The sequence below is a fragment of the Juglans regia genome, chromosome 13 (assembly GCF_001411555.2).
Source record: "Juglans regia cultivar Chandler chromosome 13, Walnut 2.0, whole genome shotgun sequence".
NCBI lineage: Eukaryota > Viridiplantae > Streptophyta > Magnoliopsida > Fagales > Juglandaceae > Juglans > Juglans regia.
The window spans coordinates 31045524-31117612 of NC_049913.1; the positions used below are offsets into that span (position 1 = coordinate 31045524).

The 72089-nt window shown below is 36.1% G+C and overlaps 1 protein-coding gene and 1 long non-coding RNA gene across 2 annotated transcripts; both read right to left on the reverse strand.

Moving 5' to 3' along the window:
• Window positions 1–6605: 6605 nt before the first annotated feature.
• Window positions 6606–8567, reverse strand: LOC109020681. The gene is made up of 2 exons (XR_002000967.2): window positions 8299–8567; window positions 6606–6927 (listed from the first exon to the last, which is right to left on the reverse strand). It is a non-coding gene; the product is annotated as an uncharacterized LOC109020681 (long non-coding RNA).
• Window positions 8568–30197: 21630 nt separating this feature from the next.
• Window positions 30198–42170, reverse strand: LOC109016972 (5-formyltetrahydrofolate cyclo-ligase, mitochondrial-like). Its single transcript, XM_035684382.1, has 7 exons — window positions 41951–42170; window positions 41728–41870; window positions 37910–38072; window positions 37671–37712; window positions 37538–37583; window positions 37101–37164; window positions 30198–30404 (listed from the first exon to the last, which is right to left on the reverse strand). Exons 1-7 carry the CDS (start codon window positions 42168–42170, stop codon window positions 30198–30200), a joined length of 885 nt encoding a protein of 294 aa, XP_035540275.1.
• Window positions 42171–72089: the final 29919 nt, after the last annotated feature.

The following is a 72089-nucleotide window of genomic DNA, read 5'->3' on the forward strand; positions in this document are numbered from 1 at the left end:
TTTACAAACTATTTTGAAAAGGTGTGAAAAAAAAACAATTGATATTAAATTGGGAAAAATGTCATTTCATGGTAAGACAAGAGATAGTTTTGGGATATATTGTATCTCCTCAGGGCATAGAGGTAAATAAAGCTAAAATAGATTTAATTTCAAATTTGTCTACACCTAAAAATGTTAAAGGAGTTAGATCTTTTTTAGGGCATGCCGGTTTTTATAGAAGGTTCATAAGGAATTTTAGCTTTATCTCTAAGCCTCTTTGTCAACTTTTAATACATAATGTCAAGTTTGAATGGACCAATGAGTGTCAAAATTGCTTTGATCAGCTGAAAACATTTCTCACCACCGCACCTATCATTCAACCCCCAAATTGGTCACTTCCTTTTGAATTAATGTGTGATGCAAGTGACTTTGCTGTGGGGGCTGCACTTGGAATGCAAAAAGATAAGTTGTCATATGTCATATACTATGCTAGTAAGACTTTGAATGCTGCCCAAAAGAATTATTCCATCATGGAAAAAGAATTACTAGCTATAGTCTTTGCATTGGATAAGTTTAGATCATATCTTCTTGGTTCACCTGTCATAATATTCACTGATCATGCAGCTTTAAAATTTTTATTGTCAAAGAAAGACACCAAGCCGAGGCTGGTAAGATGGATACTCCTATTGCAAGAATTTGATCTCACAATAAAAGAAAAAAAAAAGAGTAAAAAATATGGTGGCAGATCATCTTTCTCGCCTTACACCTGAAGTTTCTGAGCAATTTCCTTTAATTTCTGATTATTTTCCTGATGAACAATTATTTTCAGTTGAGAGTTTACCATGGTATGTTGACCTTGTAAATTTTCTAGTCACAGGAAAAACTCATCCTTGGTGGACTGCTCAAGACATTAAGAGGCTGAAATCTGAACCTAGATATTTTTTTTATGATGATCCATACCTCTTTAAGTATTGTTTAGATCAAATCATTAGGAAGTGTGTGCCTAATAATGGAATTTCAGGTGTCTTAACATTTTGCCATACAAAAGTTTGTGGTGGGCATTTTTCTGCCCACAAAACAATAGCTAAAGTTCTTCAAAGTGGATTTTATTGGCCCACTATGCTCAATGATGCCTTTAGTTTTTGTAAAGTTTACGAACCTTGTAAAAAATTAGCAGGATTCACTAGGAGAAATATGATGTCTATGTAACCCATAATAGTGATTGAAATTTTTTATTGTTGAGGAATAGATTTTATGGGACTATTTCCTTCTTCTTATGGCTATTTATACATTTTGCTTACTGTGGGTTGAGGTAGCCCCTTGCAAATCTAATGATCATCAAGTGGTTTTAAAATTTTTGAAAGAAAACATTTTTGCAAGGTTTGGCATGCCTAAAGCCATAATCAATGATAATGGCACCCATTTTTGTAACAAGCACTTTTCTGCCTTAATGAAGAAGTATGGTATCCATCACAGAATCTCTACTCCCTATCATCCTCAAACCAATGGACAAGCTGAACTAGCAAATAGGAAAATTAAAAACATCCTTAAAAAAACAGTTAGCCCAAACAGGAGGATTGGTCTTTGAGATTGTCTGATACCTTGTGGGCTTATAGAATAGCCTTTAAAATCATTTTGGGCATGTCTCCATATAGACTAGTGTATGGTAAGGCTTGTCATTTGCCTGTAGAGCTGGAACATAGAGTGTATTGGGCTATTAAGCAATGTAATATTAACATTGAAGAAGCTGGTTGTGTGAGGAAATTACAGTTGTCTGAGTTGGATGAGTTGAGGATGGATGCCTACAACAACTCTAAGTTGTCCAAAGAAATAATGAAGAACTTCCATGACAAACACATCCAACGTAAGACTTTTGAGCCTGATCAACAAGTGTTATTGTACAATTCCTGGTTACACTTGTTCCCTGGTAAGCTAAGGTCTTGATTTGTCCATTTCTTTTCACTATTTTCTTCTGTTCAATCTTTATTTTTATTTTATTTTTTTGTTGCTCTCCTTTCAAAGCTGCTCAGGTATTTCCTTTTCCTTAACTGCTCTCTTTGTGTAAATTCTTTCATTTCTCTTGCATTATTGAGAACATTGCTACAATCTAGTTGGGGGTGTGGAAGAGAATTTATTTTTCTGTTTGTATGCCTTAGACTTATGTTGGTCTACATTGGAGGAGTGCTAGTAATGAGTTCAAAGCAGATTAAAATTCCTACTTTTAAATTTTACATGCTGAAAAGTGAACTGAAAAATGATTTGTTGATGTCATGGAACATATGGAATGTAGTGCAAATCTGAGCATGGGTCAAAAGAGGGACTTATCCATTTTATTTAGTTTTTAAACTAAGGGAAAGATGTTAAAAGTTTTGCTAAAACACACACAATACATGCCCAAAATGCTTAGAAAGACTATATTGGGTCATTATTTGTTGATTTTCACTTCGGTTATTTGGGACTGTAATGAATTACATCCTAATGGCTTAGGAAGAAGTTTGAAGTGTATTAAATGAGAAAATGGACAAACCAGGGATCAAATGAAAAAAAAAAATAAAACAAAAAACAAAAAAAATAATAATAAAAAAAGTGAAAGAAGAAGGTCATACATGGTTTACATTTGTGTATTGGAAAAGACTGCCTATTACCGGGGTCCTTACTAAATAAAAGAGTAGATGTCTTTTAAAGTATAATAGCGTGAAAGCCACCACTACAATAGTTTTGAATTAGAGTAAGACCATGTGGTTATCTCAGATTAGCTGCTGTGATTGAAACTGATAATGCCTCTTGGTAGTCGATTTTGGAATTCTAACCTTATTTCCATGCACTTGAAGGAAAGCAAACTTTGTTACATTTAATTCCCTTGGTTGATTAACTAAATGGTGTATAAATCTCACAGTTCATACTAAAGTTCATACTAATCTATTCTCAGTGTTCTTAAACTCAACAAGTTTATTTCATGGCATGTGATTTTCATATCTATTGGAACTGTGCTTGGCAACTTCCCTTTTGTATGATTTCATTCACTTTATTTGCTAGAGTCTAGCAAAAAGCTAGTTGGGGGGTGTGATGAAGTGTTAAAACTGCATCATTAAGTTGCTTAGGTGAATAAATTGTTTAACCAAAAATGATTTAAGCACTTAATTATGTAATAGATTATAATACTTGAGTCAATTGATAAATTCTGATATTTTTGCACTTAAAAAAATTTATATTGCAATTGCTCCACATCAGAATAAATACCCCAACTTTACTCCTCTCGTATCATGCCTATATGTTGCAGAGCATTTATGTTTTTAGAAAGAAATACATAGCTGCTGACATCCTTTTTTGAGCATAGAGAGACATTGCAACACACGGGCATTCTTGGAAAGTATTCACTGATTTCAAACCTATGGGGGGACCAACTATTGCATGCTGAAAAAGGGATAGGCTAGAAGGCTACGGCATGAACATTTGAGTTGCTGGGCTGCTGGCACGAAATGCAAGTTACGGACAAAGTAGAAAACACGCCGATGGACTGGAAGGAGCTATTGGCTGGACGTGCAATAGGCTGGAACGGACTGGAGGAATTTTTCGGAGAGAGAGATATAAAAGGGAAAGGAGAAATCGTGAAAGGGCTCTCCTCATTATTTTTTTGGTTTTACTTGTTCCTGGAGCTGCAGTTTCAGCGGGGTTATTTTCTCTTTGGTTTTTATTTTTCCAACTTTCGGAATAGTGTATTTTTATTTCCTTTTAGTGGATTTCCTTTGATTTTATTTCTCTTGCTTCTATGCCTGGTTGGAGGTTTATTATTTTTGGGATTGGCATCGTTTGAACTGCTAGGTATTTTCAGAGACCATTTGTTTTGCACTTGAGGGTTTATCTCATTTAGGATTTTTTTTTCTTCTCACGGATTTTAATATGGTTTTGCTTAGATTAATTTTTGCTGCTAGAAATACAACGTGTAGCTAATTTCTGAAGCTTGGGTTGTGGAATGAGACTTGACTTGTTTTGGGTTCTAGTTTAATGCAATATTTTGTTGATGAATATTGATTTCACTTGTTGCTACTCAGATTTGAATTGAAAATAGAGTGTGGCTCTTGCTCTTCATTTGTTGTTTACGTAAGGCACAACAAATGCTTGAAAATTATCAAGGCTCCTCTCAATTGATTGTTAAAGTGTGCTTGATTAGTAAAATTGTGAATCCCTTAAGGAAATATTGTAAAACTTAAGCATAACTTTTTATCTTCCTTTTATCAATGTCTTGACTGGATTGTTAATCGAGAAAATATATTCCAAGTGTTTGTTAAATCATTTATTTGGAATTGTTATTTTCAGCTTTAAATTAAAATTTATGTTTGTTTCTTGTAGGAATTAGAATTACCGTTTTCATCATTTAGAATACCAAAATTTTCAGCAATTATTTCTTGCATGGTTTAATCCATCTTTCTAAAATTTACAAAACTGAGATTCTCAAAGCACAACCATATATTCCATTTTCATTAAATTTTTCTTTGAGAATATATTAATTTCCATTTTGCTCAATGTTTATACATACATAAAGAAAAGTACAAAAAAAAAAAAAAAGAATTTTATATTTCATTTTACTTTTTCACACTTCTCATACATCATCATACTTTCCAATTAAATTTCACAAATGTTTTTATAGTCCTTTGTCCCTGTGGAATACGCTCCTGGACTTATCCTTGATACAACTTGTCACTTCTACACTTGGAAGCACATTTTAGATCGAGTCAGTGGACTGCAACGGCAGAGCCCGAACCGAGGGAAAATGGGAAAGGAGCTAGAGAGAGAGAGAGAGAGATTGAAAGAGAAACAGAGGGAGAGATGAAGGAAAAGAAGTCGTTACCGCCACCGGCGCTGGCGTGGCAGGCGGTGACAAGGCAAGCTGTAGATGTGGAGCAGCGGTTTGTCTATAGAGAGAGAGAAAAGGAAATGTTTTTTGGGTTAGGAGTATGTGGGCTCGGCTTTGGGGCTCAAACTTGGGCTTGGGTTAAAATATCCTTGGGCCTGGATTTTTCAATGAGCGGAGTTTTTACAGTAAGTTATAAATTTTTACATTTGAAGGTAGAATAAAAAATAAAAATCTTTAATACACAAATTGATGTCAATATTCTTTCAATAAGAACTGCTAGGTGCAGTCCGTGAAGCCAGTCTCCGCGTACGCTATTGTTTGTCGTTTGTCCATATCAGCTAGGTCGAATACCCAAAATAACCTCCTTCCAATATGACCAAAATTAATTGCAACTTTCTATGAACAGAATTTGGACTTCAAAAGAGAAATTATTTTGCCGCTACCCAGCCCCGTGCGACCCAGATTTTTCTGTCAAATTCAAGTTCTGGCGTCATGCTTAAACCAAACAAGGAAAATCGAGACCTCTACCTGCCTGCCACCCCCCAATAAGAGACCTCTGCCTACCACTCAGCATCATCTCTGCCACCACGACGCCGCCACGAACCAGGTAGTTGCTCTGCTCTCACTCTCTTTTCCTTGTTTTAAAGATCCAGACAGACCAAGAAAAATATGCTTAGATTTAAATGTTAACCAAGAAAAATAGTACTTTTATTTCTTGAGTTTGATATGAATTGTAAATGAAGGAAACGATGGAGGAATAAACCAAAAAAAAAAGAATAGAATCAAAAGTTTTAAAATGCCAAATTTCATTAAAAATGAGGGGTGGGTACCGCTAACTTGACATATACATACGTATGAGAACTTCCATTTCTATTCCAACATCAAATGACTTAATATTGACAACACAAGTAGAAGATTCTTTGATGCAAAACACACACTAGAAAGGCTGCCAATAAGTTGTTGAACTCCCCCTGAAGGAACATTAGTTAATTGAGTTTCTTGATGTTAGTGTACCAGGAATGTGGAACATTTAAAACCCCCATGAATATTGTCTAGCCCTTAAAGTTTTCTTGCAGAAAGAATGCAAAGGAAATTATTCACCAAAAATAAAAAGATGTGTTATATGAAACCCAATCATATGATTAGACTATGAGGTCTTACTTCCTGGCTCACAATCAAGTGTCCTTACACAGGTATGCAATAGTTCGTATATATGACTTTGTTTAATTAAGTATGACAATTTTTATTTGTCTTTTCTAAGTCTATTTTTGTTTTTTACCCGATTACAGGTGGATCTCAACATTATACCTCTCTTGACAATTGATGATTTAGTTTCATTTGATGTATTGGAAGTTGGCAGTATGGTCATGCTTAGCTTTGGAGCCTAGTTGTTTGTGGTCGTTGGCATTATTGAAGCTGGTTGCTCATGGCCTTTGTTCAGTGGAGTCTAGCTGTTTGTGGTCGCTATTTGTGACTGTTGTTTATATCTGGCATTTTTGTGGTCACTATTTGTGGTCGTTTATATTTGGCACTCGATTTATTTTCAGACAAATGGATCAATTGTATGACTATACAAGCAATATACTTGTTTTGTGCTTTATAATGAAGAATGCAATTTTTTTAAAAAAAAAAAAAAACAACCCGGGCTTGCCTATTGCATTTTGAGAGTTAGTTTGGTTATTAGGTCGCTAGAAGTGTTGGATATATATTAAGTTTTACACTTTATTAATGTAATGGTATGTAAAGAAGATAAGTTGCCATATATTCCAACTTACTAATACAACAGAAAATCTGTTGGAAAATACATTATATTGAAGGGATCATAAGTCTGGTACAGTTGGAAGCATAAATTGCATATTACAACTTCGACAAGACTGCATATTAATGCAGAATGTTTACAAGTCACCAGTCTGGCTACACTGAAACACTAACAAACTTAACAACATACAAAAAGTTCCTAACACAAACTTAATCTTCCATTGATCTTGATCGTAGCAAACAAAACTCTCTTTTGGATGTCCCCCTCTCTTTTATGGATCTCTTCCCTTGCATGCTAGAGTTCTTTCTCTCTCCTTTGGAGTTCAACAAACACACTTGAAACAAGTAATAGTAAAAGATCAGTATACGCTCAAAATAAAAACTGTTTTAAAATAACTGAACCAAAAGATATATCCTTAAAGCAGCAAAATATCAGTATAAATTATTTTTGTAATCATCTGCAGGGCAAAGCAAACCAATATGTAGCCAAACAACTAAAGCCTGAGAGGGTTCTTGTTCTGTACCACATAGGGAGCATATGACTTGTAAGTCAGAACAAAACTTTGAACTGTAAGAAGACCCATTCCTAGTTCCCACAATAAAGCCCGAGAGGAGACCCCTGTGTAGCATAGTAGACCTCAAGTGCTACTAAAAATGCCCATGGGGGTACTGTTTACAAATACTGAAAAATGAATGGTAGAAATGCATTGGCAAGACACAAATTGGCAATAACAACCGAGTCAAGACTTTGTCTTCCATTGATAAAGCGGTATTTTGGGAATTGGATATAATCTTTGATACCAAAGAAGCCATGGGGGGTCAAGTAATGGTTTCATTCCAGTATGGACTTATAGAGTTGTATCTAGTTATTGGAAACTAAAAGAATTTAAGATAAAGTTTTAGAAAATAATTTTTTTAGAATTTTTTTCTTACATCTGGTCGTAGAACCAACTCACACACATAACTCAATAGAAGAAACATTTTTTATTGGGTTATCAAAATAAGGTCAACACTGCAACTAAGTTTGGCCAAAAGCTATGATCATACTTTTTGTAACTATCATAAATGCAGGTCAAGCATCAGACTGGTGATGATAATCCATCTTTTAAATAATGCAGGTCAAGCATACGGTCAAATGCAAAGTGATGCTTTACTTCTATGAGTACACACACGCACACATACATATTGTATTTGTTTGTCTATGCAATATGACTCAAATTACTATCAACCTTAAACTTAAAAACACTTTAAAAATATCATTTTCCATAATCGAAGAACAGCTCAAAAGTTTGGAAATAATGCACCAAGGGTAATTAGAGATGAATTTTGGAACCAAATCCAACATCAACATGAATGTGGTGAAAGGGGCAAGAAAGCCAAAAATAGCTTTTAAGGAATCCAGTTCAGTTACCCGACCTGAAAACCTCTCGCACATAATCAAACCCAAATTAGTGTGAATACTAGTACTAGGATCACTTGGTAATGGGGCTTAGATGTTTTACCAAAAATATAGACGTTAGTGGTGCACCAGAAGTACATTCAAAAGCATTTCACTAAACCCCAACCCCCCATACTCAGAAGCCCAAAGCAGAGAATAATAATACATCTTCACCAGGTTAATTATAAAAAAAGCATGATTTCTAATGTATTGATCTACAAAAATGGTTCCTGAACATCTCCAACATCAAGGCTTTAAAAAAAATTACCTCAAATTTCAGTCATGGCATTATCTAAGCAAGAGCACAAACCCTTCATTTAGGGCTTAGACGGAAGGGGAGGAAGGGGACTATCGCATGAAGGGTATGGACTTAGGGCTCAGCAGGACCGTCTGAAGATCAGAAGGAAGGGAGGGAGAAAAATCGAGTTCAGGAGGAAGGGGTAGGGGATAAGGGACTCGGGAAGAATGGAGGGAGGAAGGGGCAAAGGGGAAATCGAAGGGAAGGAGAAGGAGGGGCTCGTGAGTGCAGTCCCTCAGTGAGACGACGTCGTACAAATTTCCCTTAGTAAAACGATTCGTTTATGCCACATAGGGCGTGCGCGTGCAGTCGTCTATTTGGGACTGCATTTCCTTCAATATAAATGTCATCAATTATCATATTCATGATTCTCAATAAATATGTATATGATATATATGGAGAATAAAATATATTTGGGATTAAGAAATTCACATCTAATATTCTTTTATTTCAAAAATGTTTTCATTCTTTTTCGATAAGTTAAGAGTAGGGGTTAATTTGGTCTGGTCCGATCGGTCCAAATGGTGTTTTTTGGATCGGACCAAATCTCTTCAGTTCAGGGTTTTTTCACCCTGGATTGGACCAAACCCCTAAAGGAATCAGACCGGACTGGTCCCTATTGATCAGGTCTGGTCTGTTTATTTTTTTTTATTTTGCACAAAAATTAATAAAAAACTATTTAAATTAAGAGAAATTCTATTTATAGTCCCCACTTGTTAACTGTATGTGCAGGTCATTTATTAAATAAGAAAAAACATCATTTTAGGAGGGATATTTTTATAATTTTAAAAAATTTAAAGATAAAATTACATAGGCTTGCATTGCAATCCTCAAATGGGGACTATACGTAGCATTGCTCTTAAATTAGTAAAATTAAAATGAAGTAAACTATTTATTGTGGATTATGTAATTAACTATTTCATTCATTAAAAAATAATTAATTATATTTATGATGCTAATTGTTAATTTGTTACTAACTTATAATATGTAAATGTATTATGATCGTTAATGCATAGTGGGCAATATTAAAATTTTTACATTTTGTATATTATTATTAAATAATTTTCAATTTGTCATTAAACTTTATCACATTATGTATGATATATTATTAATTAACAACATATATTATTTAATATTTTATATGATCAATGATAATAAATTAGATGAAAATTATATTAAATTATATAATTACTACATAAAAATAATATATTAAATTATTAAAAATATTTTTATAAAATATATATAGTTCGGTTCGGTCTAATCTGATCCAGTCCAAAATTTATAGAACCCAGATTGGACCGAATTTATTCGATCCATAATATATGGGATCGAGACTAACTAGGGAGGATTTGGTTAGGTCCGAAATTTTAGGTCTAGTCGATTTTTCCAATCCAGACTGAATTTTGTACACCCTTAATTAAGAGTATGAAATTGGTTTTTTGGAGAAAATTATTTTATATTTTATTATTTAAAATATACAAAAATTTTAAAAAGCTGGAAACAAATAGATAGCAAAATATGCTTAGCTTTGTATCATTATTTTATGCTATTTAGTTGCAAAACTACAAAAGTTCAAATAAATTAAAATAACACATTTGCCTAATTTAAATGGTAACAAACAAAATGTGGCAAAAGTTTGTGTCTATTAAGTCCAAATATTATAAAGGTGGTCATTTTTTTCGCCTTTACAAGTTTCAAAATCATCTAAGATTATTTATTAGTAACATGTCATATACGGACATTAGGGATGGGATATCCAAGCCAATAGTAATAATGTGGAAGAAAATTTGAAATACTTATTGATGAATCAAAAGCTTTGGGGTAGTATTTCGATACACACCTAACCAACTAACTTATGATATATACACACTAGTAATAGAGCAACGTCCAAGTGACGTTTGCCTAGTTTAGGTTTTTTACAAAAATTATATGATCTTTTACAAAAGAAAAATTATTAATAAATTATCTAATAAATTTTAGCAGTGGTTTAATGTGTAAAGCACATTTGTCCCAATTGTCTAAATGAAAAAAAAAAAAAAAAAAAAAAAATGTTGAAAATAATGTTTACAAACAACAAATAAAATGTGACTCCTTACATACAACACAAAATCTTGAATAATTGAATTAGTTGTTAGTTCACAATTATCAAGATTGAAAGAGTACATAAGATTCATTTGTACATAGTCTAATGCATAGGAGCATAAAACCTAATATAAGCAAGCATCTATGAATTTTCATCTTTCTCTACTTTAATAAGAAAAGTTTGCTCCAATCGCAGTATCTCCTAACATTTCCCTTGGGTTGATCATCTGTATGTGAAAGATCAATCACGATCATATGTTAAAGCTCTGCATGGAGGTTTCAACTCTACAAATTAACTATATTTGGCTGTAGAGATTAATGCATGCATGTCATGTTACCTCCAACTATGCAGAAGATGTAGTGAGCTCGTATGAAGCAAACCCATCCTCCATATTCCTGATCTCACATTCTTTCATCATTAATGTAAGCCTCTTATATTTTAGAAGCCCCAAAAATATTATAATTGTAGAAAATATTTTATCTAAATGATTTTAATTAATTAAGAATATTATGAGATTTAAATTATGTTAAAAACTCTAATTATTTATATGGTTTTACTTTCTTAAAAATATTTAGCAAAACTTCATCATTTCTTTAATGAAGAAATATTAGTATTTTATAAATTAAATTTGATAATTTATGTATGATATGGTATTTATATTTTAATTATCTATTTTAAGTTAGTTTAAATTAGTATTTAAACCTCCATTGTTGGATCAAATATGGAGACTTAAGATGAAGGGTTGGGATTTAAATCCCCAAAACCTAGTCTTTTGCCCACTTTCCCTTTCTCCCTCTCTCTCCTTCCCCTTGAGCTACCACGTCTTCCCTCTCTCTCACCCAATCTCCTCCCTCAAGCAATTGTGGCATCACCGACTACCTCATCGGCTTCCCCTCATGCAGGCGACCAAACCCCACTGTCGAAGCCCCTTGGCAGCTCCTCCCTTAGCCGCACGTGAGTAACCCAAAATGGGTCTCAATGCATGGATTCTCCACCCTTGCACCACAACGGCTCAACCCCAACTCCACCAAGCACCACCACTGAGTTCTCCTCACGCAGTGGACTACTTCTATGGAACCCACCACCCTTAGCTCCTCCTTAGCCCCACGCACACAACCCCTCTACACGCACGGGTTTCTCCACGTATATGACGCCCATAGATTCCGCTTGGGATTGGAAGGACATCTGAAGCGTTGGGACATGCAACACAAGGTTACCTGCCCCCATTCATGATATATAAGATGTAATGTTTCTAACATGCATGTAGCATTATGTAATATTTGCAGCGGATAATTTTTGTTTTTAAGCGATACTATACACCAAACTTAAGATATCCCAAATACCTACAACATACTTCGTATATAAAGACATACTAAACAACTGAGATCACAACACTAGTCCAAAATAGCTGTGAACAAAAGAGTGCTGGAGATTGGACTCCACAAAATACAAGTAGTAACCTAAGGCAACTACATCTAAGTCGCATCGTCGCTTGATCGACTGTTTCCAGTTGGTCGTTTCCCAGTTCTCCTTCAAATCCTGTAACAAGATCTACCATTCGGAGGGAATGATAGTTGGGACTACCACAGTGAGATTTGATTACAAATCTCAGCAAGTTAACAAAAAACCTTCACATAGGTTAATGATACATGCATGACAATAAATGCATGAATGCACAATCAAAGTCAATAGTAAACATAACATAACCTGACATAACATGGCATGAAATAATAAGCATAACATGACTTTACATAACATGGCATGAAATAATAAGCATAACGTGACTTGACATAACATGGCATGAGCTAACATAACTTCAACTAAAACTGAAACTTAGCTTGACGTGACATAAACTTGAAACTTGACATGAAAGTAAACTTGAACATAACAAAATGTAAAACATGACTTGCACGTGAAATTCATGAACTTGGAATCTTTCTTAGTAGACTTGATTAAAAAGTGACCATACGGGTGCTACACGGATTCCCTTGAGTCGTGTGTCCCTGCCGATTACCGCATCACAACATAGGTGTCTATAAGAACTGTGAGTGCATTAATACGTACTCCACAATTGTTGTGGCCCCACGTATTCTACCTGTCACAATTGCTGTGTCTCACGTAGTGTATGCTCTATAGTTGTTGTGGCCCCATGATTTGTTTGTGCCACACTTGCTGTAGACACACGTAAAATTAAAGTGGCTCCATCGGCGTTAGTGCCTGGCGCACTCCGGTGATCAGCTAGTTAGGCCCCATTCGCAACCTATTGACTATACTTCGTCAACCGAGAGAATTTCACACCTATTTAGACACTCCAGCGTGAACAAAAGAGTTCCACTACGATATTACCTTATCCTAGCGCTTAGGGTCGTGATTGACATGAATAACTTAACAAGACTGTTCTCGAGGTACACAAATTGTATTCGAGACGGGATAACATGAATACGAAAAGATAGAAGTCTTGACGTAGCGTAACGTGGCATAAATGTAAGACGACAAACATGACATACGTCGAGACATAAATAAAACAGACAACATTTCATAACATGACATGCATGTAACAGACAATATTTCATAACATGACATAACATGTGACATTCAATATTACGTGATATGACATACATGTAACAGATGGCATACATAATGTGACATACTTATAACAGATAGTAACATGAGACAGAATATATTATGTAACAGATAAATATTTCGTGATAGAATAATTCGTGTAAAAGATAAACATGAGATGACATAGCATGGCATGACATATAAAAAAACATACGAACATAAACTGTAGTTCCCTTACCCATCACACATACATAGTAACCTGATAGTAAGTTAAGAGCTAAATTACCTCGATAGTTGCGTTCTACGAAAATAAGCACGAAACACGAGGAACTGTAAGAGGGTATTCTAAAAGTTAGAAATTAATTACTAACAATTAGAAATGTGAAAAGATGCAACTTAGAGTAAAATTACCATTTTACCCTCTTCATGTGGAAAAATGATTATTTTATTCCTAACTTAAGGATTTCACATCCTAATTTCAAAAATTACTAAAATTTACATTCCTCATGTAAAATTTTTCCTAAACTCAAATATCAACTTAAAAAAATTTAAAACCATTCACAACTATGGAAAACTCACTATGACCGAAACCTACATAGGCATTTCTCTTGAAATGGTTCAATTCTTTTAAAAATTCAAAACTCATGATTAAACCAAAATTTTGTAACAAAGATCTTTCTATCCTAAGTTTTAAAACACACTTAAAAAATCCATTAAGAAAAATCTAATCATCAACACCAAACTTTTTGTAAAAAGACCCAAACTTTTTAACAAAAGTAAACCCTTAAATCACAAGTTTTGACCTTAATAAAAACATATCCAAGAATTCCAAAAAAACTCAAATCTTACTTCTAACATATTCATAACATTATCCTAAGATCAACCACGCTTTAAATAATCATACAAAGTCACCAAAAATCACAAAACAACACTTGGAGTTCTTGGTTTTTAAACTTAGTCCAAAACAGAAACTCTCTCAATTAACTTTGATCAATCTCTTGATCCACGGCTTAAAGGCATGTGATCTTCAAAATAAAACATCACATGATTTACAAATGTGTCATAAAGAAGATCCAACCATCAAACTTAAAATCACATGGCTAAAATTCAACAAAACATGGATCTAACTCAAAAACATCAAATCTTAGGCCAAACCGAAATCCTCTTGCATAGAAAATCATATATTTAAGACTAATACTAAATATCTTTGAAATAACATCCTAACATGTATATAAGAGGTTTAGGATCATCATATAAAAATATCAAAACCTTTGGAACAAGATTAAACCATGAAATATTCAAACTTTCACAAAACAAAAACCCTTTTTCCACTTCCAGTCTTCAAGTTTCTAAATCTAAAGAAATCTATCATCAAACGCTTTATTAATGCAACAAAACCTCAATGAAAATTCATAAACACATGTTAACAACACTCCATAAAAGTTTCGGACCAAGATATGTCCATTAGCTAGGTCAAAACTTCCAAAATATAACATACTCTCCAGTTTCACGCCCATAATGACTTTTCCATGGTTAAAAATACTTTTGACTGATCAAATGAGCATGGAATGAGACTAATAATATATCCACGGAAACTACACTCAAATATGAACAACTTATGTAAGGAATCATCGTGTAAAAACACTTACAAAGGGTCAAAAATGGCCGCGTAAAAAGATCCAGAAATCTGCCTGAGAGAGCTCTTTTGGGTTTTCTCTCTAAGAACGGGTGCAGAAGTGATAAAATGGAATGAGATTTGCCTTGCACGACTTTAGACTCCTGGAGGGGGAAGTTTTGGGCTTGAATGACCCTTGATTGGAGTTGCCTATGTGACATAAAGTGGAGAATAGTGATAGGAATGGACTGCCTGCAGCAGCTGTGAGAGATGGAGGTTGATGGAGTAGATTTCTCCTTCACATCAAGGCACTATTGGGTGCAGCCAATGGCAGTGGATGGTCTACCATGTGGGGCAGGAAACTTCTCCAAGAAGCTTTGCCAAGGTGGCCAATTTCGTGGCCTTGGTGGGCCCCAACCAAGTGGGCTTCAATTTGGGGTTTAAAGGGGGGTTGGTTAGGGTTTGAGATGTTATCAAGCCCAAGACCGATTTTTATTGGCCCAATCAAATTTCCAAGGTTTAAAAGGTTGGTTAATGATGTCATAACAAGGATTTGATTAATTAATAGAATGTGGAAGTGATTGAATCAAGTGATTAAACACAATGCTAGAAATCGGGTTAAAAAGGGTTTAGAGGCCAACTTTAGGGTTTGGAAAACCGTTTAAGGTTTTGGTTTCAATCAAGCATTTGGAGTTTCAGTTGGGTTCCAATCATTTACGATTTTGCTAGAATTGAAACCTTCTTTGGTCTAGCACAATTTGATTGAACAGATGAAACAAAGTTTTGCTAAGCTGGCATGATCTCACACCTTGATTTCCTTCACCAATCTATCTAATGGTTCCTTTTTGTGTCAAGTGTCTAATACCATTCACTATGTGTGGCTAAGATCTTACCAAGTGTCCAAATAAAATCCCTTTAACCTAATTTGGACATTCTACACTGTGATTTTGAAAACACTTCACTAGGTGCGCATATCGAGATTACTATTCACTCCAAAAAAATGCATAAGAAACTTAGTACTGAAAAATTGTAAATACTCATATTAACCTATAGTGAAAATCGTTTACCGAAATTCAACCTCGAAGTGCTCCGAAAAATAATTTCACAATTTCTAACAGACGTTTCGTTCGGAATTATGAAAGTAGGTTATTGTGCCATAAAATCCTAAATAATCCACTGAGTCTAATGGCATAGACCATAACGCATTCTGACACTTCTAATTATCTCAAATAATTAAACTCAACTCTAGCACCATATTGAGTGAAAATACTGATTATGATGACAGACTAAAACCTAAGCGATTGGTGGATTCATAAACACTTATGGAGTTTTCACAAGGTTCCTAAAGTCAATAGAAATTCTACCAGTGAATTTCTAATGGGCTATTACAACGTAGCACCGCCGTTAGCAAACCCCACACCACTGCACCACCACCAGTAGCCTCTTCCCTCGTCAATGACCCCTCCCCTTCCTCCTTTCCTCCAGCCAAAGCCTCAGCTCCTCTCATGCCCTCTCTCTTTACAGGATCTCAAATCCACTACCGTAGGACTACCACGACGCCGCCGTATGTCCCCTCTAGCAACCACCACAAGGCCACCCACGACACAGCTCCCTGATTTGCCACCCTCTCTCACGAAGCGTTTCTCTATCTCAGGGGTTCTTGCCATCGCAAGGCCTAGATTCGCCGCCTACAGCCCACGACGCCACCACCAGCCCTCCACGGCACCTCCCCTGCTCCTCCATGCATAGTCTAGCCTCTACTTCTCCCTTGCTCTGATTTTGTGATTTTGTACAATTAGGATGATTTTTTTATTTTGTACAATTAAGATGATTTAAGGTGATTTTTACATCATCCTATAGTGATTTTGAGGTGATTTACAATAAGGTTGGTCTGTAATTGCTGTGAGGTTCTACAGAGGGATGAAGTGTCAAACATTGACATTGTTCATTCCTATTCATCAACATATGGCCTCTTTTAAGTATAAGGAGATATATTTATATAATCATCAATGAACAAGTAGCAAAGATTGGATATGATTAGTTTTAACATCTTCTAATCCATTTAAATATCAATATAAGAAGTGCATGCTTTTTATAGAGAGACACATGATAATTTTTTAATTTAGACTTTTAAATAGAATCCTCTCCATTTCACTTGAAAATGGATAGTAGTTGTGATACCTCTTTTGATAAGAATAAAAGTAGCTGGTGTATAAAATCCCACACTACTTGAAAATGAGAAGTTTTTGCTCTTTATAAGGTTACAATGAAACTCCAATTGTATCATTGACTAATCCTTTTAGAGTATAGGTAATGCAGTTTGGACATTCCATTAGAGTGTTATAGTAGTAAAGGCTTATACAAGATGATGTGCAAGCATAATACAGCTAGCATTAGTCTTACACTAAATAGAAAATGTTCTATCAATTATAAAACAAAAGATTTGGATCCAAATGTATCCAATCTTAAGGGGAGAAACCACAATACTCCAAACAACTCATTGTTTTGAGGAGGGCTCGCAAGGCTTTTTGGTTATCCATTTTCTATGGGTTCCTCATCAGATATTAATATATGTGTTTCCTTTCTACCTTACTTGATGTCAGGAAGGCTAAAGTGATTTTCTTTTGTCTCTCCTCTTGAAGAACCAAGGAAATACATTGTTAATAGGTACCATAGGAGTAAGATTTGATCCCTTGCATGACAAAATAGGCCTTTGAACTGCATTAGGAAATGAACGATACATTGTTGTTATTGATAATCAGTTCGATTGATGGTTCATTGCCTTCAGGGAAGGTTCCCTTGTCAAAGAGTGCTTCGTATGTTTCGGTCTTGAAGAAACCAGGAAGTATTATAGCAGAAAATAGATCCCAAGGTGAGGAGGGCGTTAATGAGAGGAAATGGAAGGTTATTGGCAATGAGGTTCAAAATGGTTAGCAATCTTCATCGTATGTTGACAAATGGCATCATAAGGAGGAATGTGGGGTGGGCAGTTCATATTCTACGGTTATTCTGATGGTGGGAGAAGTTGAAGGGGTGTTGTGGGTTGCTAGATCAGAGTTATAAGGATTTGTGGAGAAGATTACATGTTTAATGACGAAAATAAACACGGGCTTGAATTTGATCGTGGGCTTGAGCAGGGGTAAGAATAGCCCATTTGTTTTAAACCCACCCTCATCTTTTGATAATGGTCTTAAGTTGACAAATGGATGCGGTAATGGGCTAGGCTCAACCAAAAAGGCTGGAGGCTAGATTTCAAGGCCGTTTCCAAAACATGGCCGAGTCCTCTTCCTCGAGCCCGAGTGCAAATACTTCTCAGAAATCTTCGGTGGTCATTCAAAGCATATCTCTGCTGTCATAGAACAGGCCACCAGCAACCATCCTGTTCCTGAGTTAGCGCCGATCTCCATCTCGAGCATGGAAATATGTGGGGGAGGGGTCATGGATACCTCTGTGGCCATGCGAAATGAGGTTTTTCTCGATCGTCAAGGTGTTTCTAGCATCTCCAACCAGACCAATGCTTCCCAGCAACCATTTTAGTATTTGGTGAATCCGTATCTAACGATTTTATGAGGGTGTCTCTTCAGTTGAATGTCAAGGAGGAATTATCTAAGGTTTTGTGCACTAGTGAGGATGAGGTTTTGGGCATTTCGGATGAGAGGTCTGTTAAAGAACTTGATTTATACCTAGTATGTAGGGGGTTTAAAGTGGAGGCCTCAAATAATGGACTATAATATATGGCAGATGTTTCTCGTCCGATTTGCTCTATGCCTCCAGTGTGTTCTTGGGCAAGAGCTCATTTTGATTGGGTGTTACAGAAGATGGACGAAATTCGCGATTGCATAGGGATTTCATGCGAGAGCTTCGAAGAGCAATTTAAAGCTCTTCTTAATGCCATTGAAGTGGGTCGACCTTTCTTGGCTAGATCCTGCTAAAAAAAAAAAAGTCAGCTTAAGAGATCGGTTTGTTCTATCAATTATGACGTAAGGGAAGGTAGTGCTAGTAGAAGTAGGCACTAAAATCCGTTATCAGAAATATTATAAGAAGTTTGTGGGGTTGTTCTTATGTGGGATGGGCTTCTTTAGCTTCGGGAGGTATTATTTTGATGTAGTTACCTTAGAGCAACGGTATCACAAGGTAAAAGACTGGTCCCCTAAAATCTTCTTTGTCTAGGGCCTCGATTGGGAGTTTCCGGTGGGCCAAGTGGGCCGCCGAGAGTTTTCTGTGATGCCCCCAAATTCCGCTTGAGATCGGACGGACATTTGAAGTGTCGAGACATGCAACACAAGGTTACCTGCCCCCGTTTATGACATATAAGATGCAATATTCCTAACATGCATCTAGCATTATGCAATATTCGCAACGGATAATTTTTTTCTTTAGCAATACTATGCACCAAAGTAAAATATCCCAAATACTTAAAACATACTCCATACTTAACGACATACTAAACAACTAAGATCACAATAATAGTCCATAAGGTTGTGATCAAAAGAGTGCTGGAGATTAAACTCCACCAATACAAGTAGTAATCTTAGGTAACTATTGTAATACCATCTACGTCGCACCGTCGCTTAGTCTGCCGTTTCCAGTTGGTCGATTCCCGGTTCTCCTTCAGATCCTATAACAAAATCTACCATTTGGGGGGAATGGTAGTTGGGACTACCATAGTGAGATTTGATTACAAATCTCAACAAGTTAACGGAAATCTTCCACATAGGTTAATGATGCATGCATGGCAGTAAAAGCATGAATGCATAATCAAATCATAAGTAATCATAGCATAACTTGACATACAACATAACATAACTGGTATAACTTAAACTGAAACTGAAGCTTAGCATGAACGTGACTTGAAACATAGCATGAACGTGAACTTGAAATATAACATGGACTTAAAACATAACATGAACGTGAACATGCATAATTTGAACATGAACTTGAGCATGACATAACATAAATGTGAACTTGAAACATAACGTAAATGTGAACATAACATAACATGAACTTGAAACATATTCTTGTCTCATGGAATTACCATGATTGCGTGAACGTAAACTTGAACGTAACATAACATAACGTGAACTTGAAACATGACTTGAACGTGAAATACATGAACTCGAAATCTTATTCAATAGACTTAATCATTAAAGTGACCATATGGGTGCTACACAGGTCCCCTTGAGCCTTGTGTCCCTGCCGATTACCGCATCACATCACAGGTTTCTATACCAGTTGTGAGTGCGTTAATACGTACTCCACAGTTGTTGTGGCCCCACATATTCTACGTGTCACAATTGCTGTGTCTCATGTAGTGTATGCTCCACAATTGTTGTGGCCCCACTTATTTGTTTGTGCCACACTTGCTGTGGACACACGTAACGTAATGTTTGGCACCATCGGCGTTAGTGCCTGGCGCGCTCCGGTGACCAGCTAATTAGGCCCCATTCGCAACCTATTGACTGTTCTTTGTCAACCCAGGGAATTTCACACCTATTTAGACACTCCAGCATGAACAAAGGAGTTTCACTAGGATATTACCCCATCTTAGCGCTTAGGGTCGTGATTGACATGAATAACTTAACTGGCATACATGACATTTCGTAACGTGACGTAACATGATCGTAACATAAAAGACAAAAGTCCTGACGTAGCATAACATGACATGAACATAAGATGACAGACATGACATAATTCAAGACATAAATGTAATAGAATATATTTCATAACATGACATACATGTAACATGCAACATTTCGTAACATGACATACCATATAACAGACAACATTTCATAACATGGTGTAACATGTGACAGTGAATCTTACATGACATGAAATACATGTAACATATGACATACTTAACTTAACATGACGTGCTTGCAATGTATAGGAATACGTGACAGAATATCTTTTGTAACAAATGAATAATTCATGACAGAATAAATTCTGTGTAACAGATAAATATGTAATGACTTGGCATGGCACATATGATAACATGCATACATACAATTTAGTTCCCTTACTTATTACTCATACACATTAAACTGATAGTAAGTTAAAAGCTAACTTACCTCGATCGTCGCGTTCTACTAGAATAAAGCGTGAAACACGAGGAACTGTAAAAGGTTATTCTAAAAGTTAGAAATTAATTACTAACAATTAGAAATGTGAAAAGAGACAACTTAGAGTAAAATTACCATTTTACCCTCTACATGTGGGCAAATGACCATTTTACCACCTAACTTAAGGATTTGATATCCTAATTCCAAAAAATTACCAAAATTTACATTCCTCATGTAAATTTTGTCCCAAACTCAAATCTCAACTCAGAAAAATTTAAAACCAATCACAACTATGAAAAACTCACTATGGCCGAAACCTACATAGGCCATTTGTCTTATTTTGGTTTCAATTCTTTCAAGTTCCAAAACTCATGAATAAACCAAAATCTTGTAACAAAGATCTTCCTATCCTAAGTTTAAAAACACCCTTAAAACTATCCATTAAGAAAAAGATAATTATCAATACCAAACTTTTTGTAAAAAGACCCAAACTTTTTAACAAAAAGTATACCTTAAATCACAAGTTTTGACCTTAATAAAAAATCTTCAAGAATTCCAAAAAATGAAATCTTACTTCTAACATATTCATAACATCATCATAAGATCAAACATGCTTTAAAACATCAAACAAAACTCACCAAAAAAAACACAAAACAACACTTGGAGTTTTTGGTTTTAAACTTAGTCCAAAATAGAAACTGATTTTCCCAACTAACTATGATCAATCTCTTGATCCATGGCTTAAAGACATGTGATCTTCAAACTAACACATCAAATGGTTTAAAAATGTGTCCTAAAGAAGATCCAACCATCAAACTTAAAATCACATGGCTAAAATTTAATAAAACATGGATCTAACTCAAAAAATCAAAGTTTAGGCCTAACCGAAATCCTCTTGCATAGAAAATCATATATTTAAAAATAATACTAAATATCTTCGAAATAACATCCTAACATGCATATAATAGGCGTAGGATCATCATATAAAAATATCAAAGCCTTTGGAATAAGATTAAACCACGAAATATTCAAACTTTCACCAAACAGAAACTATTTTTCCACTTCCAGTTTTCAAGTTTCTATCTCTAAGCAAATCTATAATCAAAAGCTTTATTCATGCAACAAAACCTCAATGAACATTCATAAACACATGTTAACAACACTCCATAAAATTTTCGGACCAGGATAAGTCCATTGGCTTGGTCAAAACTTCCAAAACATAACATACTCTCCAGTTTCACGCCCAGAATGATCTTTCCATGGTTAAAAATACTTTCGACCGACCAAATGAGAATGGAATGAGACTAATAATATATCCACGGAAACTAGACTCAAAGACAAACAACTTATGTGAAGGAATAATCGTGCGAAAATACTTACAAAGGGTCGTATATGGCCACGTAAAAAGTCCCAGAAATCTGCCCCAGAGAGCTCTTTTGGGTTTCTCTCTAAGAACGGGAGAAAGAAGTGATAAAATGGAGAGAAGTATGTCTTGCACAACTTTATACTTCTGGAGGGAGAAGTTATGGGCCTGAATGACCCTTGATTGGAGGTGGATATGTGACATAAAGTGGAGAATAGAGAGGGGCAGAGATTGCTTGCAGCAGCTGTGAAAGATGGAGGTTGATGGAGTGGATTTCTCCTTCACATCAAGGCACTATTGGGTGCAGCCAATGGCAGTGGATGGTCTGCCATGTGGGGAGGAAACTTCTCCAAGAAGCTTTGCCAAGGTGGCCAATTTCGTGGGCCTTGGTGGGCCCCACCAAGTGGGCTTCAATTTGGGGTTTAAAGGGGGTTTGGTTAGGGTTTGAGTTGCTATCAAGCCCAAAATCAATTTTTCTTGGCCCAATCAAATTCCCAAGGTTTAAAAGGTTGAATAATGATGTCATAACAAGGATTTGATTAATTAATAGCATGTGGAAGTAATTTAATCAAGTGATTAAACACAATGCTAGAAATCGGATTAAAAAGGGTTTGGAGGCCAATTTTAGGGTTTGGGAAAACCATTTAGGGTTTTGGTTTCAACCAAGCTTTTAGGGTTTCAATTGAATTCCAATCATTTAGGGTTTTGCTAGGGTTGAAACCCTCTTTGGTCTGGCACAATTTGGTTGAACAGATGAAACACAACTTTGCTTAGGTGGCATGATCTCACACCTTGATTCCTTCACAAATCTATCTAATGGTTCTTCTTTGTGTCAAGTGTCTAATACCATTCACTAAGTGTGGCTAAAATCTTACCAAGTGTCCAAATAAAACTTTTCTAACCTAATTTGGACATTCCACACTGTGATTTTGAAAACACTGCAATGGGTGTACTTATCGAGGTTACTATTCACTCCAAAAAAATACATAATAAACTTAGTACTAAAAAAATTCTAAATAGTCATATTAACTTATAGTGAAATCGTTTAACGAAATTCAACCCCGAAGTGCCCCTAAAAATAATTTCACAATTTTCAACAGACGTTTCGTCCGGAATTATGAAAATAAGTTATTGCGCCATAAAATCCTAAATAATCCTCTGAGTCCAATGGCGTAGACCATAATGCATTCTGACACTTCTAACTACCTCAAATAATTAAATTCATATTACTAGCACCATAGTGAGTGATAACACTGACTATGTTGACAGACTAAAACCTATGCGATTGGTCGATTCGTAAAACCTTATGGGGTTTTCACGAGATTCCTAAAGTCAATAGAAATTCCACCAATGAATTTCTAGCGGGCTGTTACATCCTCCCCTCCTAAAAAAAAGATTTCGTCCTCGAAATCGACGTAAGTATAAACATAAAATACGCTCAAAAGAAGAAGTTGCTTACCAACTTATTGCCCATCACTGGATGCCTCATCACGCCCAAGGGGCAGGTCTCGTTCTTCTTGTGGTAACGCCTTCTTCTCGTAGTCAACACTATTCTTATCTATAACCATCACATGGTTATACAAAGTAACTATCACTATAACATTAGAGTATAACAATCCCAAATATTACTGCCTAAACTTAATGACTTCTAGACTGACCTTCTAGGATACTGAATCCTTGCTTAAAAGAAATCACTATTCTCTTCACTATTCAAAGAATTATCCACAACGTGTATATATATCTACCATTCTTAACTCTCTCTCTCTCTCAAATCATAACAATTTGTACTGGAATCCTTCCACAAGGTAGGTCAAGTCGTACCAACATACTCTCTAAATCTAAAATTTCAAGTATTCATGCAGTTCAATTTGGAAGAATTTAATCCATACACAACTGAATTCACATTCTCTATTTCCTCATGGAATTATATCTGCCTAGGACTAGCTTACTCCTTCATGATCACCACGAATCGTTCCTCCACCTAGGTGGTACCTTGATAAACGATCAGCTATTAACCTCAACTCAAGAGTTTCTCTCTTATGATTAACATAGCTCTTCTATCCATCATGAGCTACCTCTTTTTCTGACTCTAATCCAAAGAATTTGATCCTACTGTTCACGTAAATCCTTAAGACAAGATTTTACTTCCCATATAAATGTCTCCAATATAAGGGCAATCCTGGCTTCCACAAACACGGTGCTTTGCCAGAAATTATTTATTCGCGATTGGATAAAACTATTATCATAAGTGAATCCTACTAGGGCCAAAGTTTCTTCCACACACTTTACTCTTCCGAACATAAATTTCATTGTAACCTCATAACCAAAACAAACTCTAAATACGTGGGATACTAATTCATCAACCTTGAATATCCTTCCTCGTACTACTAAAAGGTATTACATATCTACCCTGGTATGAATAAAATTACTCCCAATGAGAAATGTTACTCTTACCACCTGGTAACAATTCAAAGTACGAACTGAACTCTCGTGCAATACCACAATCACTAAAAGTAGGGCTTCGCTTGAATCAAACTGCGTACAAGTTATAAACCTCAATGATTTAACTTACCCAAAGTATCAATAATGCAATAGTACCATCAATTGCAATCTAATCAACCTTAAATAAGCTTAACAATATAGAGCTCTTAGAAAAATACCAGTGACGTCGCCAACTCCCTTAGTTCCTAGGGCGTCAGCATCTGTGTCTCTAGAAGTACCTGCATACATTTAAGCTAGTACTGGAGGTCATGGCTTTGGTTTGGAACCTCCAATGGGAACAATTCCATTTCTCCGGCCTCTTTTGGGACAATTTCTGATCAAGTGGTTAGGTTGGCCACATCTGAAATAGAGTCTTAAGGTAAGTTTGCACTTGCCTCCATGGTTCTTTCCTGACATCCCACATATTGGGTACGTGGTTAGTATTGAGCTTCCAATCTTGATGCTTTTTCCCTTATCTGGTCCAGTAGACATCTCCTTCATTTCTAGATTTTCTTCAGTAGCATACAATGAAGTTCTCTTTCATTGGGTATTGATCTGGATCGCTAGACCTCTCTGCTCAGCCTCTGCTATCGCGGCCACGTTTACTAACTCTTGATAATTCTTTATTCTTAGGCAAGCTACTTGGCTACGGATCCATGGCTGAAGTCCAACTTGAAACTTTCGTGCTTGCATCCTTTGAGTAGAAATCAAGTGTGGTGCAAACCTTCCAAACACCATAAACTTAGCGGCGTATTGCTCTACGGTCAAACTGCCTTGAGTTAAAGTTGCAAACTCCTGCGCCTTTAGCTGTTTGACAGAATATGGGAAGAATTTGTTGTCAACTCTTCCTTAAATCTCTCGCAAGACAATGCATCCAAACTTCCTAGTTCCCTAACTAGAAGCTGCCTTTGTGTACCCCACCATAGTCCAACTTCTCCTTAGAATAGGTATACAACATATAGAACCTTATGGTCCTCAGTACATCCACAGATCTCGTATGTCCTTTCGAGATCTATAATCCATTTCTCGGCTTTTAATGGCTCTTCATTACCAGAAATGTTTGGATAACGATGGATCAAGAACTTCTCACACAAACAATCCCTGACTTCGGGTCTAGGTACATGTGCTTGCTGATGTTGCTGTTGTCTAAGCATGTCAGTCAACAAACGTACAGCTTCAGCTAATCCTCCATCTATCAGGGGATTTTGATTATCCTAATTTGTGACTCCCTTAGGGTTTTGACGTATCCTACCTCGAGTCATGTCACTTCCTAAATCACATGAGTACACGTGTTACAACCACATACTATCTCTTATACTTCAAGAAATTCAAGCCTAATGAAGACTATAATTTCAAGCCTAATATTTGGTGCATTTCCTAAGGACATGTGGATTTAATCCCAGAGACGTATTGCTCTGATACCACCCTTTGATGCCCCCAAATTCCGCTTGGGATCGGACGAACATTTGAAGTGTCGAGACATGCAACACAAGGTTATCTGCCCCCGTTCATGACATATAAGATGCAATATTCCTAACATGCATCTAGCATTATGCAATATTCGCAGCGGATAATTTTTTTCAATTTTGAATAATGATGTCATAACAAGGTTTAAAAGGTTTAAAAGGTTGAATAATGATGTCATAACAAGGATTTGATTAATTAATAGCATGTGGAAGTGATTTAATCAAGTGATTAAACACAATGCTAGAAATCGGATTAAAAAGGGTTTGGAGGCCAATTTTAGGGTTTGGGAAAACTATTTAGGGTTTTGGTTTCAACCAAGCTTTTAGGGTTTCAATTGAATTCCAATCATTTAGGGTTTTGCTAGGGTTGAAACCCTATTTGGTCTGGCACAATTTGGTTGAACAGATGAAACACAACTTTGCTTAAGTGGCATGATCTCACACCTTGATTCCTTCACAAATCTATCTAATGGTTCTTCTTTGTGTCAAGTGTCTAATACCATTCACTAAGTGTGGCTAAAATCTTGCCAAGTGTCCAAATAAAACTTCTCTAACCTAATTTGGACATTCCACACTGTGATTTTGAAAACACTGCAATGGGTGCGCTTATCGAGGTTACTATTCACTCCAAAAAAATACATAATAAACTTAGTACTAAAAAAATTCTAAATATTCATATTAACTTATAGTGAAAATCGTTTAACGAAATTCAACCCCGAAGTGCCCCTAAAAATAATTTCACAATTTTCAACAGACGTTTCGTCCGGAATTATGAAAATAAGTTATTGCGCCATAAAATCCTAAATAATCCTCTGAGTCTAATGGCGTAGACCATAACGCATTCTGACACTTCTAACTATCTCAAATAATTAAACTCATATTACTAGCACCATAGTGAGTGATAACACTGACTATGTTGACAGACTAAAACCTATGTGATTGGTCGATTCGTAAAAACTTATGGGATTTTCACGAGATTCCTAAAGTCAATAGAAATTCCACCAATGAATTTCTAGCGGGCTGTTACATCCTCCCCTCCTAAAAAAAAGATTTTGTTCTCGAAATCGACGTAAGTACAAACATAAAATACGCTCAAAAGAAGAAGTTGCTTACCAACTTATTGCCCATCACTGGATGCCTCATCACGCCCAAGGGGCAGGTCTCGTTCTTCTTGTGGTAACGCCTTCTTCTCCTTGCGCCGCTGCTCCGCCGTCGTACCACCTCTGGCCACCATCTTCTCACCACATCATCATCGACCTTCTAGCAACCTAATGCACCCATCCTTGGCTCCGATTTGTCACCGATGAAGCCCATCTATCTCCATCTCCAATTTGAGCATTTTGTTAAACGCCACCCACGGCCAACCACCACCACCATTAGCTTCACCGACATCCCTAAGCCCTACCCTATCAATCTCGGGTCTTCGTTTACACCTGTTCAAAAGTGGGTTTTTGAGACCCAAGGCCACAGTGCATTTCGCACTGTTTTGTTGCTGCGTTGCCGCTTCTAGCACCTCCGTGATCTTTCAAAAATTTTATTATAGCATTGAAAGTATTTTTCCCAAAGAACTTTTGAGATTTAAATATATTTTTGCGCTAATTCATATTTACTGTGAATTTGTTGGTTGTGCCGGACTGAGTCCGAGGAGTAAGGGGGTCGGTTGGATTGGATGATGGAATTGTTTGTGTGAGATTGGTTTATGCTTTGAAATTTGTTGGCAGTTTTGGGTTTAAATATTGGTGTTTTGAGTGTGATGTTGGTCATGGTGGATATTGGTGATTTTTAAGAAGTGATGATATATTTTGGGATTATGAGGATTTTAAGTTTTGAGATATTAAAATAGGTTATTTTAGAAGTTTAGACTTAAATATCGAAATCCGTGATTGATTGAAAACTTACAAAAATTGTGTAATTATTTTTGTAGATGACGATTTATAGTCGACTCGACCTTTTTGAGGAAAATTCTGAAAAGCTAAGTTGTCCAGGTAAGCGGGGTTCATATAATAGTTTTGCATAAAAGAAATGAAATGAGGTCGACTTTGAAAATATGCATGTTTGTTTGAAAAGAAATATGAAACGACCTCAAATGTTTGTTCTGCATATGCATAAATTCTATATAAGAGAAATTATTTTCTGTCATGACTGGTGTAGACATGAGCTAATTTTGCACATTATGTTCTGAACTATACAAAAGGAGCGAATATGAAAAATCTAAAAGTTCTTGTTATAAATAAATGAAGATGTTTTGGACTCTGTTTATTTCGAACATGTGAAATGATCTGAAGCTATTCAGTATTTTGTTTTGATATGATCAGTTATCTGAAAACCTTGGCATGAAGTTCTGATTCTGTATTTGAATGTGATCTGGTTCCGATGATGTTCCGTTCTGTTTCTGTTAAGGCCCAGCCACGGGTATAATGGTGGTTTATAACCCTACCACGGGGGTGAAATATGGAATATGGCCCAATTACGGGTATAATAGTGGTTTATAACCCTACCATGGGGGTTAAACATGGTATTGTCCCGATGTGATGTTAAGAGATGATTTAATTATAATGTTTCAGTTTGGAAATGCCAATGGATTTTCTTTTTGGAATAAGTTTATTTTTCTAGAAATTTCGCTCTAATGCTTTTGTACAAAGTTTTGTTTTCGCATTTTGAAAGTAAATGTTTTGTTCTGCTTATCAAATGTTATAAATGCTCATGTTTACATGCTAGTATATGCTCTCTGCTTACTGAGTTGTTGATAACTCACCCCTTATCTCTACAATATTTTTCAGATATTTTGATGGTTCAGCTGAGGATCAAGATTTTGAGGCTTTGGGTGAGATGATGTATGTATAGTGGCTTGAATCAAAATTTTCTTTATGATATTGGGAATTTGGAGTCTATTTTTATATTGTTGGAATGTGAGTTTAAGTGCTAGGAAGTAACTCTCCGACCCGTGCGGGACTAAGGTGTTACAGATAAGGCCACCCTTAGGCCGACCTTTCCCAATAGTGTCCCAAGAGGAGGTAAGTTTTTGGGCAGTCTGTTACTGAACCCGCTCCCACTCATAGATATCATAGGAAATGTAGGTTTTGGGTCAGGCTAGTGCTGATCCCACTCTCATTTGCAACGGAGGTCAGGGTAATGTATTCGGAAGGGTCGTGTGTTGGTCCCGCTCTCCTCTTTGGGAGGGATAAGGCCACCCTTGGGCCGATCTTTCCCTATAGTATCCCGCATGGACATAAGTTTTCGGGTAGTTTGTTACTAAACCCACACTCGCCAGTTGACGTCCGCAAAGAAGGTAAGTTTAATTTTCGGGCCACCATTAGCTAACCCGCTCTCCCTCACGAGACGGATAAGGCAACACTAGGGCCTACCTTTCCCAATGGTGACCCGGGGGGTGGTAAACTATTGATGACTTTGTCGCCATGTGTCTGGTTAGCCCTTTTTGTTTTTATTTGTTAGTGTTGTACTTGTAAGGAAAGAGCATAGAGCCGATGTTCCGAATTGCCCTAAAAGGTTGTATTATTAAGTAAAAAGAAATATACAAGTTCAGTGCAAAGTCATTACAAAATTTAAAGGGCTCGGGTTCTCGCTCTGGGTAAGTAATTGTCCACCTTTTTCTTCACAGCCTCGTGCCACCCCTTCCCCCTAGAAACTAGGCAAGGCGGATCGCAGATAGGATCGAGGGGGATCTAGTGGTGCTCCCCCAATCATCTAGATCCTAGCTTCTTTCCCTCGATCTTCGTCTTGGCTCTTGTACTCGTCTCTTGTCCGAGGAGCGATGGCGCCTTTGTTGCTCCAAATATTCTTTCCTTCCTCCTAGTGAGCGGCAGTCCTCGGTGTTGTGTGAGGTGGACCGATGGTATGTGCAGTATCGACACATTGCTCCCCAGTCATCCTCCCCTTGAATGATGAATGTGGGCCAGTAGAATCGCGGCCCGGGTCCTTTCATCAATACTTCCTCTCGTTGCTTCTCTTGAGAGTCCCTTTCCCCTTTTTCAAGGGGCTTGGTCTGGGCTGGGGCTTTCCCCTTTCTTTCCGTGCACTCTATTTCCTTCCTTCGTGGTTTAGCTAATACTCAGAGAGTGTCTTCTGCGTTAATGAAGCTATCGGCCTGGTCCACGAATTACCGCAATGTCGTGGGGGTCCGTCTGGCCAATTCTACCATAAACTGGGAGCATGGCTAGACACTCCTATGAGTGCCATCAAGGTGATCTTCTCATCTTGGTCATCAGCAATCATGCGCTCCTTATTGAATCGGGACAGGTAGGATTTTAGGTTCTCGTCCTCCATTTCTTTGATAATGAAGAGGTATGCGGCCGGGCACCGCCTCCTCTAACTTGACATGAATTGGGTTCGGAACAGTCTGGCTAGCTCGCCGAAGCTGTCCACTGATTTGGGTGCTAGTGATCCAAACCATGCACTCGCGGGCCCCTTTAGGGTCAACAGGAATGCCCTATAAGCGATTTCCCCAGGAAAGCCAAGCAGCATCATATCAGCCCTAAAGGTTTCCAGGTGCTGGAGAGGGTCCCTGTTCCCATCATACATCTCCATGACGGGGATTCTAAACCTTGGCGATAAAGGGAATGCCATTACCTCTTCAGTATAGGGTAGACCTGTGCTTGTGAGTAGTTGGTCCACCGTTGACAACGTAGCCACCTTCTACGCTATCCCCTCGTACTTTCCCTTAAGGTTGCGGAGCTTGTCCTACATGTGTTTTTGCTCCTCTTCTTTCTTGGGCCCCGCTTGCATATTTTGGGACCCTACTTGCTCAGTGTCACTGGTCTCCCCGCCTTCTTGGTCATTTTGGGGATTCTTGAGTTCCATATTCTCCTTGCGAAGTGTTTCCACCTCACCAGTCAGTTTTGTCACTTACTCTTCCATGACTTTTAGCCTTGCTTCCATGGCATCCCCCACATTTTTTCTGAGTTGTTCAGAGAAGGTTGTCGTAGGCATGAGAAGGACACACAAGATCTATTATGATCGCACAGATGGCGCCACTATTGATGTCATGTTTCGCACACCCTTTGGCTAGAATGCAACATCTCAGGTCTTCACAATGAGCCATGCAAAGAGAGGAATGTATGTGGCTTTGAGAGGATGGCCTAGGAGCTGAGGGAGCCTCCAATGCCAAAGTCAGTAAATGTTCTTGTAGTGTAGTAAATAAGTAAGAAAGCTTAAAAGCTAGAGAGAGTATCATCGTACCTGAGATCAACTATCTATACTAAAAGTTTGGTGAGCTAACCATGCCTATCGCTATGAGATCTGGAGTCCTTGTTCTGTTCATTTTGTCAAAATCTTTAAATATGGTGTAATCCTGCGACGGTTTCATTAATGTGGCATGCCATCAGAGCGGCAAAGCCATTAAATGCGGAATGGTTCTCTAGCCTTCTCCCCTTGGTCTGCTTTTCCCCTGGTTTGTTCGTGCTTTCCCTGTCAGGAGATCGACGATCCTTCGCACATTGCGCCTGCTATACAGGTGGGCACTCAATGACTGGACATTATTCGAGGAACTTTAGACCAACGAGTCCCAATGAGTCTCTTCTTCTGCTGCACCATCCCTCCCACAAGTCGTGCACAAGGGATTCTTTTAGTGGGTTGGATTTGTGTCCTTTCGTCCTGGATCGGGCTTGAATGGGCCTCGGGTAGGAGGAAGAAAATCCGCCACACAATACTGATAGTGATATTAATACTATATATAGTTATAGTGATTAGTATAATTATATAATAGTATTAGTATTAATATAGCTATATATTAGCATTAGTTATAGTGATTAGCATAACTATATATTAGTATTTGTTATTAATATAAGATATTGTTATTTAAAATTTATATGATTAATACTTTAGTTATTATACATTAGTATTATATATTATTATAAATTTATAGATTAGTGTTTATCCATTAGTATTACATGTTATTTTATTTATACTTTAGTAATTTAGTGTTACATGGTAATAATATTGTAATAGTATGATATTTACATATACTAAACTATTATTAGTCAATTTAGTTTATATATATTATAGACTAACTATATATTTAATTAGCTCATGCTAGTATATTATTAAGTTTAACTAACTATATAAGATATAGTTATATAAAATTTATATGATTAATATATAGAAAAACACATATTTTTATAAACTATGTAAATCATCGGAGGCGGAGGTGGAGGCGGAGGCGGAATTGGAGTAAGAGTCAGAGCTAAAGCAAGAGTCAGATCAGAGCAGAGTCGGAGTCAGTCCACCAACACCTTTGACTCCTACTCCGACTCCAACTTCCTAGGAGAAAAAAACTCCGACTCTGACCAGGAGCGGAGCAGAGTGAAGCCAGAGAAAGGTTGAATTGGGAGTCGGATTTTCAGATTTTTGCTCAGCCCTATCAGCGACAATCATGTTCCTAAGTTAGTGCTGATCTCCATCTCAAACATGAAAATATGTAGTGGATGGGCCGTGGATACCTTTGTGGCCGTGCGAAATGAGGTTTTACTCAATCCTCAAGTTGTTTCTAGTGTCTCCAACCAGATTGTTGGTTCCCAGCTGCCGTTTTAGTATATGGTGAAGTCATATCTGATGATTTTGTGAGGGTGTCACCTTAGTTGAATGTGAAGGAGGAATTATATAGGGTTTTGTGCACCATTGAGGATGAGGTATTGGGCATTTCGGATGAGGGGTCTGTTGAAGAACGTGATTTACAGCTGGTATGTAGGGGCTCTAGGGTAGAGGCCTCGCATAATGGACTGGAAGATGTGGGGGATTTCACTTGGTCGAACAGGACGGCATGGTCCAAGTTGGAAAGATTTCTTGTTTCCCCATCTTGGGAGGCGCATTTCCCTGTTTTTTGTAAAAAAAAATCTCCTTATATTAAGTTTCGATCATTTTTCCATCCTCTTGGGTTGTGGGGGTATTCAAGAGGGGCGAAAATATTTTAAGTTCGAGAACTTGTGATTAAAAGCTGATTGATTTAGAAAAAGTAAGAGAGTGATGGCCCTCTTATTAGTTATCGGGTACACCCAATTTTGTATTAGTAGGTAAACTCAAAGTTTTGAAAACATATTTGAGGAAATGGAATGAGGAAGTATTTGGAAATTTAGGGGATCAAAAAAAGTCTCTTTTAGAGGAGCTAACTTGCTTTGATGAAAACGTAGTTGTTGGGGTTTTATTGGTTGATGAGAAGAAAAGGAAACTTGGCATTGCTACAAATCTGGAAAAAATTACTCCCATGGAAGAGATTTCTTGGCGACAAAAGTCTCGGGCCCTTGGGTTGAAGGAAGGGGACAAGTGCACAAATGTTTTCATAGAGTCGCCAACTTTCATCGAAGGTATAATGCCATAAAGGTGCTCCACTCGGAAGGTAATGTCATTACGAAACAATATGACATTCAGGACCATATTGTTTATTTTTATGAAAAGTTCCTAACAGAGCCTTATCCCTAGCGTCCTAAGGTTGATGGGTTGGAGTTTGATTCGATCGACCAACCTAATGCACTTTGGTTTGAGAGAATGTTTGAAGAGGAGGCGATGCTTAATGTGATAAGAGGAATGGACAAAGATAAAGCCTCGGAACCAAATGGTTTCTCCATGGCATTCTTTCAAGTATGTTGGGACACTGTTAAGGATGACATCATGAAGGTTTTTCTTAATTTCACTCATTTATAAAATTTGATAAAAGTCTTAACGCTACATTCATTGCACTTATTCCAAAAAAAATTGGGTCCATGGAGTTGAAGTATTTTCATCTCATCAACCTTGTTAGTAGTGTTTATAAAATCATCTTGAAGGTGCTTGCTAACTGTTTGAGTGTGGTTATGGGGAAGATCATCACAAAATTTCAAAATGATTTTGTCAAGAGAAGACAAATTCTTGACTCTGTTCTTATTGCTAATGAGTGCTTGGAGAGTAGAATCATAGGTGGCATTCCCGGCATCTTTTGTAAATTGAATATGGAGAACACTTTTGACAATGTCAACTGGGATTTGTTGGTTTATACCCCTGGTAGGTATGGTTTTGAGGAAAGGTGGTGTAATTGGATTAAATAATGCATATCCAAAGTTAGATTTTCAGTTTTTGTCAATGGTACAACAGCTGGTTTTTTTAACAACTCCTTGGGATTGAGACAAGGGTATCCGCTTCTCCCTTTCTTTTTGTTTTAGTTATGGATGTGTTGAGCAAAATGCTGAAGGTGGCGGTAGATAGGGGATTCATATTGGGTTTCTCAGTGGGCACCCTTTGTATGGTTGTGTTAATGTTTCTCATCTACTCTTTGCAGATGACACTTTGATGCTTTGTGTGCCAAATTCTGACCAAATCCATTCTTTACGGGCTCTCCTATTATGTTTTGAAGCGATATCCGGTTTAAAGGTGAATTTATCAAAGTCTAAAATGATCCTTGTTAGTTTGGTTAATAAGTTAGGGGAATTAGCTTATATTTTGGGTTGCAAAGTCTCTAGCTTGCCTTTGAAGTATCTCGGCCTCCCTTTGGGGGCACCTCACAAATCCAAGGTTATTTGGGATAGGATTATAGGGAAATTAAATGTCTATTGCCTGGTTGGAAAATGATTTATTGGTCCATAGGTGGTAGAATCACATTAATCAAGAGCACCTTACCTAATATCCCAACCTATTTTTTTTTTTACTCTTTTTCCTTTGCCTACAGGCATGGCCAATAGAATGGAAATGATATTTTGTGCTTTCGTGTGGTACAGTAGGGAGAATAAGAAGAAATTCCATTTTCTTAAGTGGGATAAGATCTGCACTCCTCTTTCATTGGGTGGTTTGGGGATTAAAAAGTTGAAAACTTTCAATAGGGCACTTTTAGGGAAATGGCTGTGGAGGTATAATCAAAAAGGGGATGTTCTTTAGAGGCTTGTTATTGATGCCAAATACGGGAGTACTTGGGGAGGTTGGTACTCCAATGAAGTAAGAAGGGTATATGGTGTGGGAGAGTGGAAATTCATTCAAAATGGATGGGAGAAGTTCTTCAAAAATTTCATATTTGAGGTGGATAGGGAAACTGGATTAGATTTTGGCATGACTTGTGATGTGGGGATGAGGCATTGAAGAATATTTTCCCCTCTCTCTACAAAATTGCTTTGAATAAAGTTTCTTTTGTGATTGATTACATGGATAATTCTGCTGAATTTATTCAGTGGTCGGTAAGCTTTATTAGAGGTGTCCAAGATTGGGAAGTATGGGACATTACTGATTTTTATAGTTTGCTTTATGCTTTAAATATAAATTCTGGAGGGGATGATAGATTGCTTTGGAATTAGCTTGGTAATAGGAAATTCTCGGTTAGATCTTTATACAAGGCCTTGGAGTCACATTCTCCAACAGATTTTTTTCCTTGGAAAAATATTTGGAGATACAAGGTGCCTCTTAAGGTGGCTTTCTTTGGATGTTTGGCTTCTCACGGAAAAATTCTTACCATTGATAAGTTATGAAAGCGTGGTATCGTTGTAATGGATTGGTACTTTATGTGCAAAAGATGGTGTGAATTGGTGGATCATCTTCTTCTTTATTGTGATGTGTCAAAGGTTTTGTGGGACGAGGTATTTGATAAAGCAGGAATTGCTTGGGTGATGCCCAAGAGGGTGGTGAACCTCTTTGCATGTTGGAGAGGGCTTCTAGGAAATCGTCACATAGCAATCGTTTGGAAGATGATTCCTTTTTGTCTTATGTGGTGTATTTGAAATGAGAGGAATGGGCGCTGTTTTGAGAATAGAGAATGATCGATGGAAGGGATTGGAGCTTTCTTTTATCATACTTTGTTGCTTTGGGCTTCGGTTATTATATTGGATGGGATTAATGACTTTTGTAATATTTTCCAGGGTTGGCTTGTAATTAGGTGTCTCTCTATGTACACTTCTTGTATATTTGGGTTTTGCCTAATTACGTTTATTAATAAATTTCTCACTTATAAAAAAAAAAGTTGGAAACCAAAACAGTTATTTGCTTTCTTCGATAGCATCTCTTAGATATGTTATTTGGATTTTCAAAAAAAAAAATGATATATAAACAACCATTTTACAACTCTTCAATAAAACATTACTATTCTTTAATTGGATGTTGCTAGTATACTGACCAGTTTTGACCACTGGGAGTACCCTCTAATGTAAATTATTTCTTTTTTATTTTTTTCCTTTTTCTTTCTCATATTGTTTAAACATCTTTAAAATATTTTTAAAAAATAAGACAAATACACAAATATACTAATAGTCACTTTCTTAACTATTAAGAAAAAAGAAAAATTAAAAAATAAATAAATATACAAGTGGTCAAAATGAGGGAACAAATCTATGGAGCATACCATCATTTCCTTCTCTGATTTTAATTGAATTTTGTATGAATTTGATGGGTTTAAATTCAGAAGGCAATAATTTTTTAACGAAAAATTTGTGTAAAAATTGTAAAATAATTGTGTTTATACTATTTCCAACTTTTAATATAGACGACTTTTCACAGGATAGTTAGGCAGCTTCGTGATTTCATGGCCCGTTTGTTCCTGCTGTTGCTATTTATGGACTTTTTCATCCTTGTGAAACTGATATTGCCTTTTTTTTTATAATCATTTACCTGAAGAAATCACAACTTGGTCTTTCTATTTATTTAGTGGCTAAATTCATATATGAGGTAGCAGCATACATCACTTAATTGAACACTTCCGCATTGCCTGGTTTGAATCTTGAAGGGGCTTATATATTTAAAGGTGGGATGGGGGTTAGAAGCAACCTTACATCAGATGCCGAAAGAATCAGCATAAGATACCTTGAACCAGTAGTTGTGGACTTCTAAGGAATATTATTGGTGTACATAAATACATATAGGAATATTATTGCTTTTAAGGAATAAAGCTTGAATGGCAATTCTAAAATCCCGAGTATGTTGGTTATATATAACCACTCATGACATAAAATCCCAAGCCTTTGATAGTATAATCGTATTATTTCAAACAATCGAGACCATACAATTCTTGAACAGCTTATGACATAACCAAACTCCAATTTCTTGAAGGATGAAGATCCCATTATCGAAGAAAGCAATCAACTGGTTTGGTTTCCAACTTCCAAGTGCAAGTCAAAGCTTCATCCTGTACATACTTAACTTATTTGACACAGAAAAGAATCACAACTAATCTAAATATCAGTACAATGACGGTATCATCCCTTGCCTTTGCAAGCTCTTGGTATTTCTTCAGGAAGGTATCATAATAACTATTGATTTTCATCAAACAAAGCAACATTAGTTATGCATGACTTTAACATGTAAATTGTAATTGGCCTATAAGAATAAAAGGTCAAATTTCATCCAGGACTAAAAGTAGTTAAATTCCTTTAAAATGCATGGGAGAGAGAGAAAGAGATTTCCTATACAATAGCAGTTCCAGAAGTTGGTTCACCAATTACTTCCGAGGCTACACCATACCAAAAAATAAATGCATCTGGAGTCTGAATGAATACCGATACTTTAGGAGCTTAAAATGGAGATTTTATATCTAAATGAGCACATGATATCACCTACCCTCAGCACCCGCAATTTCATAGGCTAATAGAAGTTTAAATGATAGGCCAGGATTCATAACTATACCCTCCACCACGACCCAGGCGCCTTCCAGATCTGTCAAATGCTAGTCCTGAAAGTAGAAAATGCTATTATCTACATTTTGGTTTGTGAAACTGCTGAGCATTTTATAATCAAATCAGAAGACAGGAAGTTCTACCAGGCAAGAGGAACAAATCAACTGGCTCATTTGCTAGCATAACTGCACCAAAAGAAATCCTTGTAAGTGTCAGCCCCTGTACATATATTTACATGCATCTATAAAATGCAAAATTAGGCCTACAAAACATATTTGAACGGGAGGAAAATGTAAAAAGCTTGGCTAGGTTCAGGTGAATTGAGTGCAGAAGTTGTTTCGTGAAAGCAAGAGAGATAGGTTATAACAATTAAAATAGTTACCATCTTCACATTTGTTTCCATCACTATCCACTGGAGCTGGTTCTAGGATGTCCATTGAATTTGCAACAAGATCATCAATACATGAGATTTTCAGCATGCGCATGTGACAATTCTTGTCCTCCACGCGTGGAACATACAGTATTTTTCCTGTGTGTGTGGCCATCTTGAGTTAAATATAAAAAGTTAAGTACTTCCCAACACGTGATAAAAAATATGTGGTAAGCAAGGATTCATGAAAGTAATAACGTCCCACAACATCTTGTTTCATGCTAAAAGTGAAAGTTATAAACCTAAGGTTTGCAGCCCAGAGAAAGTGGTGGTGGTGGTGGTTAGTACATGAAAATAAAAAATTGACTGGTTTAAAGAACAAGACTTTCATAGGAAATTTCCCCTGGTAATCATATCTACACGTTTTGTAACTCCCAGTTCCACCGTGAAACCCAATCCCAGACCTGCTGAAGCCTACCCTTCAAGAGAAAACGATGTCGTTTTGGGTAAGCTACCTATCTGTCAGAATTTTTCATGACCCCAATAGTTATTGCTCTTATATCTTCCCATTCTGTTTTTTTTCCACACCCCCGACTCCCTCTCCACCTTGAGTTCCACCTCCCCACGCCTCTGTTACCTTTTTTCTTTCTCCCTTGTAAGTTCTCTCTCAAGCTCTTGGTTCTCTCTCTCAGAGTCTCTTGTTTCAATGCACACCTACATGTAGTCACCATTACCTGGGTCTTCACGCACTGCTACAACACCGCCAGCCTCCCTACATGATCGTCCCCCACTCTCATGCACCATCATCAGCAATAGATGGCGCCGGACATCAAGACTCCGCTGTTGGAAGCAGCCCCATTGCACTCTTTACAAGAGTCGCACATGCAACCAACGTAAGCAACCCCAAAGTACAACTCCTCCTCAAAAGTTTCCCGTGAATCAGCCACCCCCACGCAAGTTCAACAGCTTTAAGCCACCACGTCGTAACCTCCTCTCTCAATTCACCACCGTGCTATAAGGAATGATAATAGAATTCAAACAGCTGTGCTTCAATCAAGCAACACAGCAACAGCTGTGCTTCAATCGAGCAACACAGCACAAGATCAGCCGTCCTTCAATCAAGCAACACAGCTCAACACAGCACGTGATCCCAGCAAGTCAACTAATGGCTATACTTATGAAATAGATCAAATCTGTCAGCTGTATATAGTTGTGTATTTAATTTATATTTTCTGTATAGCATTCTTTCTATATTTTGTACACTTTCCATAGATGGATCAGCTTGTATATGCTACTATAAATATGGAATGAAAGCACACTCTCTAGCTCAACTCGTGAGATAGTAGTTTCTCAAAAACTTCTTTACGTGCCAGCCACCGAAACCTTGGACGAGTGTGCCTTGTTGCAGCACGCCGAAACAGGGGAGGTATTTCCCCACTGTAAGACACTGCAACCACCCCCATAGTGAACTCCATGACGTTGAGACCCCATAGAAAATGCAGGTGAAAACTTCTCGTCACCCCCCTGTCCGCCGCACGCCACCTTAGTCTCACGGTGAGCTGCATCTCTCTCTCTCTCTCTCTCTCTCTCTCTCTCTCTCTCTCTCTCTCTCTCTCACTTGGCTTGCTCATCCCGTTACCTCTCTCTCTCATCACCCTCTATTTCTTAGTGCTTCGCCTCCAAGCTCGCCGGCGATTTCATCTCGTGTTCATTTCCGTCAACATCCAGCTCCGAGTCCCTATCGCAATTGATCCATCTTTCTCTCGGTGAGCTTAGTTTTTACGTATGTTATGGCCGATTATTTTCTATTTCAAAAACTTATCTATGATTTTTTTAACTTCCCATTTTATTTCCCAAAACATCCATTTCGGTGAGTTTTATATTTATAAGTCTAGTGCTCATTTTATGAGGTATTATATATATATATATTTAAAAATAATAATTTTTGTAGTGAACAGTCAGTACAAAATATTTTTGATTTAACCGAAATTATGATTTTTCTACTTATAATGATTTTGATATAATTATGTTATTTAGCTTTATATTTTATAGTTAGACCTCATTCGTAATTGAGTTAGAATTTATACTTTAGTAAGAGATTAAGTTGGATATTGAGGAATTTGGGAAGTGATGATATCTGTAGGGATTGAGAATTTAGGTTTTTGAGGAATAAAAATAGGTTATTTTAGCATCTTAAGCTTAAATATTGAAATACATGTTCGATTTCAAATTTACGGGAATTACGTGATTTTTTTTTATAGGTGACGATTAATATTTGTTCGAAATTATTGAGGAAATTGTCAAAAGGCTAAGAAGTCTAAGTAAGCGGAGTTCATATACTAGTTTTGCATAAAAGAAATGAAATGAGGTTGACTTTGAAAATATGCATGTTTGTTTTTAAAAAGAAATCTGAAAACGACCTCAAATGTTTGTTCCGCATATGCATAAATTTTATATAAGAGAAAGTATTTTCTGTCATGACTGATGTAGACATGAACTAATTTTGTGCATTCTGTTGCTGAATTATGCAAAAAGAGTGAATATGAAAATCTAAAAATTTTTGCTACAAATAAATGAAGATGTTTTGATTCTATTTATTTCGAACATGTGAAATGATCTGAAGCTACTCAGTATTTTGTTTTGATATGATGTATCATCTGAAAAACTTGGCATGAAGTTCTGATTCTGTATCTGAATGTGATCTGGTTCCGATGATGTTCCGTTCTGTTTCTGTTAAGGCCCAGTCACGGGTATAATGGTGGTTTATAATCCTAACACGGGGGTGAAACATGGTATACAGCCCAGCCACGGGTATAATGGTGGCATATAACCCTTTCACGGGAGTTAAACATGGTATTTGTCCCGATGTGATGCTATGAGATGATATGAATATAATATTTCAGTTTGGATATGCCCAAAAATTTTCTTTTTTGTTAACAAGTTTGTTTTCCTGAAAATTTCGCTTTGATATTTTGTACCAAGTTTTGTTTATGCATTCTGAAAGTAAATTTGTTATTTCTACATTCTAAAAGTAAATTTGTTATTTCTGCATTCTGAATGTAAATATTTTGTTTATAAATGCTCATATTTACATGCTATGCTCTCTGATTACTGAGTTGTTGATAACTCACCCCTTATCACTACAATATTTTTCAGATATTTTGATGATTCAGCTGAGGATCAAGACTATGAGGTATTGGGTGAGATGATTTAAGTATAGTGGATTAAACATAGGAAGTTTTTAGGAGTATTATCGATTTTTATTAAGAAATTTTATTGTGTTATGAGGACTTGGCATTTTGGAAAATTGGTTATATTGAGGAAATTAGATTGACTCGAATTTTCTTTATAATATTGGGAATTTGGAGTCATTTTTTTATATTGTTAAAATGTGAGTTTAAGTGTTAGGAAATAACTCTTCGACCCATGCGGGACCGGGGCGTTACACGTTTTGCTCAAGCAATTACAACATAGGTGTATCTAAAAATTAGGAGCATCTTGTCCTTTTCATACAGAATCTCTGAAGAGCCAAGCAGTCATTCGTGCCAAGTAATTCAAATCACAACCACTTCAGGTAAATCTACTCCCATTCATTAACATAGCCTTAAAGGAGAATCATCCATGTTTATTTGATTTAATGGCCTGTCTACACAACAATGGTATCCATAAACCCCCTCTATCTGGGTGAAGCTGCCCAAGTTAATTTCACCAGCTAAACTAGAGGGATTGAGAATTACTCCATTTCTTACCCACAATAAAGTCTAAACGCCCTCATTTTAGTAAGCACGAAGAATGTCGCATTCCCGGAAAATAAATAGGATAGATCACACACCTCCAGTTGGATTTGATAGAGTTTCAAATAGCAATTTTGATGTGTCAACTTCCCGCAAAGCACTGCAGCTTATATAGGCACACAATCTCCTACTAGATTTAAACCATGGAGATTCCAAAATAATACTCTGAATGGCATTGTCTGAACAAAACAAACAAGACAGTAAGACCCATGTGCCAGAAACAATGTAAGAAACGAAGGGTAATAATAGTTGTAAGTACCTTCTTGGGATCTGAGTTCGAGCTCCATAGTCTTGAGGGCCTTGCGGACCCTGGATCGGAGCGCTCGTTTTTGCTTGAACACGGAGTCCAGATGTTCTTGTTTTGTGCTCTTGTTCATTGTCGAGAAGGTAACAGTGCATGGAGGCGCGTAAGAGGGTGGGCAATAGAGAAACGTCTTTGGTGCTAGTGTTGGGGAGGGTCTGGTGCAGGGTTGGTTCATCAGCGTTGCCAAGGGGTGTAAACTCAAACCGGAAAACCGGTCCGGAACTGGTTTTTAAAATGTAAAAACTGGCTGGTTCCAGTTCCGAGATTTTTTGGCCAGGACCGAACCGGACTGGACCGATTGATTAAAACAAATAAAAAATAATATTTTTATACATAAGTTTTATACAAAATATTTTATATATATTAAATATTAATATATATAAGTTTTATATATAATGTATAATTATAAATTTTTATGTGAAATTTTATATATAATATATATATTCATATATGAAATAATTTCTTATTATAATTATAAATTATTACAGAAGATGTTAATACTAAATCATTAAAAGTTTATAACTAATACTAATATATAACTTATAACTATACCAATAGTCTAATATTAATATTATTATATAGTCTAATATATCAATAAAAGTATAAAATAGTTTTTTTTAAATCAAAAATTTCTTTTTTTATAAACAAATTTTTAATGACAAATTGTGAAACTTACATTTTAAAAAAACTGGAAAACTGGACCGGATCAGACCGGAAACCGGTAAAACCGGAAGTACCGGTTTAGGAGCGTAACTGGTGCGTAATCGATTTTGAAAAATACAAAACCAGTACATAACGGTTCAGTCCTAAATTTTATCCAAAACCGGATTGGACCGGACCGGTTACACTCCTACTGCCAATATTCGTTGCTTCACTTGTCGGATTAGCCTCATGGGTCGGCTCTCAAACTGCTTTGCCCTCCTTAAAATTCGTTTCTTAAACAATATAAGATAATCCATTTTTTCTTTTCTTTTGTTTTTGTTTTTGTTTTTATTTTTTATTTTTTTTACAGGAAAGCACAACGCGAGAATTTTATTTTTTATTTCTTTTCACTGAGAAAATAGATTTAATTAAATAAGAACCTTGATTTTTGAAGCAGTTCAAATTTGGATTGTTGTAAGACATGATTTGCAATATCCTGAAAATTGTTTAAGGTGGTCAATCTCGGTTTGGTTTGAGACATGCATCTCAACTCTTTTTGTACGGGAAGATGCCTAGTGTATTGAAGCGTGCAAATGAAAATATGTTGGAGCCTTTTTAGAGATTTCATTACCATACATTCACGTGATACCAAATTTATGGCTGACATCCGCAGCAAATTTACTTTTTCTCCCAACTACACAAAACACAGTTATTTTCTGCTCAAAGAAAAAACACACCCATTTTCCTCAGCATCTGGTCATTCAATGTTATATGAGAGCGCCTAAGAGCTGGTCCTGGTGATTATAGTGGTACCATCCAATCAACGTGCAACACGTATAGATTTTAGCAAATATAAAGTAGAATTCCTTGTAGAGAATGAATCATGTATATCTCATTTCCCCCCTCATGCAAGATCTCTGCTTCTCCCCTCTTTCCTCACCCCATCTCTCTCTATCTCCTTCGAATTGGAAGATCTGGTTTTCACCCCCACCCATTTTCTCCTTCGCTTTCCCTCAAGCCGTAGTGAGGACTCTCAGTACTCCCCAGTCGATCTCAATTGTTCTCCTCTCAAGCCTAAGTGAGGACTCGCACCTCTCTCTCCCTTGCTCCCCTAAAGCTGAAGTCGAAGTGTATTTAGCGCTATGTGGTTTTATTTAGCTATTACAATTACTAATTTGCACTTTTGGATTATACTCAGATAGTGAGATGAGATGAAATCGTTTCAAATAAAAATTAAAAGTTGAATAAAATATTATTAGAATATTATTTTTTTAACATTATTATTATTTTGAGATTTGAAAAAACTAAATTGTTTATTATATTTTTTATGAAAATTTGATAAAGTTGTAATGATGAGATGAGTTGAGATAGTTTTTCAATCCAAATGGGCCTATATGTACGTGTGAGTCGATAACTATGTGTGAGTTCATGAGTACTACTACATAAATGATTGACTCCAGAATTTTCTAGAATATTAATTGTCAACGCAAACACACTCATAATGTTGCTAATTGGTTGAATTTTTTGGGTGAAATTTTTGTGCATGAATGTTTGAGGTGCTGAGTGTGGTTCCTAAAGAAGATGGGTCATTCCAAATCGACTTCGCGACTTGTTGAGAAGAGGGAAATCGACAAGTTCACGACCTATTGTTGTTTGGATAGAGAGAGTGCAAGAGAGAGAGACTGGATCTATCGAGGTTGTGGTGATGAGAGAGAGAGATTGAAAGGGGAAGCCTTCAAGAGAATGAGACAAAAACAAAGGGAAATGATCTAAATGTTCTCAACCGGCCACACCCACAAAATTATGTGAATCTCTTATGTGTCCGTTTCTTATTAGCTGGTGTAAATTATAACTTTACTCCGGTTCTGGTTTGAAACTTTTCTCATATTATTTTTCCAACTTGACAAGTATGTAATTTTATTCTCGCTATAATGGTGTACTTTTATTTAGAATTTTTTAGCATTTGACAAGTACATTTCTAATTTCTGGACAGTCTTTGAATCTTGGTATTTTATAAACTTTATTGGTTATTCGAATTAATAGGTTTGGAATAAGCTAAAATTGAGAATTTTGACATCCAATATTTCAAATCATAACGGTACTACTATATATGAATGGTGCTTAGATATAAACTGTAACTTTTCCGCTAGATATATATGATACATTTTAGTTGTGGTTGTAATACCCGGGCTCTAGGCCCATATAGAATTACTCATAAATATATATTAAGAGAGATACCTCTCCTGTGCCCTTTTTTAACTTGTATTAACCCCAGTAAAGTGGTTCAAGTTAGTCTTCATTCAAACACCACTGCAATATGTATTGGGATGTTCACCTCTGAAATTAAGATCCGGTTTAGATATATAGTTTAGATGAGATGAGATGTTTTCAATATTAGTGAGATTTTTTGAATTGTAGTGAGATTTTTTAAATTAAGATGGGGTGAGATAATTTGTAAAAAAAATATGTTTGGATAGTAAGATGGGATGAGGGGATTTGATAAAAGAGTGGGTCCCACCAATGATTGAAAATCATTTGATAATTATTGAGTAATAATTATGAATATATTAGTAAAAATTAATATTATTGAGTAATTAAAAAATCTACCATAAATAAATTTAAATTCCAAAATATATTTTGAAGTTGTTGGGCAAAATTACTCTATAATCCCAAAAAATAATTTCTCTTTTTTAAAAGATATTATTCTAATTATTATCTATTTATTTTTTCTATTTATATGAAATTTGTCATTTTTTATTCTAATTAATTATAATAATTTCGATTATTGTAATAGATAAGTATATGTATTAAAAGTGTTATAGATTTGTTTAAATAATTTATTAATTTCGAATTTCCTAATAAAACCCCAAAATGCACTCTATTTAATACTCACAAAAATATATTATTGTTAATTATGACTTATTGATTATTCTATCTATTAGGAAAAATTGAAATATTTGTGGCGTAATTATGTATTAAAATAAAATTAAATATTGTAATATAAAATTTCTATTTATTCCAAAACAAGATTATAATTTTTTCCTCCAATATGTTTAATTCGAATTGTTGTGCATCAATGTCATTAATAATTACATTTAAACTGTTAGCAAGCATACTGATATTTAATTCCACAAACAAAATTTATTTTAATACATACCACATTACATTAATTTTTTAAAATTACATGTTCAATTGCCACTCCTAACTACCCACATTGATAGTGCAATCTCATCCTTAATTGCACCCATTGCATGGGCTGATTCAAAGTGATTGAGAAGAAAAGTAAGCAAGAATTGTGAGAGGTAGTCAATTTGGTTACTAAAATTAGATTAAAAGAAAAAGATGGTACGCATAGAACATTACTCAAAGTGATTGTGTCAGTTAATTTGATATTACCAATATTAGTAACAGGTGCTGAGCTGCCATTTGGAAGAGTAACGGCCCCATTTGTTTTCAGAAAACATCTCATCTCATCTCATTTCATCTAATTATTATAACTTTCTCAACTTTCAATACAAAATAAAATAAACAATTCAACTTTTTCAAATCTCAAAGTAAAAATAATATTAAAAAATATTTTAACAATACTTTATTCAACTTTTTAACTTTAATCTCATCTCATCTGCGAAAATAAATGAGCCTGAAACAGGTGAAGTGATATGTGTGAAAAATGAAGTGCTAGAGACCATATGGTCTGTAGCACCCGTGTCTAGAATTCAATTGAAAAATGAAGTGTGTGAGTATGAAGATAAGCAAAATGAACTACCAGACATCTTAGAAGAGGAAGGTGGAAGCAAAGAGGATGGAGAGTTGATGCTCGAGTTTAGAGCAGTAGCAGCAATAAAAGTATCTTTGGGTTGGAGCAAAGCTATAAGTTGCTAGTACTGAAGCTTGGTTAGGCCCACCCTTTCATCACTAGCACCATCCATGCCAGAATTAATAGAGAGAGTAGTTTGATTAGCAACACTAGAGGTATGAGATTTGGAGTAGAACTTGTGGCTTGGGGGGTAGCCAAGCAGCTTGTAGCATCGTTCAACTGTATGACCAGACATATTGCAATGGGTACAAACAGGTACCTCAGCATTACCAAGCTTAAAATAGTTTTCCACAGAGTGGCCATTGATCTTGCAGTGGGTACAAAAAGGTCTTTTTTCTTTTCGAATGAGAGTTAGGCTTAGATGTGGGTTTTAAGGTGGGATAAGGATTTTTGGTTGCTAAAGCCATGGATTTAGAAAAGGGAATGTTGGTGGTCATAAGGTGATGACGTTCCTGTTGTTGTGTAAGGGAAAAGACTTTTGTAAGAGGTGGTAAGGGGTCCAATAACATGATCTGGTCACGAACATGTGAGTAAGATTCTTATAGCCCCATCAGGAGTTGAATGACATAAGTGTGTTGGTATCTATCCAAGAGGACTTTCATTGTGCCACAATTACAAACAGGTAATGGGTCGTAGATTGGAATTTCATCCCACAAAGTTTTTAATTTTCCCTAGTACACACTCATGGAATCATGATCTTGAAGAAGACCTGCGAGAGCTTTCTAGAGTTGAAAGATCCGAGGGCCTATCATATCGTTGCAAAGCTCCAATGGTTAAAGTAAAGGATCGGATGGGTCTGTTGGTTTCAGAAGAGAACCAGTGATGAACCCAAGTTTGTTTTTCGCATGAAGAAACCTGTGCATTGCAAGAGACCAAGTTTCATAGTTGTCTGTGGTGAGTAGATCCGAAACAAGGGTGATGACAGGGCTATCACAATGGTCAAGGCGGAAGGGGTTGGCTGGGTTGCTGGGATTTGAATAGCGGGTGAAGGTGTTTGTGTTAAGGTCTGAATGAGTTTTAGGAGAAGGTGGTGGGGAAGATAGTTTAAGGTTCTCCATGAATACGAGCTCTCAATGGCTCTGTGATACCATGTAAGAAAGTAAAAAACAAGAATAAAAACTGAGAGCTGGGTCGATGGAGAATAAACTTTTCCTCTAGTATATTATGCTCAATGTATTTACGTCAGTGGCAAAAGAATGATATATGTACAGATAGGAATCATAACCAACTAATAGAATTGTCCTAGCTGTCCTATTGCTGGCTGGTAAATTGTAATAAAAGTAAAAGAAAAATATAACAAAAATAAAACCAATGCATAATAATAATTAATGACTTGTAGCTTCCTTTGCAATGCGACTAGTAGCTTGACTTGTGTCCTCTAACAGTTTAATCATTTTTTTCAAAATTTCATATTAGGAAATTTTCTCAACTTATTTTCTATTTTATGGTTAGTTCTTCGTTTCTGTTTGTCTGGGAAAATTTTTCCTTGGAAAAACTTCTTTGAAAAAAGTGTTTTCCTCAGTAAGTCTACGGAATAGTGATCTTGATCTTGATTTGTTACTCTGAGGTTTTGGAAAATCGGTGGTTCAAGAGCTTGCTTTGTTTGATTAATTCTTTCATTCCAAGCGGAATCCTTTATCCCTATTTGTGATTGGGCAATGGCACCATGTCGACTGTCGAGAGAGAGAGACTGAGAGAGAGTGGAGAAAGAAAGACAATGGAACTGAGTGAGTTATTTCTGGAATGTGTTTCTGTATTTCGCATCTATTGTAAATTCACTGCACCTGCCACGTGTTACCTTCTTATTGGAGGGTGAACATTCTCCAATTACACAGCGTCTAGCCTGAGGGGCTCCCTTTAAGGTCTTGTTTGTTTAAACAACCATTCTTATATCATCACATCTAATTATTACAATTTTTTTTTAAATTTTCATACCAAATAAAGTAAATAATTTAACTTTTTCAAATCCCTAAACAAAAATAATATTAAAAAAATATATTCTAACAATATTTTATTCAACTTTCAACTTTTATCTTATTTCATCTCATCTCATCTCATCTATTATGCAAAAACAAACGAGCCCTTATGTGAGAAGCAAGAGTCACAAATAGTATAAAAGTAAATTTAGAAATTGATATGATTTTATATAATATATTAAATCTGTTTTATAATAAAAATAGTTTTATAATCTAACATATCACATTAAGTCACGTTGATTTTTAGATTTATTTTTATAGGATATCTTTGTAGTTAAAATATTTATGTTTATTAAAAGAATTTATCTTAAATCTGGATCCGATGGCTTTGGGCGTTTTACACTGGAACTAGGGGTGTAAATTTAAACCGGAAAATCGGAAAACCGGTCCGGACCGGACCGAACCGGACTGGTTGGTCCGGTTTTGAACCGGTCCGGTCCGGAACCGGTTCCTATTTTATGAAAACCGGCCGGTTCTAGTCCGGTTCCGGTTCCGTAGTTTTCGGGACCGGACCGGACCGGACCGAACCGGACCGGTTGGAAAAAAAATATATAAAAATTAATTTATATATTATACAAAATATTTATATATATAATATATAATTATATGTTAAATATTTATATATAATATATATAATTATATATCATATATGAAAAAATTTTATATTATAATTTATAAATAATAACATAAGATGTTAATCTTAAATATGAACATTTGTAATTTATTTGATTATATGTTATTAATATAATTATATATAAGATAATGTTGTTATAATTTATAAAATAAAAGTTTAATCTTAAAGATGAAAATTTAATTGATCATATGCTTTAAGCATAATATATATATTAAATTTTTAATAACATTTTATAATAAGAATTAACACTTTATTATATGTTTTTTACATTTAAAAAAAATCGAAAAACCGGACCGGACCGGACCGGAAACCGGTAAAACCGGAAGTACCGGTTTAGGAGGATAATCGGGGCGTAATCGGTTTTGAAAAATACAAAACCGGTACATACCGGTTCGGTCCTAAATTTTATCCAAAACCGAACCGGACCGGACCGGTTACACCCCTAACTGGAATAGTGATAGGCTTACAACATAGTTACAATTTATATACAACATTTTTTAAAATCCATCAAATCAAAAATAAAAATAAAAATAAAAATAATTTTTAAAATAATATTATTTTATTACATAATTATAAACAAATCGGTATAGAATAGTAGTTCTATCAATTTTATGAATTCATGATATTTACCTTGGGTTGCCTCACACTCTGTTCCTCCCGCCCTCTCTCTCTTCGACTTCATTCTCTCTTCCTCACTTCACTCTCTCTTCCTAAATCCGTTCCTCTCTCTCAAGCCCTAGATTCCTCTGTCCATTCCTCAACGTTGATTCCTCTATCTTACTGCATGGTCCTCCCATTTTTTTATGTGCAAACAAACCACTCTTTGGGCTCTGTATCGAGTTTGATTCTTCCTATATTCATTTTATCATTATTTTCACTTAAGTGATCTTCAACGTGATCTCTCTCTCTCTCTTTTCACGTTCCATATACGTTGAAGCATATAAAATATTGTGCACTCCAATTTTCTGTGCATGAAGATTAAGCTACAAGATCGAAGACATTAGTGTTCGGAAATAAAATCAAAGTTTGCTATTGTTGCCTCACATAGTTAAGATCTTATTCTCAAGTCAATGACCCATTTCTCCTATAAAAAAAAAAAAAAAGTCGGTTTGGAGTCTCTATCTTCCACTTTAAAACCTGATTTTCTCAAAGGTTTTTGATCTGTCAAGTTTTGTTCGTTGAGTTATCTGCTCTGTTTCTCCTCTTTTTTCTTTGTTTTCCTCTGAAATCCTTTGCTCATGGCCCCTTCCACCTAGTGGGAAAATTGGAGAAATAATTCACATTCTTTAATAACAAGCTGTTTTGTATAAAAGGTGTGCCTTTACCCATTAATGTTCCAAATAATGTCTCTTTGAGTCCCTGATTGAGAGAATATCTGCAAAACGAGAGAGTTTTTGGGAAGGGCATAATACTGTGTCGAGAGAGAGAGAGAGAGAGAATGCACTGAATGAAATTATGAGATAAGTTTCTATGTTTTGCTCTCTACTATAAATTCACTATACTGGACACATCTTACCCTCCTATTTAAGAGTGTAAGTTCTTTAAAAACACCTCGTCTGATTGGACTTTCTTATTAAACAATACCTCTTATTTAAAATATATTTGTATAAAAAAATATAGCGTGCCTGTCATTTTTCTAAAAGAAATGCGCTGCATAGTAAGTGACGATCAAGAATCACTTCAAAACTCAAATAAGAGGACATTTAAAAAAAAAAAAAAGTAGAGGTAGCTAAACCGCACCACTTATGGGTGGCTCATTTTTAAGTGGTTTTTTAAATTTAATTTCTATGTTCTTTATATAATTATTTCTATTTTTTTTATAATGTTTTTGTGCTTTTTTAAAATAAGTTTTGAATTTTTAAAATTGATTTTTTTTTTAATTAGATGTTTAATGTGGCACTTATGTCACTACAAGAAATAAGACTTTTTGCAACGATTTTGTGTCTGTTGAAAATAAAATCGCTGTAAAAGACCTTTAATTGCAACGAGTTTTACATTGTCGAGGCCTTTTTACATGAATTTTTTAAATTGGTCTTTTGTAGCGCTTTTTTTTAATTTTTTTTTTATGAAAAAATTTGCCGTAATATTAAATTGATCTTTTGCAGCAATTTGTTCACTTTTTGCGACGAAAAAATTCGCCGCAATATAAAAGAATTTGTTGCAATGGAAGTAAATTCGATGGAATTGCTAAACTGACATTTTGCGATGATTTTTAACTTTTTAGCGACGAAAAAATTCACCCCAGTTAAAAATTTAAAAACTTGTGAATCTTTACTCGAGCGCCAAAATGCAAAAAAAAAACCCCCCTCTAGGCGCCAAAACGCTCTGAATCCCTCTCTCTCTCCTTTTCTCTTTCTCCCACTCCCCAACATGTGCCGTCCCCTCCCGTGACCCCCCAGCAAGCCTCCTAGCCAACTCGCGCTACCGCCGTAGACACCACCAAGACGTCGTCGTCGAATCCCTCCTCCCTCTCCCCCTCCTTTCTCTCCATCCACCGTTGCGCCCCAACCCTTACTCTACTCCCTCTCTATTTCTCTGTTTTCTCCCCCTCCTTGCCGTTGTGCACCGTCGCAAGCCCAGCCACTGGCGTCAATTTCCTCTCAGCCGTGCGAGAAGCTCTCTCACGTCCACCCTTTGAGTTTCTCCCTCTTCCAGCCCTAATACCCCTTGGTCTCTCCCTCATCTCTCTGTTTCTCTCATCTCCGTAAGTTATGGTCACATGACTTACGAAAATACTTTCCTATATATCCATTGATTTTTGTTTATTTTGTAGCTTCTGATCATCTCTAGGTTTTGATCTTGGGTCGAAATATGCATTTTCGTTTCAGAGTCAGTAGTGATATTTTAATTGACCATAGAGATCATATTATATAGTGCAGGCTGGTGAAGAAAAAGAGAGGTGATGTTACTGATCAACCTATTTATAAAAAGTTTGTGTTGAATATGGAGCAAAAGATGTTAAGAAAGAAGGGAAAACCTGTTTGAATAATTCAGTGTATTACTTTTTGTATTCTGCTTTACAAAATATATAAGTGTACAATGAAACAAATTATGGAAATATACATATAAGGAAAATATACTATTGTAACAGATGCCTAAAATTAAGAAATCCCTGATTTTGTGCAATCTAAAATATGGAAAGAGATGATTCTGTCAATACTCCCCCTCAAGTTGGCGCATGAAGATCTGTAATGCCCAACTTGCATGAGGAATGTTGTTCCATCGGAAAAAAGGCAGTCCGGACACCAAGTTGGCCACTGTCAGAAAGTATATCAAAAGCATATTTCCGCTGATCAAGAGCAATTAAGATATCGTCAACATAAACAAGAACAATAGTGATGCTGGTGTGAGTAATAAGAGTGAATAAGGAGTGATCAGCTTGAGATTAACGAAAACCTGCATCAAGAAGCACAGTAGTTAGTTTGAAAAACCAATGGCGGGAGGCTTGCTTGAGACCATATAGGGATTTTTTGAGGCAACAAACACGGGTCTCCCCCTGAGTGCAATAGCCAAGAGGTGGGGTAATGTAGACTTCTTCATCAAGATCGTCGTGCAAGAAGGCATTGTTGACATCGAGCTGATGAATGATCCAATTTTTTGTAGCAGCAATGGCCAATAAGCAGCGGATAGTGGTCATCTTGGCTACCGGAGCAAAAGTTTCATGGTATTCAAGTCCTTCAACTTGAGTGTAACCCTTGGTAACCAGTCAGGCTTTGTATTTCTCAATGGATCCATCAGCTTTGAGTTTGGTTTTGAAAACTCATTTACAGCCAATGGGTTTCTTACCAGGTGGAAGATGGTCAAGAGTCCAAGTGGAGTTAGCTTTTAGAGCGTGGAGCTCAGTAGACATTGCCTCGCGCCAATGAAGATGTTTGAGAGCATCAGAATAGCATGAGGGTTCAACACAAGAGGTGAGAGCATTTAAATAAGTAATATGTGAGGGAGAAAAGTGAGAGTAAGAAAGAAAAGCAGATAAAGGATGAGCAGTACCTGAAGTCATTGTAGCAGGTGAAGACGCTATGGGCTCTGTGTGTAAGGTGGGACATATGTAATCATGGAGATAGGAAGGCCGGGTAGTAAGGCGGCGAGGACGAGAGACAGGTGGGGGTGAAGGTGATGAGGGTGGAGTGGAAGGAGGGGAAGATGAAGAGACTGGGGTTTGAGAGGATTTAGAGGTGTTTGAGAAGTAGATAAAGTGAGTTCAGGAACCGGAAGGAGAATGATTGGAGATGAAGAAGAAGAGGAAAAGGTGTCTGAAATATTTTGAAAAGGGAATTGTTGTTCATAGAAGGTGACATCACGAGAGTAGAAAATGGACCGTGTATCAAGATTGTAGAGTTTGTAGGCTTTGTGAGTGCTAGGGTAGCCGAGAAAAACACATTTAGTAGCACGAGGAGAAAATTTATCACGGTGAGTACGAAGAGTTTGTGCATAACAGAGGCACCCAAACACACGAAGGTGATCGTAGTTGGGTATTTTGTTGAAGAGAACCTCAAAGGGTGATTTATTTTGAAGAGTACGAATGGGAGTGCGATTGATGAGATATATAGCAGTGAGAACACAATCACCCCAAAAAGGGAGGGGTAAGTGTGCTTGAAAACTTAGACTGCGAGCAACATTAAGAAGGTGCCGGTGTTTACGTTCCGCAACACCATTTTATTGAGGAGTTTCAACATAGGTACGTTCATGAATAATGCCGTGGTCAAGAAGATAAGTTTGAAATTGATGAGAGAGAAATTCTTGTCCATTATCAATTCTAATGATTTTAACATTGGTGTTAAACTGAGTTTTGGCAAGAGCAAAAAAATGCGTTAAATGAGTGTAAGTTTCAGATTTAAAACGCATTAAATATATCCAAGTGGTGCGGGAAAAATCATCCACTATTGTAAGAAAATAATGTGCTCCAGATAAGGAAGAAGTATGATATCCACTCCAAATATCACAAAAAATACGATGAAAAGCAAAAACACTTTTATTAGCAAAAATTGGAAAGGGTAATCTTGTGTGCTTAGAACGAGCACAAACATCACAATTAGAAAGAGTACAAGGATAATCTAAAATATTAGGAATAATAAAACTGGAGGGATGACCTAGACGTTGATGCCATAGGATCTTATTAGGAGTGGATTGAGCAGCAAAAACCATAGGGGGGTCGGGACGGTACACGTAAAGCCCATTGCAGAGTTCACCCGCTCCAATCGGCTTCATCGACTGTGAGTCCTGAAATAAGCAATTATTAGAAGAGAAAGTAATAATGCAAGAATTGTGAAGGGCAATTTGGGAAACAGATAATAGATTAAAGGTTAAAAGATGAACAAAATAAACTTGAGTGAGGGTTAGAAAAGGGGAGAGAACACATGTGCCGAGACCATCGGCAGGAACATCCTGACCCGTGGGAAGCCGAATCGAGTGGGGGGTTGCAAGGGGCTAGAGATCAGTGAAAGCTTCCTTGTGGTGGCAGATATGGTGGCTCGCGCCACTGTCTACCACCCAATGGAGGCGCCGATTGAGAGGGAAATCAAGGTGAGGGGAGAAGAGATTACCAATGAAGTTGACAGAGGACTCAATCGGAGAGGAAGATGGCGCGAGCAAGCCGAGAAGCTTCTAGTAGAGCTCCGGTGACAAGCCAGGAACCAGACTTGAAGCCGATGAAGCGGCAGTGGTCTGGTTGACGCTAGACGGAGGCTGTCCGAAAATGGATGGCTGGGTCTTGGGTCGCGGGTTGCGACCAGGGGGGTAACCGACGAGGGTCCAACAACGATCTCGGGTATGGCCATCTTTGCCGCAAGCCGTGCACTTGAAAGGGTGCTTTGGACGTCCACTAGATCGGACTGCCATGGCCATGGTTTCCGATTGAGAGGGTCTAATGTTGAGCAGTCTTTGTTGCTCTTCTTGAAACAAAATAGAGAAGACTTTGCTTATGGGTGGGAGTGGATCCATGGCTAAGATTTGAGTGCGGAGGGAGGCGAAGGAATCGTTGAGACCGAGGAGGAACTGGAACACCTGTTCATCATCGGCTTGCTGTTGTAAAGCTTTGAGGTCAGTGCTTTGTTGGAGATGACCAAGTTCATCCCAAATTTGTTTGATTTGGTTGTAGTAGTCACGAATAGAATTTGTGGTTTGATGTAGGGAAGAGAGAGTCCGTTTGAGTTGGTAAATTCTGACATTATTGCCATGACAAAATCGAGAGGAAAGGTCAACCCAAACATCAAGTGGGTTGGTATGATATTCAAGAGAATTGGCAAGAGAGGGGCTGATGGAATTGAGGATCCAGGTAAGAACCATATCCTTCGTTTGGTTCCATCGGGTGTATTCGGGTGTGTTAGGTTCAGGAGCTTTGAGGGTGCCATCAACAAAACTAAGTTTGTTTTTGGCATTGAGGGCTCGGGTCATGGCTTTTTGCCATTTGGGATAGTTGTCGCCTTTTAGGAGTCCATTGACAAGGGTTAAGCTTGGTGAATCTGAGGGATGAAGAAGATAAGGGGAAGGGAGGGAAGGGAGAGGTGGGTTGGAGGATTCATCCATGGTGATGCAAAAACCGAGTTCTAGCCTGATACCATGTTAAGAAAGAAAGGAAAACGTGTTTGAATAATTCAGTGTATTACTTTTTGTATTCTCCTTTACAAAATATATAAGTGTACAATGAAACAAATTATGGAAATATACATAAAAATATACTATTGTAACAGATGCCTAAAATTAAGAAATCCCTGATTTGTGCAATCTAAAATATGGGAAGAGATGATTCTGTCAATAAAAGAAAAAGAATGCAATATAAGTTGTGCCAATTAATTATAGAATGTTCCTTTCTCCATCTCATGACTGGTGTTTTATTAAAGCTGATCTTCCTAATATTGATAGTGATTGGCATAAGGTGGCCAATTAATTATCAGTGCATCTTCTTTAATGTGCTAAGTACTTAATTGTTTTGCATTTGTTTTGTATTATCTGTCAGCTTGTCTCAGTCTGTGATCATCACAGAAAAAAATAAATAAAACTAGTTTTTATTATTCCAGCTTGTTTATAATAATGTCTATGGACCACAGCTTATCCTTTCATTGTGCTAATTACAAAGAAATTAGGTTCCTTACACACCAAGTGATCAATAAGGCAATCATCCAAAACTTGTTCTTTAATTAACAGGCAAAGAATGACTAATCATCTTTCTCAATCAGTCAATATTCCCTTTAAAAAAAACATGTACAAGAGGTAAAGCAAAGAGTCTTAGTGTCTGGGCAACCCCATCCCCATGTTACACATCCAGTCCATTTTTTCTTTATGAATAGCACTTCAATTAAGTACTCATTATGACCTTTTCAAACCAGATGCATGAAAAAAGAGCCTAGCTAGGTTTTCAGATATATATTATATTCCCTATCAAAAAAAGATATATATTATATTTTTACTCACTTTTCTCTGTTACAAATCCAAAAAGCTTATAACAAAGGGATATTGTATGATTGTTGAGATGTCTCTCCATTGCTTCACCAATAACAACTTTCTATTTAGTTATTTGTAATTTATTATCTATGTATTTGTTTCTTTTTCTGCATGATTCAAAGTGAAAGAGGTGCATGCAGGTCTTGTCAACAAGACTAAGGAACCGCTTTACTGTTATATATATATATATATATATATATCTATCTATCAATAGGTCTTGTTTAATGCGATGGGAGGCATGGCATGGCATTTTAGGAGCCTAGGAGTTACATATGCTATAAATGATTAATAGCTTCATAAGCTAAACTAGGGAAATGTTTTGGCTATAGTACAATGTAGCAGATGAGAATACTGTTGCAGTGTCAAAATGTACTACTTTTTAGTTGGCCATGAGCTAGATCGAGTTGGGTAGAACAACAGGCAGTATCAGCTAGGCTTTGATAATATAAGCTCGGAATGCAACAGTATTTGGGGATTTACACTTGGAATCATGTGAAAGGAGCTTCATTGGAAGTGTCTGCTTGGCATTATGTTTGGTCCTCTTTCACATAACCAAACAAAACTATGTTTGATGGCCATTGAAGACCACTTTACTTTTAAACTACTAAGAGCCTTAATAATTGTTTAGTGTAGGTTGTGTCACAATAACATGTAGTTTTCAATTACCTGTTCCAATAATATAGATCTGATCCTTGTAGCGGTGTTTAAAAGGCATGTAAACTACTTAAGTTTTAGATGTTCCGTCCTTTAGTACTTGGATATGATGCAAGCTTGGATGTGTTGAGTTTGAGTGATGTATCTTGTAGCTTCTGATCTGTTTATCAACTAGCAGGAGTGCCTCTTCTATTCTGTTCCATTTGGTGCATTGGAGACCTACATAGAATCTATTGAATCTCATCTGCTACAGTCTGAGGTAAATAATTTATGTATTTTGTTTTTGTGGAAATTAAAGTAATAAGCAAGAGCCAGCAGCCTGCACAATACACACAAACAACAACCATGTTTAGATTTTCTTTGAATATCTGCTGCTGTCCAGAATTTATGTTGTGAGTTTCACCTTCCTTTTCTCACATCTTTCTTCTATATCTTGTGTATTTGAGTGGATAATCATAAGGAAGGAAAATATGATCTGTAAATAGGATTAAACCCACCTGTTAGAGCTCAAAGTACATCAGGAAATTTGTGATGTTTTCTATTTGTGCTGCAGCAGTTTCCCCTTCATTTTTAGCTTATATCTTCACTCTACAATGCTGGAACCTTGCCTTAAATTTCATTTATAAGAAGACTAAGTTCAGTTTAGTCTAAAACTCCATCATTTTTCCCTCTCTTAGCTCACGTCTAGCACCTAAAAAGATAACAGCAACACACTTCCAAGTTCTGAAATTTTCTGCAATAGATTCTGTCATGGTGTCTTCCAACCCTTCCTTTTCTTACACGTTTCCCCTAATACTTGTTTAGTTGGGTATGTAACCAAGTGGAGGGAAGGTAGAAACATGCATAATTCGTGCAATCTACTGCTTGAAGAGGTGAGAGATGATTTTCTGCCTCGTTTTGTTCAAAGCTTTACAGTTTCTACAAAAAGGTTCTGCTATGGTTTTAACTATACTTCTTCCTCTATTTGAATCACTTTTCAATTATGTTTAGGCCTCCATTTTTATGTGTTAAACTAGTAGAGATCAGTATGTATTTTTATGTGTTAAATGAGTACTTAAGGAGTCAACATGATGATTTCAAGTAAAGATGAATTCTCAATGTATAAACTTTAGTGACAATTGTTGTTCATAGATGATTTCAAGTAAAGATGAATTCTCAACGTATAAAAGTCGTGTCTTTATTACCATGAGATTGTTTTTATGATTGCAATTTTGTAAACTTAAAAACTGAAAATTGTCATTCACGGATCAAGATTTGATTTGATGTAGTTAATTCGATCTGAATGTATATATATTTCTAATCAATTTGCTACTTTTTCTTTACCAGGTCTACTTACTAAGTTGATATGTGTGCAGTATCGCATGTGGTTGTAAGTAGTGTTAACATTTTGGATGCATGAACTGGGATGAAAATTTTGTAAGTAGTGTTATCTGGTATGGGCCATGATCTTAGTAGTTAGAAGATATGTTATATCTGGTCATATGGTATGTGCCCTGAAGAATATGAAATCCAGTGATGAACTTTTTTTTTTAACACTACTTACAACCACATACGATATATATTTAACTGTAACTCCTTGCCATGTATATATATTCTACAATAGTAATTTTAATTTATTCTCTCTAGTTTAGCTCATATATATGTATTTTGCTTTGGGGCCTCTATAATGAAATTCTGATGGAATATAATATTTCTTTGCCACAAGTGAGTGGGTATTAATGCTCTAAGTGTGTATTAACTTACAAGAGAATATAAATGATTTTCATTATCTTGGATGGGCTTGAACTTTGTTGGAGGCTATACTAGTTGGAAGTTCAATTAGAATCTGATTTCTCTGGTGCTCTAGCTGGTAATGATTATGTAAATGTTTTTTTCCCATAAGACTCGAGATATATTCCTGCAATATCATGATGGTCAATCACATGCTTGAATATGAGATCTAGATGGAGCTTATTGGTGAAATGATATTGGTTCATACAACCCCAAGTTGTTGGATGAGTGTATTAATTTATCGATGTTTTATATTCCGAAGGTTATGGCATTTCTTTATGCAATAGACTTCTTTTCTAAGCTGGGTACTTGATGTAAGCTATGCAGTTCATAGATTCCTGTATGAACTCCCTGTTTCTGTTTTTGTAAACTTGTATCTTTTTTAATGCATGTCATGCTCTAATCTCTTGCAAACTACAGCAGTACAAATTTGTTGAGATGAAAATCATAGATTATAATGCTCGAGAAGGAAGAAGCACGGCAGAGGTGAGTCATTCGATTCAACCCTTATATTTAACTGTAACTCCTTGCCATGGTCCTTACTATTTACTCAATTGGCTATTAAACGAGTTTTTAATTGAGAATATTAATGAAGCACCTTCAATGAATAAGCGTATTTGGTTTATCCAAGAAAAAGATATCAGCAGTGATACTCCTGTGAAGGGGAAGGCTGCTTGTACAAAATTTACTTGGATTAGTACAGATGGAACCACCAGCATTGTTTTGTGTGAACCAATCATAGGTCGAACTCATCAAGTAAGAAAATTTGATAGGTTTAATAGAGAATATTTGTTCCTCTCCCATTTTTTCATTCTCAGCTGACTATGTGAACTTTTTGTTCCGCTTTTCAATTTTCTTTACAAAGCCCTTTCACATATCATTGTTTTTGGGTGAATATTCCTTTACATGCTAGTGCTTTTGCTACTTAACTTTATTACTTTCTGGGCTAAATCATATCAAGTTCTAATCTCTCTCTCTCTCTCTCTCTTGGAGATACATGTTCATTTGAAGTATATGGCGCATCCAATAGCCAACGATATGCTTTATTGAACCTTGTTGCACTGCAGCAAGCCTACTTGTTTCAATAGCCATATAGTTTCAATAATATATATATATATATATATATTTATTTTGTAAAAGACTATTTGAGGCGATTTAAACTCGTCGGAAATAAGCAGTCCCAACAATTTTAGAGAATTGTCGCAATTAGGAAAAATATTTTTCAGGCGAAACTTTATACATTTGCGGCGAAATAGACTCGCCGGAAATAAGCTTTCCCAACCAGCGCTTGCATGCATATTTGCGACAGAGATGGAAACGTCGCAAATACTTTTTGCAACGACAGAAACCGACGCAAATAAATTTATCGTTCCCATCAATTGCTCCATACGCTGCGACAGAGATGGAAACGTCGCAAAAACTTTTTGCAGCGACATCCTCCGAAGCAAATAAATTTATCATTCCCATCAATGCATTTAAACGTTGCAAAAGTGTCCAGATATTGCATCGAGTTTTTATTTTTTTGCAGCGATATATTAACGACGCTATGATGTATTTGCAACGCGATTGGTCACTTGGTGGAGGCCTTTCTTGCAGCGCCTAAGTGCATATTTGCGGCAGATAAGGAAACACTACAAATAATTTTTTTTTGTAGCGTTTTATTGTGATTTGACGCTTATTCTTATCAACATCCGATCTTTGGCAACCAACGTGTAGCGATTAAAAATTCGTTGCAAAAAGGTATTAACGGTGTTTTTGCGGCTTTTAGCAGCGAAGTTGAAGTGCTGGGAAAGACCAAAATCCTTGTACTAAGGCTATCTTCGGTTTCACAGATGGCCCCAATTAGGGTTATAATTGAGTCAAGTCGAGCCAGTCTTTGGCTTGCCGAGCTCAACTTGATTGAAAAAACTGGAACTTGAGCTCGAGCTCGGTAAGTTAAACTCCCAATTCGAGCTTAGTTGGAGTTATTTATTTTTATTTTTTTGAATAAGATTTAATGATTAATAATTAGATAAATAAAAAAATCTAATATTGAATTTTTACAACTAACAAGTACAACCTCTATTGAGTTATAAGATTTTAAAAATTTATAAGTAGTATCTAGTTGATATTCACCGATAATAACAATATATTATAAGCCTACATAAATTATTAATACATACGCATAAGATGATAACATATATCTATTTCATATATGGTTTCTACATACTAGTATATGAAATTATTATATCTTATGGACTAATTATTATACAAATTACAAAATATAGCTATGAAGCATATTCAATATATAGGCATAAGTAATTATGTTACATATTATATATTTAATTATAAAAGTGATATGCTTATATTATTAGCTAATACATATATATATGTATATATATATATATACATATGTGTATGTTTATATTTCTCAATGAGGGCTGTTCGAGATACAAAAGAATCTCACAAAAGGATCTCACACACTGATATAGTACACTGTCAATGTATCACGTCTTTTTTTTTCCCCTCTCTCTCTTTCTCCCCCTTTTACTGTGCCTCTCCCATCCTTCCCTTTCCCTCCCTTTCCTACTAGGTGACCACCCTCTCCCCATGTCGGCGTTGTCTGTTGCCAGTGTGCCAGCATTGTCTGTGCCCCCTGGGTGGTTCTTGACCACCCCAGCCAATGGGTGGCGACTGCTGACCACGCAAGAAGTGCACGAAACGTGCACGACAAGCTCACGGCACTGCCGTGAGCTCTATGTCCCCGCCAGCGGGGCTGCTTGGATCACTGGAAACTTCTGCCCACTTTGAGATGGTCCTCGATCACCATGGCGGACACGAGGAGGGAGAAAAGAGGCATGGGGAGTAAAAAAAGAAGAAGGGGGAGACGTGGCACACTGTCAGAGTGCCACATTAGTGTGTGGGATCTCCTTTTGTGGGATTCCTTTATATCTCTAGTATTTTTCTTTATCAATATATGAATGAGCTTTAATCGATTCAAACTAACAAGTCGACTCGGGTATAAACGAGCGGGTCTTAACGAACCTTAGTCGAGTTTAGTCGTGTATGTGTCATTTACTAATCGAGCGGATATCTGCTTTTATGGTTGAGCTTTTTTTCCCCTAGTCGAGTTCGATTCGAGTTTAACCAGGCGAGTACCGAGCGAGCTATCAAACAGACTGGTTCATTTACGACCCTAGTCTCAATTGATCTCATCACATCTCATCTCATGTTATTTCATCTCAAACTTCAAACACCATTCAAACACAAACATTTTTCAATTTCAAATTTTTAAAATTTCAAAATTTTCATCTAATCATTACAACTTTCCTAAACTTCCAAACAAAATATAAAAAATAATTCAACTTTTTAAAATCTCAAATTAAAAATAACATTTTAACAAGATTTTAACTTTATAATATTTTTATTTAAATTCTCACTCAAAATTTTCAAAACTCCATAAAATGTCTTAAATCAAACTATTTCACTACTATTAGCAAATGATCTCACTTCCATTCATAGATTTTTCATTTCATCCATATAACCAAATGAAACCTAATTGTCTACTATAATTGAGTGACATGTGACACATTTTGAAAACTCAAAATATTCTAATAATATTTTATTTAACTTTTAATTTTTAATTTTCATCTCAACTCATTATCCAAACATCACGTAAGTTTTGAAACGTCAACTAGTGAAGTAACGAATATTTTGACCAATCTTTGTCTCAAAGCGTTATGCTCTTTAGCTGTTGTGCCTATTGTTGTACTACCTCGGACAGATAAAGATTATACCTTTGCTTTGCTTTGCGGAGTTAATGTTGTCTACCATCTCTTTTACTATTATATTGAAGGAGTTTGAGAGGATAATAGAAAAAGATATGATAAATAGATTTTTTTTTTAATCAAAACATCGAAACTTGTGTTCATTCTTCTTCAACTATTACAATTTTATCCTTTAGAACATAAAATTGTATACCTATCGGACCTTCTTCTATCCAAATTCTTTCCTCATTTACAAGTAAAGAAACTTTTGCTAGAAAATGAGCTACACAATTACATTCCCTATATGTGTGTATGATTGTCTTGTTATTTCTATTCTTCAAAACCCCTTTAATATCTTCAACCAGTTGACTATGCCATTCCCAGCTAGATTCAGTACCATTCACTGCTTAGTCACACTCAACGCATCCCCATCAAACACCACTTATGTTAAGTTCAGCTCTGCACACAGTTGCATAGCACGCCAAAGAGCCTATAACTTATCTACTAGAGGAGTACTTGCATTCCCCTTTTGAGTACACAATGAGACCAACACATCTCCCTACATATCCCTTATCACTACACCAATCCCCATCTCGCCTTCTTTAACTTTCGGTGTAGCATCCCAATTAACCTTCGCTTGGCCTTTTGCAGGAGCCTTCCATCTACATAACCTTCTTGCCTGAGTGCTATCAATCTGGTAGCTGGGTTCTTTCTGTTGAGCTTGTTGAAACTGAAGTAAACAATCAGTAGCTTGCCTGAAAATCACATCAGGCCCTTCAAATTTGTTTTCAAACACAAACCTATTTCGCCTCAACCTAATCCTTCTCAGTACTACTGCCATTAATTCCAATTCTTCTCTTTTCAATTTATTACACCAGTCTACCCATAACTCTTGCATATCCCTCTCAATAGATACCCATTTCTGCACAAGACTGAGATTATCTGCCTAGACATCCATAGCTCCACCACAACTCCTAAGAGCATGAGAAACTGTTTCCTTTTGCATCTTACATACTGGGCAGTAGTAATCTTTAACAACCTTCCTGCAAGACAAGTTAAACTTTGTAGAAAGACAATTATTCATTGGCATTGCTTTCCATAGGAACATTTTAACTACACCAAGAACATTTAAATTCCACAACACCTTCCAATTATCTGTACCACCTTTTAATACCTCCCCTTTTTCTCTATTTTTCCTGCACATCTCCAAATGATATGCACTTTTAACATCAAATTGACCATTCTTTGTATGAGCCCAAATTAGCTTATCGGGTAGAGCTGATGAATTGATGAGTAAGTTGTAGACAAGTGTTGCCTCTTCTTCATTTAAAATGCCTTTTACCATCTCTGTTTTCCATGTCTTAGTATCCACATCAATGAATTCTTAACCTTTGCTTCAGCTACTAGTAAGGTTCTGGGAGTTTGAATCCTTAAGGTAGACAGTTTTGGTATCCACTTGTCCCTCCAAATGTTGATACTCTCCCCATCACCTACTCTCCACACCAACCCCTTCTTTAATAACTCCAACGAACCCCATAAACTCCTCCAAATAATTGAAGGCCTATGACCTAGTTTTGAAGCCAAGATCTCTAAATGCCCAAAGTATTTGTCCTTCAGGATCTTTGCAACCAAAGAATGAGGATTTGTCAACACTCTCCAGCATTGCTTTGCTAGTAAGGCCTTGTTGAAGCTTACAAGTTCTCTAAACCCAATCCTCCACCAGCTTTAGCAACCCCCATTTTTGCCCAGCTCCTCCATTGGATTTTACTATCTTCCTTCTTGAAGCTCCACTAGAACTTAGCCATTCGAGCTGCTATTTCTTGCATAATTTCTTTGGAAGTTTGAAGACATTCATATGATATGTTGGGATGGCATGTATAATAGCTTTTAACAGCATTTCCTTGCTCGAGGGTTACACAAATTGTTCTTCCAATTACTAATATTTTTCCACACTCTATCCTTGATGACTCTAAAAGAGTTGTATTTAGATCTACCAACCATAATTGGCAAACCCAAGTATTTTTCACAATTATTCTGTTGTCTTTCTCCCTTCTCCTTCGTTATTCTTTCTCTCATCGAAACATGGACTTTAGGAGTGAAGAAAATTGTAGATTTATGCTTGTTTAGACTCTGGCCTGAGACAGCTTCATAAAGCTCGAGAATGCCATTGATCTTTTTCCACTCCAACCAGCTTGCCTTCCCAAATATTATGCAATCATCTACAAAGAGTAAGTGAGTGACCCTTATACCTCCTCTAGCTACTGACACCCCTTTCAGTTCTAATCTTCTTTCAGCTTTATTGAGCATTGCACTTAGTCCTTCAGCACACAACATGAAAAGATAGGGAGATAGGGGATCTCCCTATCTTCCCCGATTTGGTCTGCCATCAATTAAAGCAGCATATGAAACTGAGGATATACACTTCATTATCAAACCAGTCCACCTATCCCCAAATCTCAACTTCTTCATCACTGCCTCAAGGTAAGACCATTCTACTCTATTATATGCCTTTGAAATATCCAACTTTAAAGCCATGCTACCATCCTTACATCTTTGCCTTGTTTGCATAGAATGAAGCACTTCATAGGCTGCTATAATGTTATCAGAAATCAACCTTCCAGGAATGAAAGCACTTTGATTTTTAGAAATGATTACATCCATAACTTTCTTCAATCTGTTGGCAAGAGTTTTTGCTACAAGCTTATACACAACATTGCATAAGCTTATTGGTCTAAACTCATTAACATTTTTAGGGTCACTAACTTTAGGAATTAAAGCTATATAGGTGTGGTTTAAACATGGATCCATCCTTCCACCATTAAGGCACTGAAGCACTGCCCCACACACATCATCACCCACAATATGCCAAAAGGATTGAAAGAAACATGCCCCAAAACCATCTGGTCCTGGAGATTTCAAAGGCCCCATCATCTTCAGAGCTTCCTCTACTTCCTCCCTCTTAAAATTCTTCTCCAATGATTCATTCATTTCATCAGTTACCTTTCTCTCTACTTCTTCTAAGCACTTGTCAATCACTTCATATTTCGGCTTAGCAGTTTTATACACCTCATCAAAGTGATCTTTGAAAGCCTCTGCAACTCCATCTTGCTCTATTCTCAAGGTTCCTTTTCTGTCTACAATTGAAGAGATTTTACTTCTTTTCTTCCTTTGCACACTCATGAAAGAACCTTGTATTTCTGTCACCAAGATTGTACCAGTTTCTCTTAGCCCTTTGTTTCCACATAGTATCCTCCTGTTCCATCAACTTTCCCACTTGCTTCTGCAAGCTTTTCAGCTCCTCTTCATTATGAGGCCCCAACTCCTCCTGCACTTATTTAATCCTTCTTGTAATCTGTTCAATCTCTTTAGCTCTCATTTTATCTTTGCTTTTAAAACATGTAATCAAAGTCCTGCTACAAAAATTCAATCGGGATTGCACCCTTATCACATAGTCATTTATCTACTGTCCTTTATTCCATTCTTTCTTTATTCTTTGCTCACAGTCCTCCTCTTTAATCCAGCTTGCCTTAAACCTGAACAGAGCCTGCCATCTCCTTTGCCTATTAACAGCCTCTTCTATTGACACCAATATAGGCAAATGGTTTGCGCTTCTTACTAGCAAACCTTCCACTTGCTATTTGTCACACACCTATCTAACCTCTCTTTTGTAAATGAGAGGTCAACATGCCTATTGCTCCATGTAAAGAAACCACTTCAGTAGCCTAAATCATAAAGTAGATTGTCCTCTAACACTTCTCTGAATTGACTTAGTTGTGTTTCAGCTCTTTGCCTACCTCCCACCTTTTCATTTTTGAAGAGGATCTCATTGAAATCTCCTACCACACACCAGGGTTCTTGCTCTCTTGGCCTCAAGCTTCATAATAAGTCCCAATACCACTTCCTTTTCCTTGTCTCAGGATGCCCATAGAACCCAGTAAATAACCATTTCTTGCCCTTCTCCTCTATACTGATCTCAGCATTGATATGCCAAGTGGAGTGGTTCTTTATTTCCACTTCCTCATTACTCCTCCAGAACAGTGCCAAACCCCCTTTTCTCCTAACAGAATCTACTAGAAAACAGCCCTCCATCACAAGCCGTCTCTTCAAAATTTCTACTCTCCCAACTGTAATCATGGTTTCAATCAAGAACATCATGTTGGCCTTCTTTTCCTTTGCCATTAGGCAAAGGTCCTGAACTATCTGAGGGTTGCCAAACTCTCGGCAGTTCCAACTTATAATATTCATAATACTAGGTGGGGTTGCTCAGCAGCCACCGACCCTAACTTTCCCTTCTCAAACACTACCTCCTCCATTCTAGCTTTCTTCTCTACACCCTCCCCCACCTTATCCCCTTCCATACTATCAGCATCGCTTTTATTCAAAGGATTAAGAATATGAAGTTTACTAGCATTTGATCTACCTCTGGCTCTTCTTTCCCAACTACCATTTCTTCCACCACGAAGGTTCTCCTGATTCTGTGTTTCCTCCATAGCCATCACCAAAGTTGCATTTCTCTCAATTGAAAAGATGTCAAGATCACCTTCGTCCTCTGCTAGTATCATTTGAGAATTATTTTTTGTTTTCTGATTGAGATCACCTTCATCAGTCCCACCTATTTGGCACACCACATTATTCCCCCCTTCTATCTCAACTTCCACTCATTCCTCCTCCCCTTCAACCTCAACTTCCATTCCTTTCTTCACCCTCTCCCCATCTTCACACGAGTCCTCCCTATCCTTAGATCCTGTAAAAGAGCCCTGAGAAGCTTCATTCCTTGATTCACTATTCTTGTGTTCTTCCCTTCTCTCAAATCACCTTTGATTCCTTGATGGAGCTCTTAGCCAAGCACCATATTGTAATTCCCCACCCTTTGTCCCCTGTTTACCCATCTTCCCATCTCCACAAGCTTCCTTGTCATGTACAATTCTACCACAATAATAGCATAATTTTGGCAGTTTTTCATACTGAAAGGGAACCCACATTCTCCTCCTCTCCACTTCTATAGTTCGTCCCCTTGCCAGAGGTTTCTTTAAGTCACAAGCAATCCGAACCCTTAAGACTTTACCCCAAGCCAACCCATCCTCATGTACATTGACACCCTTCACAATTCCCACAGAACCACCAATCTGTTCTTCCATCCCCTACATCATACAGCTTAGTGGTAAGTTTAGCATCTGGATCCAGAAGCACTCCTGATCAAAATCCATCCGATGCGGTTGTGTTTCACCATCATAATCCTTAATCACGAACAAGAAGTTATCAAAGAGCCATGGGTAGCCACCCATAACTTTCTCCTTATTGTTCACCGATGCAAAGGTAATGATAAAACAGTTGGCCCCAAACTCCTGAAATTCCATCATTCTCCCTACCCTCCATATTTTCTCCATTGTTGATCTCACAATTTCATTCCCTATCTTCCTCTCCGAACAAATTTTCCCAACTACACTTATCTTCCCTTTGTTTTTTATCTTCTCCAAATGCCTGAAGTTAGGCTCTATAGGTATATTATCTTCCTCACTCAACTTCAATTGTTCCTAGATCTTTGTCATTTCCTCCATACCTTCACCTCTATCCGCCATGGCGGGCAAATATGCCCCTCGCCTCCTTCAGTAGTGGCACGAAGCAGTAGCAAAAGCAGAAACGGACTAAAAAACTCCCCTCAGTCATTTTTAGAGAAAACGATTAGAGAGAGAGACTAAAAGAATGTTCTTTTAGAACCGACCTTTCATAAATAGATTTTCTTTTAAAGAATTGATCCTGCCACTATAATATTTTGGAACCTGCTAAAAAAATTATTATTTTTTTTAAATTTGAGCATTCTATTAATATATATTGGTATAATTTAAAATCATGTGTAAATATAAATGGTGATACCCAAATCTTGAATAAAAAATAAATGAGAAGTGCTAGATCCATAAAGAGACTTGATAAAAGTAAACTCACAAATTAGCGTGGCTTGATATGATACGTCAGAACTATTTTATGGTGAAATTTTTTTAATCTAATGTATCAAAGTCACATCAATTTGTGAGTTTACTTTTCTGAAATTCTTTTATAGACAAAAGATTTCTCAAAATAGTATTGATTTTTCATTAATGTATAATGATATTGCTAAGATTTTCTATAATTATATATCCTAAATATTTCCCACAAGAATAATCCTATAGTATTTTGAGTTTTACTACATAAACTTTATAAACGGGAGTCGTAGTGATCAAAAGTTAAAATATAAAAATAACTGAAACTTATGTATATGATAGGGAAATGATATTGGAGATATGTCATACTTGTGAAGTCCGTAAGAATTCTATAATAAAATATTTAGTAAGTCTAGTATTTTCTATATTTACATTTAAAACACAAGAGACAAAATCCTACAGTATTTAATTAACATTCTCTATATCCTATTCACACTTTTCATCATCTTTGAGTTATTCATTATTCTTTTAAAGAAAAATTAAAATGTGTTGGTGAAATACACAATAATATAATAAAAATTACAACTAAAATAAAAATTAAAACGAAGTCAGTTTGGACTGAGGCACGGAAATATTGCTCTTTTTAAAGAGATTCAAGCCTTCTGCAGTGTACAAAGTTTCAAATTAACCGTTGCAGCATAACGGTAAAGAAAAGTTACGAGAAACCAACGTTACCAAGTAAAATGTTCCGCTATTGGCAAATCAAGAGAATAAAAGTAAGCTTAAAAACGTTCAAGCAATAAATCTCTTAATTAAATCCTAATAATTATTTTAAAAATACCAACAAAATGTTTATAGGTAATGCCACATTAATATCATAGCAGAATAAGAGTAGGATGATAATGAAGCTTGTAGAATTTTCTTATTTATTTTTCTCTTAATTGAAAATAATATTTAGAAAAATATAATTATAAAGAATCTAGTAAGGAAGGATACAAAAGTTTCTAGTATTCTTTCTATTAATGTGAAAGAATGAATAAAAACTTATCCCAGAACAATTTTGATGCTGGAAAAAATAAAGATTATTCTAGCAACTAATTAAATAATAATCAAATAAATAAATAAAAACTAATTAAATAATAAAAATTAGGGAATTCGAAAAATCTTGACTATTTATTGTCATATTTGTACTTATATGATTTGGCAACATGAAAGATATCAACAGGAAATAGTTTATTCAATAAGTAAAACACGAGTAATTATTAAATAGTCTCATAGTCTCATTCTATTCTAAAATGTTTAAAGTCATCTTACGTGGCTCTCCTTATTATACCATTATTTCAAACAACTGTACGCTTTTTACTTTTTTTTCCACGTGGACCTTCTTTAAACACACTAAAGATTTTTAGGGTAGGTTTGGAGGGTGAGATGAGAATTTTGTGTTTTGTTTTGAAGTTTAAAATATTAAGTTTTAATATTATTATTGTTTTGGAATTTGAAAAAGGTGTATTGGGATTTAAAAAAGTTGAATTGTTTATTATATTTTGTATGAGGATTTGAAAAATGTGTAATGATGAGATGAGATGAGATGAGAATTTTGTGTTTGGTTTGAGGTCCCAAACCTGCCCTCTTTTACACGCGTTATTTTTTTAAAGAAAATAAATAAATAGACTTTTTGCCACTTTCTCTTTATATTTGTTTTTGAGAAAATATATTTACAATTGTGACTTATGCAACCGCTACGTAATCACTTTAAAAAAATTGAATAAAATATAAAACTCACATGAAAAAGATTAATTTTTTAATAATAAATTCCAGTCTTTTTCAAAGTAATATTTACGCGGCATTTACGTACTTCATAGTTGTATGTAGAATTACTCTTTATTTTTCGGCGAAGGATTAAGTTTCGTTTCCTAACACAACTATTCTCAAGTATTTTTAAATATTGTTGTCCAACATCACTCAAATATAAAATGTTTTTTAATCTTTTACACGCGTTATTTTTTTAAGAAAATAAATAAATAGACTTTTTGCCACTTTCTCTTTATATTTGTTTTTTGGCAAAGGATTAAGTTCCGTTTTCAAACACAACTATTCTCAAGTATTTTTAGATATTGTTTTGTCAATTATCACTCAAATACAAAATATTTTTTAATTTAAAATTTTCAATTTTTTTATTTAATCATTATAACTTTTCTAAACTAAAAAAAAAAAAAAATACAAATGTTCCAAATTTTAATACAAAAATGATATTTAAATAAGTTTTTAATTTTATTATATTTTTATTCAATTTTTTTCTCTCATTTTCTAAAACTAAATAAAATATTCTGATTCAAACTATTTTATTATTATTTACAAATATATTGAGATATTCTAAATTGAGGCCTCAAGCTAACGTTTCATGTTTCTAGGCTAGGGGTTCTCACGTTGTTTGGGGGGCTTTAAGCCTAATTACCTCGTATAAAAATTATATTTAGTAGCCCTACATCACACACCGATTGAGAAAAAAAAAAAGATAAAAAAATAAAAGCATGCGTGTGTTGTAGGGTTGCTGAACAGAAAATTGTACCTTATAATCAGAAGAGTAAAGATTCAACAAATCAATAGAAGCATCACATCTTTAAATTGCTAGCAAAACATGCATATTAAAATCGGCCCTATTTGGTAGTAATTTACTTAGACAATTAAGATGGTAAATAAATACTATTACTCGACAAGTTGCTTGAGATCGGCTCGGTTAAATTTAAGTTTGGCTCGATTCGTTTATTAATGAATTGTTTGTGAACATTAAATTATAATCGAATATTAAAGTATAATCGATTATTAACAAATAAGACTCGTAAAAACTCATATAAATTCCAATAACTAAAATATTTATTAAAATTTCTCAAACTTGTATCATAAAAATCATAACTGAAAATTGTGTATATAATCTAAGCTTCTATCACGTCTCCCTGGGCCAAGTCTCATCCGGCAGCTCCATCTTCATAAATATTCTCACATTGGGTGGTTTAAAAATATAAAACAAGCTAAAATGAGTTGAAAACTCAGTAAGAAACTCATTATAACGTAAACATGATAAACATCAGGATTTCCATAAAATATTTCATGTTGATAATTTAAAATCATGATTGTTTATGCATATGCTTTGACGTGCATGAATTTTCTCATCATAACTAATCTTGACTTATTTGAGTCATCTAAATTATCTGACTTTTCAACACACTTAACCCTGTGTGCGAGGTTTTGCACCGGTCTCACATTTTGTGACCACGAACGAAACCATTGATTTGATCTGATAGTAATATATTGTGATGACCCTTGAGTTCGTGGCTTGCACATCTACCCTGACTGCATGGTACCATGCATTTGAATGGTCATTTAATTAATCTTAATTTGTATCTTATATTTGTCTTGTGAAAGTTTATGTGTCTTATGTAACGTGAGATGCATGATATACATAATACATAAATAAATATAAAATGTGGAATTAAACA

Bases quoted from the DNA above. Each gene is read 5' to 3' on its own strand.
- LOC109016972 (XM_035684382.1), bottom strand. From the start codon at position 42,170: ATGAACCAACCCTGCACCAGACCCTCCCCAACACTAGCACCAAAGACG. The intron at 37,713-37,909 runs GTAACTATTTTA...CTTTTGGTGCAG, and splicing joins TGGAAACAAATGTGAAGATG to TTATGCTAGCAAATGAGCCA. The intron at 30,405-37,100 runs GTACTGATATTT...AATCGCTTATAG, and splicing joins CAAGGGATGATACCGTCATT to GGCATTCCTGTTGACCCTAA.